General features: G+C 35.8%; 1 protein-coding gene and 1 pseudogene across 1 annotated transcript in view; one reads left to right on the top strand and one right to left on the bottom strand.

The window, feature by feature from the left end:
* Nucleotides 1-564, top strand: part of LOC118837397 (basigin-like) — a 774-nt gene extending 210 nt beyond the window's left edge. The window contains exon 1 of the mRNA XM_036744256.1: nt 1-564. This exon is cut by the window's left edge and continues 210 nt beyond it. Within this exon, the coding sequence (XP_036600151.1) occupies nt 1-564 (564 nt within the window).
* A 23,771-nt stretch (nt 565-24,335) lies between these two features.
* Nucleotides 24,336-56,922, bottom strand: LOC118837390 (annotated as a pseudogene).
* Nucleotides 56,923-72,089: the final 15,167 nt, after the last annotated feature.

The raw sequence follows: 72,089 nt of genomic DNA, 5'->3' as shown, positions 1-72,089 counted from the left end.
GGCGACCGGCAGCTTCAGAAGGCCGGCCTCGGCAGCCCCGCGAGCGAGGCCTTGGCTCCCACGGAGGATCAGAACGGAGACGACCAGTGCGTTTTCCCGGGTAAGGGGACCGGCCGGAAGACGTCGAGGAGGGAGAAGGAAAGGCCCGAGGTGTTCGCTAACCCCAAGACGAAGCAGGCCCTGGAGGGCGAAGACGTGGTCCTCGTGTGCGAGAGCCATTCCTGTCCTTCCATTGACTGCTGGGACTGGTACCGACACCACGACGTGGAGGGCGATGTGCTCCTGCTCAACGGCACCGGGCAGCGGGTCTTCATCACCGAGAGTGCCCACCGCAGCGAGCTGCTTCTCCGGCGGCTGGTCGCTTCCGAGGACCCCGGCCAGTACATCTGTGTGGGCACCAACAGCGAGGGCTACTATGCTGCGGTGGTCCTGCTCAAGGTGCGCAGGCAACTGGCGGCGCTCTGGCCCTTCCTGGGCATAGTGCTCGAGCTGCTGGTGCTGTTCGCCATCATTCTGCTTAGCGAGCGAAGTCGAAGCCGGGCCGACGAGCTCCCCGAAGTGTAGTGGGCCAGCCAGCCCACCATAGCCCCTCCCTTTCCCCCCGCCCCCCACCCGCAGCGCCGTCTGAGCAGACGCGGTTTCAAATTCAGGATTGCCCCTGCATTATGTAGATGGGCAGCCGTGTAAAAAAAATAAAATAAAATTCTATTGCACTTAATATTTCTATCTGTCTCTTGGTCTTTATGGAATACTGTTTTTTGTTTTTATAAATTGGAATGGAGTAGAAAAACATTTATTAAGCACCTAGTATGTGGCACGTACAATGCTAAGCATTGTACAAATATCGTAGCGACATGCCAGAAACTAGCATGTAAGTTACCTGAGGGCAAAGATTGCCTCTTATCTTTCATATATAAGCACGAAACACTATGCTTTGAGCACAATAAGGACGCACTGTTTGATAGGAGGAATGAATTGGGGTCAGACTCTGACCAAATTCAAATTTAGCAGAAAGACTGGAATGAACAATCGGAGTGTAACTCAAGCCATACCGATATGAATGAAATCATAAGATAGTAAATACAGGCCATGCAACAAATGCCTTCTGTCTCAACAATGAATGTTGAGCTTTAAAGAGACAACATGATATACTAGATAAAAGATTAGACTTGGAGTAAGAGAGACGCCAAGGAACGTGTGGATTCAAATTCTGCTTCTGATATACACTCCCTGGTTGTATGATTATGATCAAGTCATTTAACCTCCCAGTGCCTCAGTTAAGAATAAACATTATAGATGTGCTCTCAATCTGCATTGTTGGACTGAGTCCACATTTCCCTTCCCAATTTTCATGCTATAACATTTTAAAAAATTATATATTTAAACTATGAATGAAGAAATTTGAAAAGAGTCAGTAATGATCTATTAAGACTGGCACATACAAGAACCATGTCCTTAGGCATAACCAGACAGTATTTGGCTTTTAAAAAAAATAGTGTTTTTTTCCCAATTACATGTAAAGATAGTTTTCAAAATTCAATTTTTATAAGATTTTTAATTCCAAATTTTTATCTCCTCACTCCCATCCCCCCCTCACAAAGATAGCAAGCAATCTGATATAGGTTATACATATACAATCAAGTTAAACATATCTCCACATTCGTCATATTGTCAAAGAAGAAAAAGAACAAAAGGGAACAGGAAAAAAAAGTGAAAATAGCATGCTTCAATCTTCATTCAGACTCCATAGTTCTTTCTCTGAATAGCATTTTCCATCTTGAGTCTTTTGGAATTATCTTGGATCATTGTATTGCTGAGAAGAGCTAAGTCAATCAGTTGATCATTGCATAATGTTACTGTTACTATGTACAATGTTCTCCCGGTTCTGCTAACTTCACTCAGCATCATTCCATGTAAATCCAGGTTTTTCTGAAATCTATCTGCTCCTCATTTCTTTTTTTCTTTAAATTTAATTTTAATTTTCAGAATTCACTTCCATAAGCTTTTGAGTTTTAAAATTTCTCTTCCTCCCTCCCCTCTACTCTTCCAAGGATGGTGTGCAATCTGATAAAGGCTCTACATGTACATTCTTATTAAACATATTTTCACATTAGTCATGTTGTAAAGAAAAATTAGAATTCAATGGGAGAAACCATGAGAAAGAAGAAAACAAAAAGAAATCAAATAGTATGTTTTGATCTGCACCCAGACTCCATAGTTGTATCTCTGGATATGGATAGCATTTTCTATCATTGTTCTAGTAAGGCAAGATTCATGACCTTGAAGATGACCATGAATATACCAGTATAGTTCTGAATCACAAAGCATAAGAGATTCTCTAGGTAGAGGGCAGGGAAAGTATGACATTTATTTAGACACTAGAGGATCAAATCCCAGAACCAATAACCCTAATTTGACATAGCAACAGTTGTATCCCAAAGCCAGTAAGCCCACCTCAATGTAACCACAAGGAAATTAAAACAGTGAGGGAAGAACCAAGTCATCCTGTAACCTTCCCCCCTATTGGAGCCTGCCTGTAAACATTCATGAATCCCAACTGTCTGCTTGCCTATGTCCTCTGCCCCCTCAGCTCTCTGGTCTCCACTCTGCACTCTCTCTACAACTCCGTGGACTCGGAGTTCTTACTCCTCTTTGGGCTGAATTCTGACTTTACAATGGCTACCCTCTGGTATATATACTCATTTTAGAGCCTGAAGGCTTCATGCCGGATCAGTGAAAGAGTGTAGGCCTGGAGCTTAGTACTCAGTAAGTTAAGAGTGTAGGCCTAGGGCTTAGTGCTTAGTAAATAAAAGGTGTAGGCCTGCCTACAAACAAACCTCTAATGGAGCTTTCTTTAACTAGCCCCACCTGAGGCTTATTGAATGGGCTGGAAAGATCTTTAATCATGCATTGGCATCACAATCATGGGTCTTTTGGAGTTGTCTTAGATCCTTGAATTGCTAAAAAGATCTGAGTCTATCAAAATGAGTCATTGCACAATGTGGCTGTTACTGTGTACAGTGTTTGCTTGTTTCTGCTCATTTAACTCACCATCAGTTCATATAAGCCTTTGCAGATTTTTCTGAAGTCTGCTGCTCATCATTTCTTATAGCACAATAGTAGTCCCTTACATTCATATACCACAACCTGTTCAGCCATGACCCAATTGATAGGCATTCCCTCAATTTTCAATGCTTTGCCACCACAAAAAAGATACTGTAAATATTTTTGAACATGTAGGTCCTTTTCCCCTTTTTTATGATCTCTTTGGGATACAAACCAAGTAGTTTTTTTTTTTTTTACTGGATCAAAGGGTATGCCCAGTTTCATAGCACTTTGGCATAGTTCGAAATTGCTCTCCAGGATGGTTGGATCAGTTCACAACTCTACCAACAATGCATGTGTCCCAATTTTCCCACATCTCCAACATTTATCACTTTCCTTTTCTGTCATATTAGTCACAATATTTGGCTTTCTGACCCTCTGATTCCTTAGGTCACCTGTGTAAAAACAGTTCAGACCTCGAAACCCTGGGAATTACAATTGGGCTGTCAGATCATATGTAAGAGACTCACAGTGGCATGAATGGGGATGGGAAGGTAGATTAAGATGCAAGGAGGTTGCAAGAGAGAGGGACCCAAATCAAGATAAAGAGAGTTAGTGCTAGATGGCCTAGTAGCTGGCTAAGGAAGAGAAATAGTTATAACACCCTTATTTTTGGTGTTTTATAACTTACTTGCAAAACTGTCATCCACTCTACCTACTTTCATAGATACATACACATACCACACACACATGCATAGCTTTAATGTGATCTTTAGCTATTTTTTATTTCTGTTGTAAGCTATGAAAATATTAATGAACTCTTTAATTTGGTTACAATTTTTATAGCTTTATGTATCAAGAGAAAAAGTGACAGGTTTTTTTTTCACAATTTGAAGTTTTTTCTTTGTATTTAGCTTACTTTTAAACTCTACTCTAACAAGCCTAATATTCACAGTAAATTCTCACTTCTCTTACCTAGGTAGGTAGAAACCAAAACTTTTTTTTTTTTCAAAAGAAAAACATTTAGATAACAGCAGAATGTAAACTCCTTGAGGGCAGGGATTTTTGTTTCCTCTTTGTTTTTGTACTACCTATCAGAGTTTCTGGTATTTAGTAGGTCAATGAATATTTATTGAGTTGGATTAAATTCTTTTTGATAAAAGAGATTCAACAAAAGTTATCAAAGACTTCATTTATTACTAGCACATCATTATTTTATGTAACTCCTACTTTTGAGGATCACATGAAAAAGTTCAATGAACATTTTTGTTGCTATCTTTTTACAATGTAGTTTTGCAGTAGTTATAACCAAAGTCCTTTCCTAAATAGCACAATTTTTAAGTAGTGAAGCCTGTATAAACAATGCTTGAATTTTTATTTTTTTATTCTATATCTCTAACCACTCAAAGTATAAATCTGTTGTCACTTATTCTAGCTACAATACTAACCAGTCTTTTCTTTTGACCATTCATGTAGTCACTGAGAATTTTCTAGTCCTCTGTCTTCACTCAGAACATCATTGAATCCCTGTTATTTTCAGGCATGGTGGTCCACATCAGTGAGCCCTACTGATGAGACCATTGGATTGGTTGACCTCAGGAATTCTAGGCTTCAGTAGGACTAAAGTAGCACTGGCATCTACACTAAGTCTGACTTGAGATGGAATAATGGAGGAAGTCAAGGTTTCTGTGGTGATCAGAGATCATTTGAGATCAGAGCACCTCTCTTCCAGCCAAAGTAAGATACAGAGAATCAATAAAAAAAAAAAAAGATAATAGGCTATAGTCGCTATACTGTATCCTGTGTCCTATGATCCATGTATCTTTTGAGAAATGTGTATTTTTTTTAGATCATCCAGTTCCATAATTTAGACCCTAGGAGCTTCACAAGGATAGGAAAATAGTGAAAGTGAGGGACATTTGTAGTTCTATATAGTTTGGAGTAATTGTGGAAATATTCAAATGAAATATAGCTGTTCTCTGCCAAGCTCATTATCTCCTTGTAGTACTTTCTCAAAGTACACATTAATGGATTGATTTAACACACAATCCAGCTACTTGTAATTATCTAGGTGGTATAAAATTTTCATCCATTTTGTTTTTCCAGTGTGGACAGCAAGTCTGGACAGCAAGTCTGGTAAATTCTCTTTTCTTAAGTAAGAATATTTATTTTCCTTCCTCCCATTTCCATTGATGGGAGTAGGGAAGGAAATCAAAACATTTCCAACAAAGTTAGTCAAGCAAAATAGTCACATTAACCACATCTAACATGTTTGCCTTGTTTTGCATATTTAGTCCATAATTTCTCTGTCAGGAGGTGAATAGTTTGCTTCATCGGGCCTCTACAATCATGTTTTATTATTATGCTGATCATAGTTTAAGACTTTTAAGGTAGTTTGTTTTTACAATTCTGTTATTGTATAAATTGTTCTACTGGCACTCGTTATTTCAGTTTGTATCAGTTCATTCAGGTCTTCCTAGGTTTCTACCTGTGAAATTCTTCATGTCATCTTTACAATAGTATCCCATTGTGGTGAATTTCACCAAGAAGGCCTTGAAGTGTTCTAGGACTTGGTGAAATAAGTGTAATGATATCTATGCTTCGGAGCAATTAGAGAACCTCACTATTTGTAGCATATGGACAATATTTTACATGACACTGGTGAACATCTTTGACAAATATCTATTCCATTTTAACACCTCTCTTGATGTTGATGCTCAGCAGATTCTCAAACAGTGCCATTTCTCATCTTTGCAAAATATTTATGACGATGGTCTTGGTGTACAATGAGGGCATCATTGAAGAACACGCAAGTATACCATCATAAGTATGCCATCAAGCTTTCATTGCAGTATGCCAGAGAAAGCTACTTTTTTATGTTATAGCTGACTGACAGTTACATAAAAAAACAAGATCACCTCTTCATTTTATCAATATCAACAATAAATTTGACCCCATAAAGCAACATGTGATCTTGAAGAATTTCCTCAGATTTTATGCTTCTCATTTTGCCCCCACAAAGTCTCCGTGATGAAGGACATATGACCCTAAAAATCACGTAAAAGTAAAATAAAAAGGAGAAATTGAATATCACATTTTACTCAGATCACTTCATTTTCTCATGGCATGTGTATGTTATAGATTCTGTGTTAGAAAACTCCAGTTATACTTGAGTGTAACTCAAGTATACTCAGTGAAGATAATGGAGATTTTAATTTTATGACTAAATGATGCTATAGTAAACAGATTAAAAGGAAAATATTCTGTCAAGTGACAAGTTGATTTGTGTCCATTGTTATTAATGACCTACTTGACTGACCCTTTTATTTTGATGAAGCATTAATTATGCTATTAATTATTATTAATTAATATATTATTAATAATGATGAATCATTATTGTTATTATTATTGTTGCTAATAATAATCATCATCATCACAATCATCACCATCATCATTAGGAGGACCCAAGGTAAGAATATATCTATTTTGCACAAAGTAAAGTGGGAGATGTGGTGGTTTTCCATATATGTAGCCTCTCTATTTTTATGGTCATTCTCTCTTATATTTAATTAATATCAATACTGTATGTGCCAAATGATCTCTCTAAAACACAATTCTGATCATGTTACTTCCTGCTCAAGGATTTCCATTGGTTCCCTAGTATCTCTAGTATCAAATACAATCTCCTCTGTCATTTAAAACCCTTCAACATCTAGCTCAAACCTATCTTTTAAGGATAGTTCACCTTATTATTATTATTATTTTCCTTTATGAATTTGATAATCTTATGAAATTAGTTTACCTGCTATCTCTCCCACATGATATTTCATCTCCCAACTCTATGCCTAGAATGCCTCATCTCTTCTGCCTCTTAGAATTTCTAACTTCCTTTGAAAGCTCAGCTCAAATGCCACTTCCTACATTAGGCCTTTCTTGATATCCCCAGATATTAGTACTTCCCATGATGAAATTACCTTCTATTAACTTTGTTCTAAGTTTTTCCTATTTTATGTGTAAATATAATTTCTACTAATAGAATATAAGCTCCTTTTAAAATAAGGAAATGCCCAATATTATGCTATAAGTACCTAAATCTTCCTGTGGTCATTCTTTTGACTCTTTCATAATGATAGGTTGTCCATTGCAAAAAGTACACAGAATTTGAGTCAACACTTACTGTGGCTAAAACAATATGAACAACTCTGGTGCTATAGACCAAATCTAATTTTGCCTCTAGTCAGAATCTCGCTTTCTTTTATCCCTTTGTATCCTTTTGATACAGAACATATCCATACTTAGAGTCAATAATATCCTTCAATGACATGACTAAAATACCTGGTTATGCCCTCATATTATTTATTGAAATGGTGAATTGGGGCTATGAAGTTTTGATGATGTATTGGGAGATATTCTTCATTTTCAAGAATTTGAAGAGAACTTGAATTCTCAGTAATACTGAAATATAACCCTATGGAAATAAGCTTTCAGGTATAGCTGTCATAAAAATAGTGTTGAAAGAATATTTTAGGGAAAAAATTTAAGAAAAACCACAAACATTTAAAGATTTCTTATATCTGGATTAGATTTTTAATATATTTAATTCCCCATTAACTAAATTAGTGCCTGTCAATATAGCAATTTAAGACCTGGTACCTTAGCTCTTCCATTAAAAAAATGCTAAAATCCTCCCTATGTGAAAAATTATATACTTGCTTGGATTGGTAATATCATTTTAAGGCTATTATCATCCTTAGAAAAGAGAATTCAAAACCTTTAAAATTCAATGATTTCTTTGAGTATCTTCAACTGTAGGTCATCATTAATGCATACAAATTATTCATGTGTCCATTTCCCCCCTTAAATCATTCATTCTCTTTTCAAAACTGTTTAAACAAAATGTAAAAGGAGATTCAGGTTAGAAAATTATTCTAATCATTGGAAAGTTCAAGTTGGCCAATGAAATATGCATAACTTGTAGATAGTCTCTAGTAAAAAGTTAATAACCACAACTACCTTATCTAAATAATAAAACCATAATATGTAAACATTACTATATTAGTACTTGCAATACTTTGCTTTCATACATATGTAAGAAGTATATGTAATTGATGAATACTTTACAGTGAAAGTGTGATAAAATAGAAAAGTATTATGAAACTAAAGTATATATGTTGCCAGTAAATCCAGTTAGCAAGAGCATGACCCTAATATAAACAAGGTCATGAGTCAATCCCTGAGGAGATCAAACAGTTTTGCACAAAAGACAAGCTCTGTTCTATGGTCAAAGAGAGCAGGTTTTAATTTAGCCAGTCAGTTCTGAAACTTGGGGTGTCATATACAAGAGGACCATGGCAAATGAATTATAATCATTCCTTGTAACCTCCCATGTCTTCTTGAGGAAAAACAAACAAGTAAACAACAAAATCAATTTTCTGTTGGCAGTACATCAGGAGTAACATATATGAAGGAAACCATACATGTAATTCCAAACTATAAATTCAACAGCTTCAATACTACAAATTGTAAATCTATAAAATTTGCAAAATCTTCAAAAATGTTAAGTAAGTACTATGTTCAAGACAAATTAAAGCTCCAGAGATGTGAAAATAAGGAATCACAATTTTTAATGAACTCATACTTGTAAGTGGCAGGATAGTATCATATGTGCAAAGATAAGTAATTAAGCAGATTTAAAATAATTTCAGGAGAAAGAGAGCCCAAATAACTATCAGGGGAGATAGAGGCAATGAATGACTTAGAGATACCTTAGTTGAGACTTGAAGAAAGCTAAGGATTTTAACAAGTAGAAATGAAGAGGGATTATTTCCATACACTTTGGTTAATCTTAGTCAAGTCATTGAGGAGGGTGATTGTATGCCAGGTTGAAGGTACACCTATACAATAGGTCAGTTTAACTTGAAAGCAGAGTCTTGCAAAAAAGAACAATATAAAAGAGGTCTGAAAAGGTAGATGGCAGCCATACCGTGGAAGACTCTAAAACTCAGACTGAAGAGTTTCTATTTGATCTTAGAGGCAACAGGGAACCTCTACAGAATTTTGTGCAGCAGAGTGATATGGTGATATCTGTATGTTGGGAATGTATATTTGTCATCTGTGAGGAGGACAAAATAGAGAAAGGAGAAGTTGGAAATGGAGAAACCAATGAGGGCATGAACTATGGTTGTTGCTGTGTGAGCAGAGAGAAGGGATTGGGCATACGTGTGACTGGTGGTAAAATAAATAAGACTCAAGAACTGATGATAGGACTAATGAGAAAGTGGGAAGAGACAAGGATGACACAGATTGTGAGCCTGCATGACTCAAAAGACGGCATTGCCCTGAGAGCATTTATTCAATGCTTACTATGTCCAAAGCATAAGCTGAGTGCTGGGGATGCAAACAGAAAAGTGAGACAATACCTTTTTTCAAGGAGCTCAGATTCTAATGGGGAAGACGGCATATATGGAAGGTTGTAGCTATGAGTTAGTTAGACACTCTCATGATCCTCAGGGAACCAAAGGAGATAATAATACCTCTTTTTTAATATTATCAGTTTGTGTTGAACTATTGGACAGTTCCAAGGGCTTAGATAGTACAAACTTACTTTTCTGTATCTTCAGTCTCTGTGGCTATACTTACTAAGTGAACATTAATTAAACACCTACTATGTACCAAATACTATGCCAAACACTAGAAATACAAAGAAAAACAAAAAAAAAAATTCCTAATCTCAAAGAACTCACAGTCAAGTGGTGGCAAACACCATACAAAAAACTATCTACAAACAAGATGCATAAAGAATAAATTGGAGATAATTAATAGAGGGATGGCACTAAAATTAAGAAAGTTTCAACAGGTTTCTTGTAAAAGATAGAATTTTAGCTTGGACATGAAGGAAGCCAGGGAATCCTGGGCATATCTGGCCTCTTCTCTCCTTCCCTTTTTCCAAGGGAAACTTTTATTCCTGCCTGGAGGGGAAGCAGAAAGTTGTGGTTGGAGGCTACTACTCTGCTCTCCCCAGGGAATAGGAGTACCAGGCTAGATGTACATTTGTCTGATCCCTTAAATATTATTAGTCTAGAGAATATTATTAGGTTTGAGTTAACCTTTGGTTGCTTTGTCACTTTGGAGTAAAGGGAGACTCCAAGTCCTATAGACAAGGCTTGACCCTTCACCACCTAATATAGGTTATACAACGAACACACATAGAGAATAGCAAAGAAACACATTTATGCAAATCAAAGCAAAATAAAAATCAGAGAAGGTATACATAAGAGGATGGGCAACTAAGTGATGCAGTGGATAGAGGGCTGGGTATGGAGTCAGGAAGACCTGAGTTCAAATCTGGCCTCAGATACTTTCTAGGTGTGTGACCCTGGGCAAGTCACTTAACCCTGTTTGCCTCAGTTTCCTCACCTGTAAAATGAGCTGAAGAAGAAAACGGCAAACTCCACCAGTAGCTTTGCCATGAAAACCCCAAAGGGGAGGGGGTCACAAAATCAGGCATGATGAAAACGACTGAAATATAAAAGAGGATATATATAAAACAATACAGAGTGAAGATAGTCATCCCATTGGGAGATTTTTAAAAATGATTTCCTAAGGCCAAAAGGACTCTACAATCAGGAGTAAGCTAGCTACCTTTAAATCCATCACTGCAGACCTAGTGATGGACTATTACCTTATTGCTAACAATTGGATTATATTTCTTTCCTTAAAGCCTAGTTTAGAAAGGAATTCCTCTATGAAGCCTTTCCTGATCTCAGCTGAAAGTGACCTCTCCTCTCAAATTTCTCTGTGGCTCTCATCTAAATATGTTCTTGGTCCTAATCATGTTCTATCTTGTCTCATTCTTTTTTATATACATGTCACATCCCCCTCTTATATGTGAAACCCATGGATGTTAGAAAGACAGCATGGTGATGTTGAAAGAGCTTGGACATGAAGCCAGAACCACCCTAAATTTATATCCTTCCTCTTAAACTTATTGACCCTGTAACCTGGGCAAGTGAATTAATTTCTCTAAGTTTTAGTTTCCTTCTCTGTAAATTTGGACACCTCTAGATACCTTAGAAGTTCTCTTAAATAAGGTACTCTATCTCATAACTGTGGACTTTTAATTGTTGTCCCTCATGTCTGGAATCTGTCTGTTGGCTTCCCTGGTTTTCTTCAAATCTCAGTTAAAATTCCAACTTCTGCAAGAAGCCTTTCCCAGTCCCTCTTAATGCTAGTGTTTTCCTTTAAGATTACTTCTAGTTCATAGTGTATCTATCTTCTTTGTAAGTGATTGCTTCCATATTGTCTCCTCCATTAGACTGTAAGCTCCTCAAGGCAGGGACCATGTCTTTAACTTTCTTTCTATTTCTAGTGCCTGCCACCTAGTAAACAATAAATGCTTTCCGACTTGACTTGTAGTGATCGGCTGAGACAATATATGGAAAGTACTATATAAACCTTAAGTAGTTATATAAAAGTTATTTGCAATTAGCATGGAATATGGGAAAAGAGAATAAAGTGGTAATAGGCCTAGTTCTTTCAACAACCAGTTGTGTTATCTTCGTTAAGCCACTGAAATGCTTTGTGTCTCTATATCCTTGTCTAAAAACTGAGGGAACTGGTTAAAGTGGATTCTTATGGACTTTCTGTCTTGAAAAGGCTACCATTATCTTTAAAAGATTATTTTAGCAACTTCATTTCTATCATGCATATCATTTCAGGCAGTGTAATTGTTCTAATGAACTCAAGGTTAGGAATCTGCCGTAGGACAATAGTGTGGAGTGGTGGAAAAGTTGGCTGGGGAGTCAGAGAATCTAAGTCCAATTATTACTTCTCGTTCATACTGCCATTATGATCCTGTACAAATCAACTAGACTCTCCGAGCCTCAATTTCTTCATTTGTAAAATGAGGGGATTGGACTAAAGGGTGCCCAGGGTCTCTTTCAGCTCTAGTTCTAGGATTCTCTGATCTTTATAATACAGGAAAAAAATACTGACTCCATTCTTTGCTATACATCTTACATTTATAGACTGTCCATCATAAAAAAGGTTTAAAGAAGATTTTTAATAAGTCTGTGTAATTTTTATTATCAGTTGAATACTTTGTTCATCATTTTCTTCTTACATCTTTTATCTCATTCTAGTGAAAAGTTGTTGGAACTTTCTATCGTATCCCCTCCATACCTCACCAACCTCTTGTATTCCTCCTTCACATTCAAAAAATAAGAAGCCTTGGTCTATGACTGCAAGGGAACTAGCATCCCTTGCAAAGCAAAGATCTGGTTTGAAGAAACAGTGTCTACTATACAACTAGACCCCATACAAGAAGGTCCTTTTTCATTAGTATCAGTAAGTTGCCTGTATTTCCAATATTTCGCAAAGCCCATATCCCTCATACTACAAAATAATCAAATCACTGGATTTTGGAATCCTTTCCAAGTGTGTTACGAAAATATCCGTGCACATCCTATGAGAGACACACATACTTTATTTTAGTTGATTCCTACTACTTCAAAGATTGGACAATGTAGTTCCGGAATTGGAGAAGAGGGAGGGTGTGGTGGTGTATCTTCTAATGGCAGGATATAGGAGAGTAAAAAAATATAACAAATTGAGCTTGGATATTGAATACATTGAAGTTATAGACTTTTGAGAAGGTGGAATTTAGCTGTAGTCAGCTCACTGGGTGGTAGAATTCTTTTGACCTTATAAAGACATTTTTTTTCTCTTTAGAAAGTCACTTTTCCCTTGGTTTATTCATAGCAATTGTCAATGAAATGAAAAACAATAACCCAAAGCCTCAATTTTTATAGGATTAGTATAAGTGCAATTGATTTAGATTTTTAAAAGTCTTTAAAACTAATGAGTGGATACAGGAAATTGGCTCATAAAGGAATCTAAGAGACTTTCTCAACTATCTTCTCTGCATGGCCCCAACTCTAAAGAATTTACTAGTTCCCACCAAACCTCATGTGATTAAAGTGACAAAATCTAGAGTTGTATTTGTTAAATAACAATTATAGTGTATGTATAAGCAACACTAAGAGGAATTAATTTAAAATAACAGAGGGATATACATTTGCAAGGATGCCTTGAATATCTCTTCAGAAGAGGAGATTCTTGGTTTCACTATAAGAAATTATACAAATAAAAAAATTGTTGAGGGATTTGTTAAAAGCATATCTTGGGTCTTGCTTTTAGTGAATTTATTTTGAACCCTCTGAAGCAGACACTGAAATTTTTTTACATTCTAATGAGGGAACTAAAAACATATATTTCAAAGAAAACAGCACTCATAAATTACATTTATGACACATGAGGTTGCTGACTGCTGTGCAGGGAGCACAGAGTAATGCTGCTAATATGCACTCTAGCCTGATGTTCTCAGTTCCCAACATGCTCTAATTCCACACTACAAATCTTTAAATGGCAGTTATATTTTAATTAATGTGATTATGCGCAGCCATTAGTGAGCCCTCCCCCAGTACATTTCTCCTGCCAGGCCCATGAATGCCAGTAAACCATTAACATAAAAGGGCTGTTTGCTTATTAAATTCATCGACACAAATAGGCAAGGGTGGCCATTGTTGACTTGCCGTGGAAAGAACTGAGGGGGAGAAGGAGCAGCGCAGTTGCTGGCAGTTGCAATTATCTGGTGTAATTAAGTCTAATTTATAAGCCCCCCCTCCACAAATGAGAAAGTAACAATTTTTGTTAATTAACAAGAGCATTTGTAAAGCTCGTTAACTCCATCATTCACAATCTGCCTGGAAAGATGGGAGCATATGGCTATTAGGATGGGACATGTTGCATATACGTATTTGTGCATTAATCTGTTTGGAAGGGCTAATGATTGAAATGGGAGATAGAAATGGATGTTATATTACGGAGAAAAGAAGATCTACTGTTTTCATTTATCTTTACAGCAATGTAAGTGCTTTGTCATTATCGTCCACATACGGTTTCATTATTCTGATACAGCACTCTGTTACATTGCCTCATACCATCATCCCCCTAAGCCTGCAGGGTACAAGAGCACTTATCTTTCCTGATGACTGTTGAATCATTTAAAACAAGTTATTAGTGAAACAATTAAAATGATATTGGTTCACAATTGTATTTATAGCTGGCAGGCATAATGAACCATTCTGAATAGCAGTCGGGGGTTCTCAGAATGGATGGAAAATGCTGTTAATCAGAGACAAGAGAAACCTCTAAAGAAAAACTAAATTGCAAGAACACATTAATTGTATTGGAACATTTCATTTAATTGAGAACAAAGGAAAGGTAAAAATCATATTATCAATGTTTTATGAACATGAAGGAATAGGAAAATTACTATGTCATTTGTCACATATCTTTTGTTAGAATTGAAAATTAAAAAGGCAGTATTTAACTTTAATAAGAGCAGGCCAAATGCATCATGTTGTCACATATTTTGTTTTTTTTTTTTTCATGGAGAGGATTAAACAGACAGAGAGAGAAGGAGAGAGAGAGAGAGAGACAGAGAGACAGAGACAGAGAGATAGAGAGAGAGAGAGAGAGAGAGAGAGAGAGAGAGAGAGAGAGAGATGCATGAGAAAAGGCACTAATCAGGGTTACAGATTACTGAATATCAAGGAGTTAAGATTATTCCTGCTGAACTATATTCATAAGTCTTAGAAAATCACTGTCACCAAATCATCTGTGAAGAGCATATCAGTAATATATTGTTTAATCACCTTTGGTGGTAGAAGTCATTGGAATTTGTGGACATGATTGGTAGCACACAGGTATTAGAAGCCAAGCTTCTAATCTCACTTCTACCAATTTATCATAAATGTTCCTTGATTAGCCTTAGGAATGGATACTTCTTTCACAAGAAACTATAAATGTATTAATGCTTGTGTGTATGTGTGTGTGTGTGTGTGTGTGTGTGTGTGTGTGTACCCCTACATATGTGCATATACGTGTTGGGGCTAGTTGAAAGGGTGAGAAGAGTACATTTCTCTTACAATCTAGTTCTCTTTGGAACTGATATCTCTTCATGTGAAAGGCTAGTATATGAAACCGGTGAGCCAGTTTTAGGTTCAACTCAATTTATTTTTATGTAGCATTCAGAATATAAAGTTTAAAATGTTTTACATATACCAATCAACAAAGTAGTGGAGAAAACTATTTTACTGAGTTGGCTTTGTAGAAATCAAGACAAAACTGTGTTAAGATTATAAATGTCTGTCAAAGAGACAACTGAAACACGCAAGTACTGATATACCAGACAAGCTTCCTATTTTGAAAATTTGATGGATCTGTGCTTTCATTGGTCTAAATACTCCCTACATTGATTCAGAACCTTAGCCCTCTTGCCTTCATATGTTTTGACATCTTTATTCATGTTATTCCATAAATCTTCCAGTGATGATATGCCTTACTTGGCCTCACTCTGGTTCCTTTAATATCTTGGGAGCACCAGCATACTACTTTGGAAGTCCAGCTATTATCTTCCATCTAAAATACAAGTCCTATAGAAGAGTTGACTTTGTAATATTTCAATACCAAGGAGAAAAATTGAAACAGAAGAAATTATAATAATAATAAAATAAACACATATGTACATACTTGTCTTTCTTGAGTTCTAGTCTCACATTGGATATTTTTAACTCAATTTGCCATCATCATCTCAGATTCAAGATGTCCAAAATAATATTTATTATCTTCCTCCTAAAACCTACACTTTATCCAAACTTCTCAGTTTCAGAGTCATCCCAGATTCCTCACTCTCTTTTTACCCTCCATACCCAACTAGTTGTGACATCTTCCCAATTCAAGTTTCACAACATCTTTTGCATCTAACTCTCCACTTACATGGTCCCATGATCATCTCTTGCCTGGACTATTGCAAAGACTTTAACTTTCTGGCTCCAGTATATCTTCTTAAGATTGTTACATATTCTTTACAATTGACATGTTAGCCAAAGTGGCTTATTCACTGCTTTTCATAACAATTCATCTACTATCTCTGTATCTTGTCCCAGGCTATTCCTCACGTTGTGACATATGAGATTCTATGCCTGAAATACCCTTCTTCCTCATCTCTGCCTCTTAGAAACCCTAGCTTCCTTTAAAGTTCAGTGCAAGATCCACCTCTTACATAAGGTCTTTGCTGATTGACACCCCAACCCCAACTGCTAGTGCCTACCTCAATGAAATAACCTCAGACCTAGTTTGTGCGTATTCTAGACCGCAGAATTGTTGTCTTTGTGGCCACAGACTCTAGGGGAATCTTTTACATATAGTAGGCATTCAATAAATGATTGTGCTTTGGTTGATTGATAAGTGCTTTAAAGTTTGCAAAATACCTTTTAAAATATGTTATTTGAGCCTTGTAATGGACCTTGTGGAGCACAAGGTCTTTTACATTCCTTATCTTGTTGGAAGCTCAGAGCAACCCTGTAATGTTGGTACTACAACAATTGTTATTCCCTTGTTACTAGTGAGGACAACTGATGTACAGAATGAATGACTGGCCTAAAGTCACACAACTAATCAGCTTCTAGGGAAGGATTTGAGCTTAAATCTCCCACACTCCAAGTATTACTCTTTATACTACAAGCATCCAGAGGAACAGCACTAGTAAAAATTAAAGTCACAGAGAATGGAAGGAAAATTAAAACAGAGTAAATATCTGGAGAAAACAATTACTAAGCAAAGGTGAATGACAACTGAAATCAAAGGCAAACAAAGGAATGTCTTTGGAAGTTTGGGCAGCATCTATACTGAATGTTTGCTCTGCAATTAAAAAAATAGAAAAAAAAGAGCACTTGATTGTCAAAGATATTTTCAGTTTTCAGAAAGTGATAGTATAATTCAGTTGCTTAACTTTAGGAATTTGGACTGCATTGATTTATCAAAGTACCAACCAATAAAAACATTTCTGAGAAGGAACTATGGGAAGAAATAAAATATACTTTCTTGGTAGGAAGATGATAGCTAGGTTTACCAAATTATCTTACATCTCTCTTTCTATCTTGATCTCTATCTCTATCTCTCTCATTAATCTATATTGGTATCATATATCTATATCTATATCTACATGTTGCTAAGTCTATGTTTATATCATGTATGTATATTTTTAGCTCATCTATCTCTATTGATATAATATATCTATGGCTATAGTTATATCCATATTCACATCTATATCTATATCATCTATCTGCATCTAAGTCTGTCTATATCATATATTTATATTTGTATATATCAATCAATACATACATGCATATGTGCACATGTATGCACATTTGCATATGCATATGTACATATATGTATATATTGATATGTGTGTATATGTGTACGTATGTGAGTTATTCCTCTTTTACACATATTTTTAGAGAAAATAAAAGTATAAATATATCCTTAGAGTAATTCCTCTCATCTGCTCTGTTTGCCCCTCTTGAATTTGAAATCATAAGAGCACAGTCAGATTAGGTTTCTATGAATGGAATGAACTTTGTTAGCCTTACAAAGACAGACAACAGCAGGTCTTTGGTTACTACTTTCACTGGTAGAAGGAAGAAGAGAGTGATGGTATTTCTTCCACCTATTCAAATAGCCATCTTTCTGCAACTTAATAGAATGCCTTCAAGAGCTGATATGGGAAACAAACAAACAAACAACAACAAAAAAAAAAACCAACTAATTTCCCTGAAGCCAAATTGGTGATTTAGTCAGGATGCTCCTTGGGCAGCAGACACACAGCCTATCAATAGAGCTGCCCTTGAAGTCTTTCTAGGTTGATAGGAAATGTCGAAACTAGTGCTACACTAACATAGGCTTTTAGGCACTAGAGTTATAGAGTAATCTGTACATCACAGCGAGATGCCAGAGAAGGACTTTGGTTGAGGGCAATTAGCATGCATTGTCAACTAAGAGGTTCTTTAAACTCATTCTTTTTAGCATACTCTTTACCTTATCATCTTGGACACTCATCAGTACTACTGAGCTTGTCAATGTCTTTCATGGATAAGTGGTCTAGGATTCATCACAATAGCATAGGTGTGATCTGATATGGGCTCAGTACAGTGAGAATATCATCTCCTTCATTATACCACTCTTTCCCCCTTAATGTGACCTTGGATTGAGTTCATTTTTGCCTACTGTATTGAACTATTGCTTCAGAAGCAGTTATGTGATACAGTGGATACAGCATTGGGCCTGAAGTCATGAAGACCTGAGATCAAATTCAGTCTCAGATACTTATTAGCTATATGACTCTGGGCAAGTCACTTAACTCCTGTTTGCCTCAGTTTTCTCAACTGTAAAGTGGGGATAGTAACATACTGTTAAGAGGATCAAATGAAATAATATTTGTAAAGTGTTTAGTATAGTTCCTGGCAGAACTTAATAAATGCTTATTCCCTCCTTCCTTCATATTGAATTTGAAATAAACTAAAATTCCCAGAATTTTTTTTCAGACTGATACTTAGCCATGCTTTCCCAATTCTCTTATATTTTTGAAGTTAATTTTTTTAACCTTTATGTGGAACACTATGCTTTGCCCTACTGAAATGAATCTTATTAAAGTCATCCCATATTTTTAACATACCATATACATATATATATATATATATATATATATATATATATATTTTTTTTACCAACACGAAAAAGCTTCAAGTACACACCCAACCATTATGAGACTTTGTGTTGGCAATCCCTTCCACATTCATGTCATTAGCAAATTTGATAGCCATGATATCTATGATTTTGTAAAAGTCATTAATATAAAATGTTAAATAATACAGGGACTAGAGTCCTCTAACCAAGGTAATATCAATTCATTACTGACAACACTTTGGGTCCACCAAATTCTAAATCTTAATATACTATCTTCTAGCAGCATATCTGTATCCCATTCAGAAGGATAGCATGAAAGCCCTCAACAGCATGACGCTGGAGCTGGAGTTATAGTACCTGGGCCTGAATGTAAACTCCCAGTTATTACCTTGATGATGTTGGGCAAGTCATTGCTCTATTTGAGCTTCAATATCCTCATCTGTGAAACGAATGGCCTTTCAAGTTCCTTTGAGCTCTAAATCTATAATTTCATGATCCTATGTTTCCCCATACCTTTTAGACCCATATTAAAACCAACTGGGACCTGAAACTCATTACATCCAAATCTGATGTCAGTCTTTTTCCCCCACCCCATCTTTTTATTCTATCTTCAAGCTTTCTGAAACTGGCAATATCATTCATAAGTAAATATCCCACAGTTAAAAATTAGCATCATTTTTTGTTCTTCTCTCCCTGTCATTTCATACTGAATCAGTAGGAAGTCCGTTTGGTTCTACTTCTGTAATATTTATTCAATTCTTTCTCTACTCTCTCTTCCCACCAACATTATTCCAGTACAGACTTCCATTACCTTATGTCTTGTTTATTTCAAAAGCCTCTATCAATGTCTTCCTGCTTTTACTTTTTCTATATCCCTGCTTTATTTTATCATTAGATATAGTTTCAAAAGTGCCCTTCCAGTGATCCTGTTTACTGTTGCTCTTTTCAATGAATTAAACTTTGTGTTTGATGGAAAAATAAAACCAAACCCCTGACTTGTACATTTCTTCCAGATTAATCTTCAGTATTCATAAATCTGGTCATGTGACCTACCCATTAAAAACACTTTTGTTTACTATTTCCTATTTAATGAAATTCAAATTCTTTCACCTGTTTGAAAATTTCTCATAGCCTGACACTACACTTTCAGTGTCATATCTCACTATTTATCATGGCATTTTATATTCCAGTCATATAGGACTACTTCTCATCCCAGACTCATGATCTGCCTTCATCCATTTGTCCATGCTATTTCCAGAACACAAATAACCTCCCTATCTCCATCTGTTGAATTCCTAGTTGTTCTTTAACATCGAAGGCAAATGTCACTTTCTCCAGGAAAGAAAAGTTATGGCAGGCCTTGCAAATGTGAAAAGCCTTCAAGTAGAGATTCAATGATAGACTCTGTTTTTTTTTTTTTTCCTGAGGACCCATTCTATCTAGTATGGAGAGTCATCAGCAGTTTAATAACAATAATAAATTTTCTAGCTGCCACAACTCTTTTTTTATCATTTAATTTCTTATTTTATTTTTTCAATTGCATGTAAATTTTTAAACATTATTTAAAATTTTGAGTTCTAAATTGTCTCCCTTCCTCCCTCCCCAAACTCCTCCCTGAGAAGTCAAGCTACTTGATATAGATTATAAATATGCATTCATGTAAATCGTATTTCTATGTTAGCCTTGTTGTAAAATAAAATGTAGACCAAAATTAAAAATAATTAAGAAAATTAAAAAATATGCTTCAATCTTCATTCAGGTTCTGTCAGTCCTTTCATTGGAGGTAGATAGTAATTTTAGCTAACTCATTTACAATTGGTCATTGGTCATTTACATTGGTCATCTTGCTGTTATTGTGTACAATGGTCTCCTGGTTCTGTTCATTTCACTTTGCATCAATTCGTGTAAGTCTTCCTAGGTTTTTCTGAAAGTGTCCTGCTTGTCATTTCTTATAGCGTAATAATATTCCATCACAATCATATAACAACTTACTCAGCAATCATCCAGCTAATAGGCATGCCCTCAATGTCCAATTCTTTGCCACCATAAAAAAGCATCTATAAATATTTATATACATATAGAAACTTTTTCATATCTTTTTAGGATACAGATGTACTAGTGTTATTGCTAGATCAAAGTATAGAAACATTTGATTGCCCTTTGGGCATAGTTCCAAATTCCTCTCTAGGAGGGTTGGTCCAGTTCACAATACCACCCACAGTGAATTAATGTCCCAATTTTTCCACATCCCCTCCAACATATAGATATAAAGTGATATTTTAGAGTTGTTTTAATTTGCTTTTTTCTAATCAATAGTATAATAGAGCATTTTTTTCATATGACTAGAGATACCTTTGAATTCTTCTTCTGAAAACTGTCTTTCCACATCCACTGACCATTTATCAATTGGGGAATAACTCATATTCTCATTAATTTGACTTAGTTCTCTATATATTTGAGAAATGAGGCCTTTGTCAGAGAAATTTGCTGTTTTTCCTCTGCTTTCCTTTTAATCTTGGCTGCATTGGTTTTGTTTGTGCAAAACCTTTTTAAAAAAAATTCATGTAATAAAACTATCTATTTAAATTCCTTAATACTCTCTATCTTGTTTAGTCATAAATTCTTCCCTTATTTATAGATTTGACAGGTAAAATATTCTATGTTCCCCTAATTTGATTTTGATATCATCCTTCATATCTAAATCATGTACCTATTTTGACTTTACACAGGGTGAGATGCTGGGCTGTACTTAGTTTTTGCCAAAAATGCTTTCTAGTTTTCCCAACATTTTCTGTCAAAAAACAGTGAATTCTTGTCCCCAAAGCTTGGATCTTTGTGTACATAAAATATTAGATTAATATGACCAATTAGGAGTGTGTATTATGTACCTAATTTATTCCACTGATTCACCATTCTATTTCTTTAGCCAATACCAAATGGTTTTGATGATTCCACTTCATAATACAATTTGAGATCTGGTATTGCTAGGCTACCTTCCTTCACATTTTTTCCTTTGATTCCCTTGATATTCTTTTTTAAAAAATAATTTGTTGGGGCAGCTAGGTGGTGCAGTGAGTAGAACACCAGCCCTGGAGTCAGGAGGACCTGAGTTCAAATCTGGCCTCAGATACTTGACACATGTACTAGTTGTGTGACCTTGGGCAAGTCACTTAACCCCAATTGCCCTGCCTTCCCCCCCCATAATGATTTTTTAATTTAATTTTTAAATTTTAATTTTTGCTTTTTAAATTTTTTAAACATTTTTTTATTTTTGTTTTATTTTTTTTGTTTGCAATATGGACGGTAAGTTCAGCCTACTTACAAAATTAAATAGTGTAGTTCTGGCACGGTTAATCTTACCAAACAACACTAACTGGGGCAAACCCTGTTTACAAAGACTAAAAGACTGCTGGTTTTGCAATGAGAACTTCTTTGGGAGGATTTGCCTTAGAAACAATCCTCTGAGTCTAGGGTTCCAGTATCACTATTATATTTGCTTGGCACTTTTGGAAAATTCTGATTCTTTTTAAGGTCCATCTAAGAAGCACACTCATGCAAAAACCATGGTCTCAAGAAGGCAGAGTATAGGGCAGTACAAAGAACACTGATTCAGAAGTCCATCAGCTCCTGCCTCTAATGCTCACTACCTGTGTGACCTCTAGCAATCCACCAAAACCTCCCTGGGATGCGGTTCCCTCCTCTGACAACCGAGGGAGATGGACCAGATTTCCTCTGAGGTCCCCTATATTGTGTTCGATTTATGATCTCAAGATATTTACATGTTGATTCCCCCAAGCTTCTTGAGGGCAGATGTTACTCTGTGCCTTCGTTTGAGTCCCTGGCACTTGGCATAGTACCTAGAATACAGTTAAGTGCTTAATAAATGCTTGTTGACTGATTTGGCAGGTAAACTTAAAGACTAATGTATTAAAACAGGACCCAAAACTTTCATTAGTGGTGTCCTATGTGCATGCTAATATAATATATTATGACTCAGAGACTGAAGTCAAGCTGTCTGTTTTAGAAATAAGACCTTTAGTCATTTTCTCATTTTCCTTTTTACAAAATGACATATGCAGTAATCCTTCCTAATATAGATGTTGAAGTTTAAAAATGTTTATTTTATGATAATTATTAAATAAAAGTATACCAAAGTGCTTAAAAAGTCATAGATCTGGCAGTTTATGTGCTTTAAACTGCAGTAAAAAAGGGCTATTAAAAAACACACCTAAACAATCCATCCTTCCCTCCTTAAGCAATCCAATCCAATCCCTTTAATGAGCATGATAAGAAAATATTTATATGTTCTAATTATACAAAATCAAAGCAACATATTTTGTATTCAGGAATTTGTACACTGTATACAATGGTCAATGTGAAAAATATGAACACTTACAAAATTACACGTGGCATATCGAAAGAGAATTCTACCTATCTCTAGATATATGTCGGACACCAGTGAGCCTTTGCCTTTTGCCCAAATCTACATAAACCTTTTAATTTTTTTTTTCACTCAAGGTAGACATTTTATAACAAAACCTTGAAGAAGTAGTAATAGAGATAAAAACTGACTCTTGGCGGAGAACTTAATAAGGAGTGAGTGAGTGTGTGTGTGTGTGTGTGTGTGTGTGTATGTTTGTGTGTGTGTGTGTGTGTGTGCATAATGGTATTAGTTTCATTCCTGGGTGAATATGCAGAATTCTATTCTACAAAGAAGGCAGAACTTAGTCCATGGCACGGAAATGTTAATTGCCCCAATGCTTAAAATAGGCTTGAGTCACTTAAACCACGTAATTTTTCAATGATAATTCTCACAGAAAATGTTTTCTTCTTTTATTCTTTCATTTGCGGGGGCCAAGTATTTTAAAAAAAATTGCAAAGAAAGAAGTCTGGTCCCCTAGATTTCTTGTTTGGATTATTCTGTTTCATTAGAGTCACTCAGGATAAAGCTGCATCACCCAAGTTAATAATTAAAAAAACATCTAGTTGACATTCAGTTTTAGGGAATACTCATAAATAGACATTGAGGTATGAAAAAACTCCTTTTAATTAAACTAAGAGTGTCAATAGTTTGTTACTATGAAAGGCCCTTTGGCTCACCAGAAATATAACCTTTAAACAAATGCTAACATCCCAACGTTTCAAACATTAAGAGCAGCGTGTAATTTTAAAATGGAGTGAACTGTTCCCAAGCCCACATACCTTATAAGTAATTACAATCCAGAGTTTTACAAAGGGACAGCCACATGCATGATCTTGGCAAATCTATCCAAATTTCTTAGCACTTCAATTTAGGACTTTGGGTAACTTATCAGTACAAAATAAATCAGTAATTTGATGGGAATTTTTTAAAGTACATTTATACATAACCCACTGTATTATCAGACATGTGTTCGGTTCCTAAAACAGGAACCAAGTTCTAGCTTTAGCATCTCCTATAAAGGGATCAGACAATCCCATACAAAGTTTATACTTTACATTCTCTTGTAGAGTCTGGATTCAAATGGCACATTACTTTTTTGTCTTCATGCAAATGTTTCTATTTAAGCCTATATCTCCATTTTTCACATTTTCTGGAAAATTTCTTATCTTGTTCAATTTCTCTTGGGTCAACATTTTAGCTATTCCAATTAATAATCTGGTACTCAGACATGCAGGTTTCCCTCAATAGGTTGTAAATTTTGGCTTATTTTTGCCATTCTCTATCTATTAATGGCAACTAAATTTACCTTTGTCCTACGAAAAAATCTTGCATCTTCTCTGATATAACACTTTATGTGCTTCTCCAGAGAAACACAGAACTGCAGCAAATGTTTCCTTCACTGAAAAGGGAACAAATAGGAACTAATTTCACTGACTAAGTGAAGAAGCACATAGGTCTCAGATAACATACCTTTTGCTTAGGGTCTAGACCTAAATGGTCTTTGGTAAGATTATGCTGCTGTTCACCTATTTTCTTTGCTATCATTTTCCTTAACAAATCAGAAGGCTTCATTTGCATAAAATATTGACAAAGGAGCAACATTTGCAGATCACTGCCACTTGGAATATCTTCATATTTCTTGTCCAGAAATTTAGCAAAACTGTTAGGCTGAGATGCTGTCTTACCTGCCTTCCATGTGCTGTCCAGTTAGGTACAAACTCCACCAACCACAGAGGGTTTTGATGATTAGTGGACAGCTCACTTATAGCCATACAGAGTTCAGGCATCTTTGTGTTCCAATCTCTAATGTTTTCCAACAGGTTTATTGAGAGACTTTGAAAGTCCACTAGTGCAATCTGTTTCAGGTGATTTTCCAAATTCATTTTCAGGAACATTAAAAACAGCAAGATTATTTCTTGATCTGTGTAACCTTCTGGGTATACAGCTGTACACAAGCCTATAAACTTAACTACATTAAAAATGTTAGTTTCTGGAAGACATGAATCAACAGTTTCTGCTTTTAAAATCTTCACTTTTTATTTCTTCAGATGTGCTTTGTACCCCAAAACTAAAAATATCTTAATTAAAGACAGGTTGAAGATTCTGCACAGGAAATAAAAACTTAATTCAGACTCCCATGTTGACAAACACAGTTGCTATAACAGATAGTGATGGAATCCAAAGCCAAACTGATGAGCCACTAGTGGCACTACTGGATATGTCATTTCTACTGCCAATTTTGCTAAAATTGTTTTTCAAAATCTCAGGTTCTGGTGATGAAACCAAGTTTTTGGCATCTGTAATTGTCTTGTTTTGATTTGTGTACTTAGTTTTCTCCCTAATGCTTCCATGATTTTGTGATGACATTTTGATTGGGCATCTTTCTTGCTTCCTTAGGTCCTTCATTCCATTCCTCAACAAGCAAAGATGTAAAGTAGAAATAAGGGGTTTTCCAACCACTAAAGACTGGGTTTTCTGCACCACAAGAGGCTGGTTTATCTCAGGTGCATCTCTTTCACCTTTTTTCTCTTTAAATATTCTCATCAAAGTCTCTGTAATAGTTCAATTGTGTTGTTGGCATCTTCTTACATATATTTTTGTTGCAGATATTTTTCTTTCAAATTATCCTAAGCCAGTATCTAACAATTTATCTCTTCCCTATTTATGATTTGTCCTTTGTGGAGAGTTAATACAAGTCTATTTTGCCTTGGGACTGGTTTGAAGAAATCTGTAATTGACTAATTTCAAACACTTTAGCACTGAAATTCATAAAGGAAACATTATCTAAGCTTCAAGAAGATGTAGACAGTAGCACGATAGTGATGGGAGACTTCATCATCCCTCCGTGAGTTTTGGATAAGCCTGTAACTGTAGCTTTCCTCACTCCTCCCTGAACCAGGCTGGGCTGCAGTGGACCTCAAGGGACACCCTGATGCCAGGACTGGGGAAAGTCAGGGAAAGGCCCAGCCAGCATGTTGTCTAGCTTCATGTCCCTGTTGCTGCCCTAGGGGTCCGAATGGGGGAGTAGTAGTCTTTATGCCTCAAGGATGCCAGGTGATTGCTGAGGACTTCCAAGACCCTTCCATCTTTACTATGGTTACCTCTAAGAGAATCGATTATCTTGATATTCTTGACCATTTGCTCTTCCAAATGAATTTTGTTACGATTTTTTTTCTAGATTTACAAAATAATTTCTTTGGTAATTTGATTGGTATGGCATTGAATAAGTAAATTAAGTAGAATTATAATTTTATTTGTTGACTCAGCATACTTATGAGCAATTGCTATATCTCCCAATTATTTAAATCTGGATCTATTTGTGTGGAGTGTTTGTAATTGCGTTCATAAAGTTCCTTGATGTGTTTTGGCAGGTGGACTCTGAAGTATTTTGCATTGTCTGCAGTTGTTTTAAATGGAATTTCTTTTTTTTTATCTCTTGTTGTTGGACTTTGTTAATATATAGAAATGCTGATGATTCATGGGGATTTATTTTATATCCTACAACTTTGCTAAAGTTGTATATTGAGAATCAAAATGGGGGGGTGGAGCCAAGATGGCGGCTGGAAAGCAGGGACTAGGGTGAGCTCCCCGCCGAGTCCCTCCAAAAACCTATAAAAAATGGCTCTGAACCAATTCTAGAACTTCAGAACCCACAAAACAGCAGAGGGAAGCAGGGCTCCAGCCCAGGACAGCCTGGATGGTCTCTGGGTGAGGTCTATCCCACACGGAGCTGGGAGCTGGGAGTGGAGCAGAGCCCAGCATGAGCAGCTAGGACCAACCAGACCAGGAGGCGGGCGGAGCGGGCCCTAGTGCCCTGAATTAGTGAACTGCAGCAGTTACCAGACTTCTCAACCCACAAACACCAAAGACAGCGGAGAAGGTTAGTGGGAAAAGCTGCAGGAGTGGAAGGAGTTCGCAGCCCCGGGGCAGCCGAGGTGGGGCAGCCACAGCTGCTGTTGCTTCCGGCCCCAGGCCCACCTGGTGGGAGGAATTAAGTGGCGGATCAGAGCAAGAGCACACAGCCAGCTGAAGATCTAAGCCCAGTCCAGGTTGGGGGTTCTTGGGAAAGGAGGAGTGCTGGTGTGGCAGAGCTGGCGAATCCCCCCCAAACGTGGAACATAGAACTCTTTAGTCTACAAGCAGTCATACCCCGCTGAAAAACTCAAGGGTCAAGTTAGTTGGTTGGGAATATGGCCAGGCAGAGAAGACACACCCAGATTCAGTCTCAGACTTTGGATTCTTCCTTTGGTGACAAAGAAGACCAAAACATACAGCCACAAAAAGTCAACAAAGTGCAAGAGCCTACACCAAAAGCCTCCAAGAAAAACATGAACTGGTCCCAGGCCATGGAAGAGCTCAAAAAGGATTTGGAAAAGCAAGTTAGAGAAGTAGAGGAAAAATTGGGAAGAGAAATGAGAAGGATGCGAGAAAACCATGAAAAACAAGTCAATGACTTCCTAAAGGAGACCCCAAAAAAATACTGAAAAATACACTGAAGAAAACAAAATAGAAAGTGAAAAAATCCATTTATCGCCTCCTCATATAGATCCCAGAAAGAAATCTCCTAGGAATATTGTCGCCAAATTCCAGAGCTCCCAGAGCAAGGAGAAAATACTGTAAGCAGCCAGAAAGAAACAATTTGAGTATCGTGGAAACACAAACAGAGTAACCCAAGATCTGGCAGCTTCTACATTAAGAGATCGAAGGGCTTGGAATACGATATTCCGGAGGTCAATGGAGCTAGGATTAAAACCTAGAATCACCTACCCAGCAAAACTGAGTATCATGCTCCAAGGCAAAATATGGATTTTCAAAAAAATAGAGGACTTTCAAGCTTTCTCAGTGAAAAGACCAGAGCTGAATAGAAAATCTGACTTTCAAACACAAGAATCAAGAGAAGCATGAAAAGGTAAACAAGAAAGAGAAATCACAAGGGACTTACTAAAGTTGAACTGTTTTGTTTACGTTCCTACATAGAAAGATGAGGTGCATGATTCATGAGACTTCAATATCATAGTAGCTGAAAGGAATATGCATATATATATGTTTATGTATATATGTTTATGTATATATATATAAGTGAATGTGCATGTATGTATATATGTATGTATATATATATATATCTAGAGAGAGAGAGAGAGAGAGAGAGAGGTGAGTTGAAGATGAAGGGAAGATATCTAAAAGAAATAAAATCAAATTAAGGGATGAGAGAGGAATATATTGAGAGAGGGAGATAAGGAGAGATAGAATGGGGTGGATTATCTCGCATAAAGGTGGCAAGAGGAAGCAGTTCTGTGCGAGGAGGGGAGAGGGCAGGTGAGGGGGGAATGAGTGAACCTTGCTCTCATCAAATTTGGCCTGAGGAGGGAATACCATAAATACTCAGTTGGGTATCTTACCCCACAGGAAAGAAGAGGGAAGAAGATAAAAAAAAGGGGGGGGGATGATGGAGGGGAGGGCAGATGGGAGTGGAGGTAATCAAAAACAAACACTTTGGAAAGGGGACAGGGTCAAGGGAGAAAATTCAATAAAGGGGGATGGGTTGGGAAGAAGCAAAGTATAGTTAGTCTTTCACAACATGAGTATTGTGGAAGGGTTATACATAATGATACACATGTGGCCTATGTTGCATTGCTTGACTTCTTAGGGAGGGTGGGTGGGAAGGGAAGAGGGGAGACAATTTGGAACTCAAAGTTTTAAAAACAGATGTTCAAAAACAAAAAAAAAAAAGTTTTTGCATGCAACTAGAAAATGAGATACACAGGCAATGGGGCTTAAAAATTTATCTTGCCCTACAAGAAAGGAAGGGAAAAGGGGATGGGAGGGCAGTGGGGTGACAGAGGGGAGGGCTGAATGGGGAACAGGGCAACTAGAATATATGTCATCTTGGAGTGGGGGGGAGGGCAGAAATGGGGAGAAAATTTGTAATTGAAACTCTTGTAAAAATCAATGCTGAAAACTAAATATGTTAAACAAATAAATTTAAAAGAGAATCAAAATGGGCTCTTAGCACTTATTCAACCAAGTACCCTTGAAGAGTTTGGCCTTTGTTTCCTTGATTAAATTAGGAGTCATTGATGACCTCCTTGCCTCAAGGGAAAGCCTAGTTTGTATGAGTTTGAGTGACATGTTTGTGACATCAGAGGCTTCTTTTAGACCATGTGGGTTTAAGTCACATTTTGTGATGATTTTAGGTCACGTGGGTGAGTCACATGTGTGAGTCACCTTTGACCCTGGTCATGATATATAAACCCAGAGGATGGCTTTCTCTTTTGGAGCTCTGAACCACAGCAGGAATGGTGCGTGACTCTAGGCAAGCCATTGTTATGAGCTCCCCAGCTTTGAAGAAAACCCAGATGTTGATGCTTCTCTGGTAACTGTATATTGTGATTTTGTCAGACAGAAATCTATTTGTTGATTTCTGTTTATTTGCTCTGTTTGTATTTGCTCTGAAGGTCAGGGTGCTGGCTTTTCCCCCTGAGCTGAGTGAATGATATTTGTATGTTGGATTAAAGTAAGATTGTTAACCCCTTAATGTTGCTTTCCTTTAGTAAAGGAGATCAAAAGAAACTTTGGCTTTCAGCATTCCTGTTGTTGGACTCGTGTTGGTTTTTCACCCCCACAGCAGCTGCTAGCCAAATTGTTGAAACAAGTTGTTAAGTATTTCCACTAGTTTTTTAGTTGATTCTCTAGGGTTCTCTATCTATTCCATCATATCATCAGCAAAGAATAATATTTCCCCTCATTGCCTTTTCTAATTCTATCAATTTCTTTTTCTTCTCTTATTGCTATAACTAGCATTTCTAGAACAATAATGAATAATAGTAGTGATAATGGGCTTCTACTTAACCCTGTTGCAGATAGTGCCATTGATGGTTTTAGATAGATACTACTTATCATTTTAAGGAAAGCTCCATTTATTCCTATCCTTTCTAGCGTTTTTAATAGGAATGGCTGTTGTAGCTTGTCAAAAGCTTTTTCTGCCTCTATTTAGATAATGATATAATTTGTGTTGTTTTTGTTATTCATATAGTCAACTATGCAGCTAGTTTTCCTAATATTGAACCAACCCTGCATTACTGGTATAAATTCCACTTGGTCACAGTTTATGATCTTTGTGATGTATTGCTGTAATCTCCTTGCTAGTATTTTATTTAATTTTTTATATCAAAATGAATCAGGGAAATTAATCTATAGTTTTCTTTCAATTCAGTTTTCTTCAGAGGTCTATCATGTCTAACTTTTCTAAAATTCTAGTCATCTCCTTAACTTCTTTCTTTTTTAGTTTATGGTAACATTTATCTAATTCTGAGAGGGGAAATTTGAGGTCCCCTACTATTATAGTTCTACTGCCCATTTCCCCATGTAACTCATTTAACTTTTCCTTTAAGAATTTGGATGCTATGCCATTTAGTGCATATATGTTTAATATTGGTATTATTTCACTGTTTATGGTACTTTTTAGCAAAATGTAGCTTCACTGCTTATCTCTTTTAATTGGTCTATTTTTGCTTTCACTTTGTCTGGGATCATGATTCCTACCTCAGCTTTTTTTTTTCACCTCAGCTGAAGCATAATCGATTCTCTTCTGGCTCTTTATTTTTATTCTGTTTATCTCTTCATTTCAATTTTGTTTATTGTCAACAACATAGTATAGCATTCTGTTTTTTAATCCACTCTACTATCTGCTTCCATTTTATGGGTGAGTTTATCTCATTAACATTCACAGTTATGATTATTAGCTATTAATTTTCCTACAAACTATTCTCTCTCTCTCTCTCTCTCTCTCTCTCTCTCTCTCACTCTCTCCTTAACTTGTCACTCCTGAAAAGTCTGTTTTGCTTGTGGCCATTGCTTGTATTAATCAGTCTTTTTTTTCTATCAGCTCACTCCCTTTCTCTTATTCTCTTCTGCTACTACTTCCTTGTAGGGTAAGATACATTTTTATATCCAACTGAATGTGTATGTTATTCACTCTTCGAGTCGTTTCCGAGAAAGTAAGGTTCAAGCATTGTCTGCCACCTCCCCCCATCTTCCCCTCCACTATAAAAGCTCTTCCTTTCATTCCTTTTATATGAGACACTTTACCCCATTCTTCCTCACTCCTTTCCCTTCTCTTAGTTCATCCCTCTTTCTCACCCCTTAATTTTTTTTTGAAATCATCCCATAATAATCAGTTCACACTCATGTCCTATGTCTATGTACACTCCTAACTGCCCTAATAAAGATAAAGTTCTTAGGAGTTAGAATTATCATCTTTCCATATAGGAATATAAACAATTTAACTATATTGAATACCTTATGATTTCTTTTTTCCTGTTTATCTTTTTATGCTTCTCCTGAGGCATGGATTTGAAAGGCAAATTTTCTATTCAGCTCTCATCTTTTCATTGAGAATGCTTGAAAGTCCTCTAGTTCATTAAATGTCCATACATCTCCTCCGCCCCCATCCCCCAAGGAACATGTTCACTTTTGCTGCGTAAATGATTCTTAATTGTAATCATAGCTTCTTTGCCTTCTGGAACATCATATTCTAAGTGCTCTGATACTTTAATGTGAAAGCTACTAAATCTTGTGTTATCCTAACTATGGTTCCGTGATATTTGAGTTTTTCTTTCTGGCTTATAACAACTCTTAAGTACCATCTAATCATGTTTTAAGGGGATTGTGAACTGCATTGATGAAAGGCATAGTGGTACCAATAAAACCACAGTACTTTTTGAGGATTGAAATCGTGTGTTTATAATTGAGGATTAATTTCATGCTGATAGATTTTTCAGACATGGAAATTCCTAAAGATTATCTACTAAGAAATAAAGACATTGTGATACACATGACAAAAGTTTACAGATTTAGTACATGGCTCACAATTTTTCCCCAACTTGTGCCCTTAGATCAGTGGACTTCAACATATGTATTGATTGACTCTTAAATACCCTAACCACCCTTTCACTTCCCATGAATTGCTTCTCCACCCCACCTCAGTCATGCACAAAGGTCATATATTTAATCTTGCCATCACCCACAAATGTAGCATAGCTATGTTCAATAATTCTGAAATCTCTTTATCTGACCATAAACTTCTTTTTTTTTTTGCATCTCCCTCTGTCTTCCCTTACAAAACCCCGCTTTTAACCTACACCATGACCTCTAATCCCTTGACCCCTCCACTCTTTTCTACCAGATTCTCTGTACTAACCACTTTCCTCTTTTCCCCATCTTAACCACTTGGTGAATCAATTCAGCTCTGCACTTTCCTCCTCTCTTGAATCCCTGGCTGCCTTATCATATTGCTGATCACTCCCACGAAGCCTCATCTTTGGATCACTCCCACCATTTACCACCGTCTTTCCAACACATAAACTGCTAAACAAAGTTAGAGAAAATCATTCACACATTCTGACTGGTTCCACCACAAATTTAGGTTACATGACCTCAATGGAGTCCTTGTTGCTTCTAGGCAATCCTACTATACCTCCCTTAACTACTCTATCTATGCTACTCTTCAAATTGTCTCTTCCAAAACTTTTCATTCCACCATAGACCTCTAATGGCTCCCCCTATCTGTCTCTCAGTTGAAATCCTTGCCTCATATTTCATAGGAAAAAAAATTAATACCATTCATCATGAGCTCCCTCTTCTCCCCCATTCTTCATCTCCTATAATTCAGATGCCTTCTGCCACTATCTCCTCCCTTCTCCCCATCGAAGATAATGAAATGGCCATACTCTTGACCAAGGATAACACCCCTAATTGTTCAAGTGATTCCCTTCTGTCAACCAACGGATTATTCTCTTCTTACCCCGCTAACTTTTTCACTCAATTTCATTCTCTTTCTGTCTACTACCTCATTCCCTACTGCCTACAAATATGCTCATGTCTCTCTCATCACTTCAAACACTCACTTCTCCTTCTATCCCCATTATCATATTATAACCCTTCTGCCTTTTGTAGCTAAGCTGCAATACATGCCTCTACTTGAGAAAAAGTGCTCTCTTCTTGACTTTTTACAATCTAGCTTTGAACCTTATCCATACACTAAAAGTGTTCTCTCCAAAGTTATCAATGATCTCTTAGTTGCCAAATAAAATGGCCTTAAAAAACAAACTAAAAATGAGGTTTATTATCCAAGTTCTATTTTCCCCACACATACCTCTTTTTAATATTCATTTTGAGTTCAGATGTGACTATATGCTAAACGCTCTACCAGGCTAGGATAATGATAGAGTCCCATATTTAGAAGGGACCTTATTAATCCAACTCTTCTCTGAAGCTTGAATGAAACAATTCAACAGCTCCCTCCTACATGAAGCCTTTCCTGATCTCACCAAGTTATTCCTTCTTCTTTATATTGCATTTTGCTTTATATTATTTATATCAGGCTTTTTAAACTTTTCTCAATTCTCATTCTCCTTGACTCTGCAACTTTTGACACTGCCTCTCCACTCTGATAATCCCTTCTCTCTAGGTTTTCAGAACACCACTCTCCTGGTGCTCCTCCTACCCATCTCACCCATTCCTTTCAGGGCTCTTTTACTGGATCCTCTTCTGGATCACATATTCTAATTATAGGTGTCCCTCAGGGTTCTTGCTTGGGCCCTATTCTTGTCTTCCTCAATTCTAAATCACTTCTTAATCTCATCAGCTTTTATGGATTTAATTACCATCTCCATGATAATAATTCTCTTCCTTGATTTCCTCTGCCCCACTTACTGACCTCTTTGCCTTTCTTTAAGTCTTAGTTAAAATCTCATCTTTTATTGAAAACCTTCCCCAATCCCTTTTAATTTTACTGCCTTCCTTCTGTTAACTATTTCCTATTTATTCTGTACATATCTTGCTTTGTTTATATTTGTTTGCCCATTGTTTCCCCATTAGGTTGTTAGCTCATTGAGGAAATAAAGTCTTTTTTATATACCAAGTGCTTAGCACAGATCCTGGCACATAGTAGGTGCTTAATAAATTTTTACTGATGTATACTGCAATAAAAAATGACTAAAATTTTGATGTAATGCCATTTTTGTTGCCTTTGAACACCTGATAAAAATAACCCTGGGAACTATTTTATTTGTGTTTCTAAGGAGAACCCATGAACCAAACTTCCATTTAGCTTTAACTTCTTTGTTGTTGCTGCTGTTATTTGCTAGTTCCATTTGTAGAAAAAATATCAACGTCTTTATATTCTTCAGTTCTCTTAGAGGTACGTTCATTTCCCAGTATTTGGATGAGGATCTTACATTTAGAGTGTCAGTACAGAGGTTAGCATTTAGAGATAGTGTAAAAACTGCACAATGTTTAGTACCCTGGCCCTCTTTTGTTCTACTCCAACACCATCATTGCAGAAACAGCAGGAGACTACAAAGGACTGAGAAACATTTTCTTTTTTTCATAGTTTTCCATGGCCAAAGAATTCATCGCCAAATGGCCATCCTCTATTGAATGCGCGTCTTTTAAAGAGTGATCCCTAGATGGTAGAGTGATTGTCACAGCCATATTTAGAGCCTTTCTAGCATGGTAGAACTGTCAGAGCTTATATTCCACTGCCCTAACCTTCAAAAACCTAGGGTCATCTACATACACAAAGATGTATCAGAATAGGAGACATATTACACAGACTACAAATCAGAGCTATCAAAAATGAGTGAAGTTTGCCCTGCCTCATTTTTACATGATGGTACTCTGTGAAAGAGAGAAAGAGAGGGAGAGAGAGAGAGAGAGAGAGAGAGAGAGAGAGAGAGAGAGAGAGAGAGAGAGGCAGACTAATCTAGGAAGTTTAAGTTAAAAGACAGGTGTATACTCAAATAATAAGAAATAATTGTGTGCTATAACAAAAAAAAATTGAACTTAGAAAGACATTCACACAGCCTTAACAATATAAATATCATCAGAAGCTGGGATGAGCTATCAATAGAAATTGTGAGGTCATCTCTTTGCTTCTAGAAAAAGATAAATAATTAGCTAGTATGTGGCGATATAAATGTTCACAAGTAATTGATGAATTGTGGAAAATGTGTCAAAAGTTTTTCATCTAAATGTGAAGTAAATGTTTTGACTTTAAGACTAAAATAAATTGTTAAGAGGATTTATGCATGTTTCAATATGAGGAAGCATTTTCTTTCTCTTGACCATTTCACAAACTGTCTTTCCCTTACCCTTCCTTAGTATCACTTTATTTCATCACTGAGCAGATGCAAATATCCAATTAAAGTTTATTGATGTTACAAGCATGTTTTTTTTTATGTTTGTGGCTCAATTTTGTCTCTTTCCCCTTTCCTTTCCACCCCAGTATTGCATAATTCAACAATATGACTCATAAAATAACACATCCTTCCAAACTAACTTGATTCCTAATGTACTTTGAAATAAACTACTTTCATAAACATTTTAAAATGCTTCTTAAATTACAGCTTGTGATGTTGATATTATCCTTATCTAATACTTCTAATTAAAATTAAAATGGGATATCTGCAAACTCAAATTTATAATGTGTTTTGTAGACAACTATCTCAACTTTTCGCCAGGTGGCAAATTGAATGATTACTTTAGATATATTGTGGTTATGAAATTTGATGGGATATTCCAAGCATAAGATGGAGTCAGCAAATTAAATATGTAACCCATACAGAATTCAATGTCAACTTACAAATTTTAAATCATCCCATTTTTCTGATATTGTTTCAGTTTTTAGGTCAGATTAATTGTTTTAGATCCATCAGTAAAATGGATTATTCTGAAATGTTAAGATTGTTTATATTTTAAAGTATTCCCATGAAATAAATGGATATTTAGATGACATGAACATGTTTAATTAAAAAAATATGCGCCAATGGCCATTTTTTTTTCTTTTTGTGGCCCTAGTTGTTACTTTTGCTTTTTAAAAAGAAAGTAGAGCCATGGAGAAGCAAGTTATGTCATATTGCTTTGTACATGCCATAAACACATGATTTGTGATGTGTTTGTGAAAATCAGGAACTCTTCCATTCTCTGCTGTAAGCACATTATATCTAGCCTAAGAAGAAATCAAAATGTAATCCAAAATCACATTCCTCCTAGTAGCTTTTATCACTGCTAATCAAGATGAGGTGAATTTATAATTGCCCTACAGCCTTCTTCCAGCTAGTGGTGCTGTGCACTAAGGACTAAGCCTTGGTTAGTGCAATGTTTAAACAAAAGTTTATATTGGCTGTTGTCTATGGGCAGTATTAGTTATGTAGGGTGGGGCTGGGATTCTGCATAGATGTTAAACACAGAGTAAACACCAGTAAATCATTCCTCTTTTATAGCATCTTTCCTTTAAAGATTTCCAATGTGATAAATCTATCACATTGTGAATACACACACACACACATATTGTGTGTATATGTGTGTGTTTGTTTAGCTATATATATGTGTGTGTATGTATATCTGTATATACACTCACATACATACAAATATACATGCATAAAGATAGATATAGTCTTGGTCGGGAAAAATGACAATAATGACAGATACAGGTTTTATATATATATATGTATACACACATATATGTATACATATGTATATATATATGGAGAGAGAAGTATATCAGATACACACATATATGTATATTGAGTATGTGTCATTTTTCTCAACCAAATCTTTAGTAAATTTTAGATTTCTTTTAAAAAGACTATGTGAAGATTTTAGTCATTTCTAGTAAAGTATGCTTAGAAACATGGAAATTAAATAAAGGCTCAGTACCACAGTTCCCAGGACTGAAATTTATTTTATTTTTTTTTCACACCAACTTGTTGGCAGAAAATAAAGTGGTGAAGAAATAGAGAAGCCTTGGAGTTCAGACCATTAGCACAGACTCTTCATTCATTTCCTGATCAGGACTCACTTCTATGTCCCTTGGTTTCCCTCAATCAAGCTATATGGTAGAAAAGTGAAGAAAATCATAATGAGTTTTTGCTCTGTTGAGGGAGGTTAGACTCCTTTCCTCATTGACAACAAAGTATAGTAGGGCTGCTTAATAGTTCCAATTTAATTCAGTTGAATTTAGGCTGGCATGTCTAAGGACACAAGGAACCTGAATCTTATACCCAACTTATTTCTTTTCTTCTAAGCAGATTTTTCGAGATGTGTATCCACTACTGCTACCATAGCAACATGATGGAAGTGTGGAATATTCCCAATGATTTGATGTGAACAGGTAAAACCCAAATCTAGTTATACAGTTTGGCCACAACTTTTTAATTATTAAATTTGACCAATTTTTGTGTCAACAAATGTTTGTGTGAATACATCCTGAAGAGACAATCATATTGGACCTGTTTTATATTCATAACTGTCTTCTCAAAGCATATTCAGAGGAGGATACTTTAAATGAACAAAAAGGTGTCATGAGACAATCAAAGAATACGAAAATAATTTACAAAATTTCATCAACCCTGCCAAGATGTTTATTATCAAAACAGATCGAATGTTGTTATAAATTCTACAATCAAATAGTGCATGTTTTTGAGAAAGTAAAGCAAAATATCATTAAGAAAAAGAGCATACGCTTTGGGAAGCATATAGATAGCATCAATCTACATCAATTTTTGGAAGATCTATGGAACTGTGATATAATCTATCATTCTAGACAAATATGAAAGTTTCATCTACCACATTTATCATATCTAGATTCTTAAAGAGTTTAATGAAGATCATCTATGAAATAAATCCAATATAAAATGGGAAGACAAAATTTTCTGTAGTGAAAGCTTGGAAATATCAGCTCAGTGCCACTGGGTATATCTACAGCACAATCCATTGGGCAGAAACTATTTGGAGGGTCCATCACAGTACAGCACTTCAGGATTTCTTTATACTTAGTTTATGGAATGAAAACAAGAGAGGCCAAAAGAACACTTTAAAGATGATGGTCATTCATCCAGTGGCTCATATATTCACAACCCTTCACTGGGCTAAATTCAGGGGTAGTGCTGGCAAATGTTTAACACTTGGCTCTCCAGGACAAAAAAATACACATGATATATTTTTAAAATTTACATGTGAATTATTACCATTTTCTTCATCACTTTCTCGTCTATGCAGTCATCAAAACAACAAATCAAGTCCAGTTTTGTAGTTCATGATGATTTTCGAGGCAAATACTTACTCTCACTGAAAAATTAACAATCAGCTCTCTTAAATCAGTTTTAGTTGGTTCAAGCACATCCCCGGCTAGATTCCAAAAGGAAGGGAATGAGTTTTCTATTTTCTTTGTCTTTCACAATGATATCTAAAGTTTCTCACACCTAGTAGTTAAATCAATGTTGAATAAGTACAACTAATCAGTGATATCGCTGAGGGAATTTTGACTCTTTTTGACAAAAGTACTAGCCATTCAGGAAAGAAACAGACACAACTTCATACCACCAACATTATACCATTTGGGACTGCAGCCAAGAAAAAAGAATATCATTCACAAGTATTCAGTGTAGAAAGAATGGCTCATCATGTAGAGATTAAATCAATTCAAATAAAGATAAATCAGCTATGAATAAAATAGGAATGCCTAGATACTAAGTATTTGCATACATATATTTACCCAAATATATTACCTTAAATATATTTGTGTTTTGTTTTGTGGTGCTGCTATATTATTTAAAATACCTTATAAAACTACAGCAGCTTATGGCACATTTATTAACATTAGTTTAAAAATAACAACACATTTATTTAACCCTTAGTTTAAAAAGTGTTTTCATTGCAACAGTCCTATAGAAAATGGTGTGAGTACTCATAACCTCATTTCACACATAAGGAAAATTAGGCTTGATGAGGGTAAAATACTTTCCCATAGCAAAATAGCTACTCAGCATTAGATTAGAACACACCCATTTCTCCTGGGATCAAGTAATCTCTCCATCATAGCATGTTATGTTGTCCCTAAAGTAAGGACCTATCATAGGTAAAGAAGAAAAATGTCTTTTATCTTTTGCTTTTCATTTTAGAATAATACCATTAATAATTTTAATAACTTTATTTGTACAGGTATAGAAATAAAAGATTCTAAAATGGAGCTTTAGCTGGTGTGCAAAATGGGATCTAACATATTAAATTAACTAATGAAAACTTTATTAAAGTGTTGGAGTAGTTATTTTAAAAAAAAGTTTGTGTCTTTCAGTGGCATTTACCAGGAAAATGCTTTGATACTAGCATCCCTTATCATTGAATAGATAAGGAATGGGAAGTCCCTTGAACATGAATTTAAACTCCTCTAAGGATTAGGTGAAAAAGAGGGGTCAAGAGATTGAAAGCAAGACATCCTTGGGTCTCTCTGTTCAGTGTTGTTTCCAAATCATCATCACAACAGAAGTGAATATAGCTTCAGACCTTAGGATGTACTAAGGATGTAAGAGGGGTTGAGAGCTGTGACCATCTGCTTTGCTAAAATGACCCTTTTTCCTCCCCCGGCCCTGGTTTCCTAGGTCCAGAATAATGCTTATTCCTTGTCCCTGGGTCAGGTAGGCAATCTACATTTACATTACCAGCTGAGTCATCAAGTCACACAGCTCTCAGAAAGAAATTTTTGTTGTTTGTTTAGAAAAGGAAAGATATTTGTAGACAAAAGCCATTTACAGGAAAACCTCCATGTCCTGAAAATTCAGGAGAAATATTCAAGGGCTATAAACAGACAAGTAAAGCAGTATTTTTTTTCAAAGTCTCATTTCAGAGAAAGTATAAAAACAATATAAAAATAAAAGCATAATGGACAGTCTTAGGCTGTCAAAAAAGGAGTTTTGTTTGTGTGTTTTCTTACCACACTGTTCTGTGGCTATGAGAATCTTCTTGCAGTACCTTCAAGGCTGCTGCATATAAAGCTGCTGCCTTGGAATCTTTTCACTACTTCTATAAAATAGCTCAGGACATTTTAAATGTATCCAATGCTAAAGTAAGACCCCAAGGAGGAAGCTTCTTGTGTTCCAAACCCACTCTGAATGTCTTCTATTACCCCCTGTTAGAATCCTGCACCGCAATCATTCAGTTGAATTGGAAAGAAATTTTGTGCTTAAACACTGCTCGGCTGTGTTAAGAGAGGACAGCCAAGCTGAATTACTTCTCCTAGCCAAGCCTGCTTTCTAGCCTGATACACGGTGACACATCCTGCTCCCTAAATCACCCCGGCTTTAATCTCCCAGTTCTGCTGAAGTGACTGGGTTGACGAGAGCCTAAATCCTTGCAAATATGCCACTGCTGGACTCTGTTCAGCTGGAAAAGCTACCAGGGAACAACCACTGGGAATGGGTTTTGCTTATATGGGAAGGACTCCCAGCCACTGCTTTAACTTCAGTGACCTTATTCTCCCACACTTAAGTTTAGTGAGGAACTTGGCGAGTCAGGAGAAAAAGGGAAAAGGGGAAAAAAAACAGTTTTCAGAATTTTGGTTGGCAAGGCTGTGAGCTACTGAGAGCATTTGAATCCCAGGGAAAGAGGCCAATTGTGATTACTGAGGCACATTCCTTCTTCTCTGTAAATAGCATACTTTATCCTACACATGTCCTTTGTCAGGATATTCTAGGCTGGTGATAAGTACACCTGCTCATGAGTAGTTGCTTTTATTTCTCTTCGAAAATACTGGAAATGCATCAAGAGTTACATTTCAAAAGGGCCTCAGCCCCACATTCAGGCTTCTTTCTTTCTGTTGAAGGTTGGATGCTGGCTTCTGGTTAGCTTAATTGTTGGCTTGCCGACTTCCAACACTTCTCATTCTGCCCACAGTGAAATGTAAAACCTCCAAAGGAAGCTAGCACATATGGATAGGAATGATTCTGATTTCCTGCCTGTCAGCACTATAGTGAGGTAGGAGCCAAGTGAAGCTTCATTTCTTAGTTGACTTTAACTCCTAACTGGCTGTGTATTCCATTTTACAGATAAAAAAGCTGGGACACAATGAAAAGAAACAGAGCAGGGATTTTTAAACATTTTTTTTCTTCATGGATCCCTTTGGCAATCTGGTGAATTCTATGGACCCCTCCTCATAATGACAATCTATTCAATTATATTAAAATGCACTCATAAAATGTTTTTTAAAAGTTCATGAATCCCAAATTAACAATCCCTATAATAAAGCAAACAAATGAAAATACAAGCAGTAAGATGTAGTGGAAAATGCCTTAGATTTGGATACAAAACTTGAATTTGAATCCCTGCTCTGTTACTTACTCCTAATGGGACCTTAGGAAACTTACTTATGAGCCTCAATTTCTACATCTCTAAAATGAGATGGTTGCATCTGATGACCTTTGAAGTCCCTTCAAGATCTATTTCTATGATCCTATGATACTGGCTGGGTCTGGTTCAGACTCTGATGTTACCTGAGTGACCTAAATCCCTTAATAATGTCTCTGGGACTTAATTCCTTCATTATCTGTGAAACAGGGGTGGAGGGAATTGATTGAACAGATGGTATTTAAGTTCCCTCCCAACTCTAAATTTATTTTAGTCATGGAGTTTTCTAGGATCAGAAATTCTTAGAATATTGATATGCTATCTAGTCCAATCTCCTCATTATACAGAGAAGGAAGCAGAAGACCTTGAGAGTCAAAGGCGAAAGGTGAAATCTTATTTGAGATTTAGAGTGCCTCAATTTGTTTTTTTATTTTGTTTGTTTGTTTCTGTTGTTGTTGTTGGTCCCTCATTCTTGAAGAGGACCAATGTCATGATGAAGGTGACTTTCTGCTTCTGTCTCCTATTTATGTGAATTTGGGCAAAATACTTAATGTCCCTGAGCCTCAGTTTCCTCACCTGTAAAATGATAGAGTTGGACTAAATGGCTTCTAAGGTCTCTTACAGTTTTAAAGTAATCAGTCTTTCAATTGTCCAAGGTTAAACAAATAAGTGAGTGCCCAAACATCTATCAGCCAAATGTTCTAATGTGCCCTAAGTATAGCTATAATAGTTTTAGTCTCCCTCCAAGATCCAAATACTGTATTTAGTATTATACTTAGGATGTAGATACTCTCTCAAATTGATTTTTGTGTAGAATCACAAGACTTTAAAAATGGAATTTGTGGTTACTCTTGTCTTTGAAAGAAATCACTTTCTAAACTCTCATTCAATTTAAAATGAATTCAAAGAATTAGAATGCATCCAGATTATTTTCAACCCAGAGAGAGAAAAAAAGGAGAGATTTTTCAGAGAAATAGGGAGATATAGAGAGACCGAGTAAGAGAGAGACAGAGAGAGAGAGAGAGAGAGAGAGAGAGAGAGAGAGAATTTCTTAACAACAATCATTTCTTTATGTTGGCATGTTACACAAATGACCACTAACCCATCTTTGTAAAGAACTTATAACATCATTTATTTTTGTGAAAGGTTGCAGGCAGCAGCCTCTTGCTTCATTATTCTATTAGGAAAGACCTGTTCATATGCATTTATAACTCACATTGGATATGTCAAAATGTGATAAGTTAGGGCTAATTGATTTCACCCTCAGATTAGTCACATGGCAATCAAAGCTTTATCCTTAGTCTTTCCTGTAGGTGAAGTAATACCACATTAGTATGAGAGTCAATGCTATGTCAGAGTTTTCAAATAGTAATCTGAACACCTAATATTTGGCATGAACTGAGTGCTACAGCTCTCCAATGTGGCAGCTAACCAATTACAAAGAGAATTAAATCTTCAAATGTTGCAGGACCAATATGCCTTAGAACACTCTCCAATCTCCAGTAAAAATTAACCCTTGCTCTTTCCTAAAACACATCCACCTTGTTTACTTCCAACAAACATTCTAATTTCTAGTCACAGAGGAGAAAATAGGATTCTCTGAACACAATGGAACAATAAACACTGGTAAGGAAAGGAAAAAAAAAATGACCAGCCTGTCATGTAATATGCTCTTCCTTTCTGTATATATCCTATGTGGATGAGGGTGATTTGATTTACTTTCCATATCAAAAGCAATATCTTTCCTAAGGCAATATTAGAATAGTTTTTAATGATAGCAGACTGTGCAGTGATGACTTTTTTATATAAATTTAATGATTTTTACCTTAGGCCCTGTTATTTGAAAACCTATATGAAATCAGATGAATGCTAGCTAAACACCGCTCTACTGGAGGTGAGCATGGGCTTTAAAGTGATAATGTCTTAATTGCCAAGATTTCATTACAGGGACATAGTGCTGACAAGTTTAAGAGAGAATAACATTTCAGGATTAATGCTTTAAATTAACAATCCACAACTTTGTAGGCTCAATTGCAATTTATCTTGCTAAAGATAGTCAACGTTGGTATTCAGAGATCCCTCTTACATTTTCTAGGGTTTCTTGGCCTTATTAATTCAAATCTTGCTTTCAATGCATGCATGTAGCCAAGATAATTATTAGAAGGAGAGATCAAAGCAAGCATATTATAGTCCTATTCCATTTTCTGCTGATGTGAGTGATCTGCCTCTCCTTTGATGTTGTATGCTTCTACAGTGAAAGTACAGAGGATAAAAATACTACACCATGTAATCTGGCATTTATCCCATGAGAGCAGAATTCCAAATTGTGACAGATGTCAAGAAGTTAAAAAAAATAACTTAAAAGAGCCCTATGCTTTATAAAGTGACACACTCTGCATTTAAACACCATCATACATCATTTTCCATTACAAATTTAGTCCCTGATATAAAATTCAAAGAATTCCTGTAACTTTAGTCAAAGAAAATGACAGCAATACTTTACAAAATAGTTACCATATTTACTAGTAGTTACATTAAAATTGTGCCTTACCCTTTATCCATCTGAATTCTTTTTTGGGGGGCTTGGGAGGTGGAGGTGGGGATTCACTAATAATATCTTTGTGCCTGTACAGACCCAGAACCAAATGTTTAAGTTGGCACTCTACAAATATTGCTAGCAGGGTTTGATTTGCTCTGAAGCTTATATCACCTGAGGTCATAAGACTGAGATAATGTCAGATCTCTGAACTAAACAGCTTTGTTGATCAACCTACCAATTAATACTTAAGTAGTGGGTTTCCATATAATGATACCTTTCTCAAATTGCACTATTGTTGCTCTATTAGCAACTATTGTATGCTGAACACAATGGGCCTTATATTAGCTTGTCATATTATTTCTTGGGGGAATAATAACTGCTTCATTTTGGGGTCTATATTAAGTATTTCTGTGCACTTGAGTACCATTCAATAAATTACCTTTCATGGTAAGGTAAATGGAACTCCTTCTATCCCAATGGAGTGGAACTTATTTGCCATTGTTCCTAACCCAGTAGCAGAATCTGGCCTTTTCTATTTCGGACCCAGATCCCTCAATGATCCTGAATTTTAGAACGTATACATGTGTGTTTGTGTGTGTTTTGACAGGAAAAGGGAAATTGTTTGGACTTCATGGCTGTCACCTCTGGATCAGTATAGCCACTATTGAGAAAATTGGTTTTAAGAGTATGATTTAGTCCACACACTTCACTTCAAATCTAAATCAAAACCATTTTTTATTTTGAAAAATAATTGTTTCATTCTATCCCATTTCCCCTCCAAAGACCTTTACTTTTGAAATAACAGACCTCAACTGGAAGCTTAGGTAACAAAGTACAGAAAAAAAGAGATATTGCAACAACTGTGCCTCTGTCTTGTTTACAAAATAGAACAGTACTCAAACATGAAAGTGTAGAACATATCTCATTAGGACTATCTTTAATATACGCTTAATGGATAAACATACCCAGAATAAAAACAAAAGAAGGAATCCTAAGAGGCCAGTAAATAAACTGGGCAGCTAGGTGTTGCAGTGGATAGGCTGCTGGGCCTGGAGTCAGGAGGACTCCTCTTCCTGAGCTCAAGTCTGGCCTCAGACACTTACTAGCCATATGAACCTGGGCAAATCACTTAACCCTTTTTGCCTCAGTTTCCTCTTCTGTAAAAGGATCTGGAGAAGAAAGCCCAAAAAGGAATGATAAAGAGTCAGACAGGACTTAAAAAGACTAAACAACAAAAAAAAATATTGAAAATTTAATAACAAATTTTTCTCAACAACTGAGAAAGCACTTTATACAACTTATATAAAAATTATAATTCTAGTACTAAACCAGTAAAGATAAAGAACTATAGAAAAATAAAACTAATGAATATTTTATGTTTTAAATAAAATCCTCTCAAATAGGTTACTGCAATTTGTTCAAGACATCATTCTAGTATAGATTCAGCTAGATAGTAAGGATGGTTCAGTTATTAAAAACAATAAGCATGATCATATTAAAAACAAAAACATTCAAAACCAAATGACTGTCTCAACAGATAGTGAAAAAGTTTTGACAAAATACATAAATCATTTATACAAAATGATATCAACAACAAAAATTGTAGGCATAAAAAGATCTCTTTTATTATGATAAAATTATCTAAAACTTAAAGCAAACATCATATGCAATAGGACTACACCAGAATCTCTCCTAATAAATATGCTAATAAAGCATGAATGTCCTTTGTTTTCCCTCTATTGTTCAATATAGTTCAAAAGTAAGATAAGATAAAGATACAAAGTTAAGCAAAAAGTACACAAAATGGTTTCTAGTTCTTGATAACATGTTGGTTTACTTAGAAAATCCTATAGAATCAAAAGGGAACTGAGATAATAGGATTAACCAAGTTTCAGGCTAGAAAATAAACCAACACAAATCAATAAAATGTTTATATAATAATAAAAAATCCAAGTCAAAGTAGAAATATAAACCAAGACAACTACAAAAGCATAAAAATTGGAAAAGTGGTGTATCAAAAAATATGATAGATAGATAGATAGATAGACAGACAGATTCAGTTATATAATATGCCTGAATGAAATAAAGAACAGCTTAAATGGAGGAATATACAGTGTTCCATGTTAATGGGATGACAATAAAAATTTGATCTAATACCAATTAAATTACCAGAGGGATACTTTGCAGATCTAGAAAAAAATAACAAAAGATTCATTTGAAAGAAAAAAAGATAGAACATCAAGGGAAGTAATGAAAGCAAAAAAGGTAGGAATGAAAGGGGATAGTACTTGCAGAAGCCAACCTGTATTATAAAATAGCAATCATCAAAACCATTTGGTACTTGTTAAAAAAGCAGAAAAGTAGGTCAATGCAAAAGGCTAGGCAAGAGAGAATTAGAAATAATGGAACTCAATAACCTAGTGCTTGATAACACTGAAAATATAAATTACTAGGAAACAATTTCCTGTTTGATTAGAACTGCTGGGAAAACTGAAAGTAGTATGGCAGAAATTAGGCTTCTACCAACATCTTACAGTGTAAAATATTAAAAAAAAATTAAAATGAATGTATGACCTGAATATTAAAGATCACATAATTTAAAAAAAAGTGAATCAGATCATATACTTTTCTCAGCAACAGGTAGGAAATTCTTCACCAAATAATATAAGATAGAGTCAATTATAAGAGATGAAACAAATAAATTATATGAAACTGAAAAACATTTTTGCAGAAAGAAAATTAATTCATCTACATAGGAAAGAATATGTCAAGTGGGGAAATAGACCTTTTTTATCAATTATTTCTGAAAAGGTTTGGAAATCAAAGATATATAAACATTATTCCCTTATAATGTTCTATTATACAAGAACACTAACTTCCTGTTCTTTACATAAAACACTCCATCTTTTGACTCCTTTTTGCTGCCTAGAATTCTCCCTCCTAACTTGCACTTCCCAGCTTCCCTGGTTTCTTTCAATCCTAAACTAAAATCCCACTTTAGGCAAGAAACTTTTCTTGGTTCTCTTTAAAGTGTTACCTCTGAGATCATTTCCAATTTTTCTTATATATGTTGTTTGTATGTAGTTGTTTGCTGTCTCTTACCAATTAGCCTATGAGCTTTTTGAGGGCAGTGATTATTTTTTTCTTTTTTGTTTTTGCATCTCAGGGCTTGGCACAGTGGCTGGCAGGTAATAGATATTTAATAAATACTTGTTGACTTGATTATAAAATAACAAAAGCTACTCTCTGATAGATAGTAAGTTGATGGATTTGAACAAATAGTAGTCAAAAGTGCTTCACATTGTCAACAACCATATGAAAGAATACTTCAAACCATTAATAATCATGTAGAACAAAACAACCCAGTAAATTAGCTAAGATGAGAAGATCTCGGAATTGCCCATTGTGTGGATATTGTGGAAGGATAGGCACACTAATTTATTGCTGATAGAGCTAAGAATACTTAAACCATTCTGAAAAACCATTCAGGAATAATGCAATATGGCTAAAATGCTCCTACCCTTTGACCTAGAGATTCCATTGTTAGATATATGCCACCAAGGAGGCTATTGATAAAAAAGAAAAGCTCCATATACACTAAAATATTGATAGGAGAGCTTTTGAGGTAGCTAGAACTAAAAACAGAATAGATATCCATTGATTAGGGAATGACTAAATGTATTGTGGCACAGGAATATAGAGTGCTTATTCCTAGGCTTTAAGAAATGATAAATATGATGAATACTGAAAGGCATAGAAAGCCGTACATGAACTGATGCAAAGTGAAGTGAGCAGAGCCAGGAAAACAATCTATCCAATGACTACAAGAATGTAGTTAGTAAAAACAACCACAAATCATATGGACATAAATGTTGCAAAATTATAAAGAATATGCTTGATTACAAGAGACAAAAAAACCCCATAACAACTTTCTCCCTTCTCTTTTGTAGACTTGGGAGATCTGCCAGTGTGGAAAATTCCATACAATGTCAGAATATTTTCATTGTATCCATTAGTTTTGCTGAATTTTTCCTCCTATTTCCCCTTTTTTGGTTAAAATACTTTGAGGATAAGAAAGAAATCTAGGTTATGTAAAAATAAGAGATAACCATAAAAACCTATCTTTAAAAGAGTGTATTTAAATGCAAAGTTTCCTCTACAGGGGTAAGAATCCCCTTGGATTTTCAGTCTTTTGGAATTTGGGGTATTTCTCATCTTCTTAGATAAGGTAATATCACATAGTTCAGATTGTAATGAGCTTAAGTGGAGAGTCATCAATAAAAGGAAACAGACTATAAGGCAAGGATGAAGGAGGCAGGGCTTTCTCCTACCCCTACCTCCCTCTCTTCACATTGAGCAGCTTCAGCAAGACTGGAATACTACAGGTGTTGACTGCTGTAACTGTTTTCCTCCCCAGCTCCATGCCTCTGGAGAGACAACAGAGATGAAAGTAAAGGTGGTAGGTGGAACACTATAAGGCTATATGGTTTTTGTTGTGCAGTTTGTTTGTTTTCTTTTTATCAGAGGTTTTTCCTCAGGTTGTAGGAGATCTGAGGGGGGAAAAACCTGACAAAACAATTGGTGAGCTTATCTGCTTCCCCTACTTTACTTCATTTGGGTGCAATGGACAAACTTGCCTTTTTATAATTTTAAAAAATGACCTTCCATTGACCCAATCTTATTTCTTCTTAACACCCTTGTTTGAACCTGTTCTTTTAATTTCCTTTTTAAAATGACATTTGCATAACATTTTACTATTTTAGACATATTTAGTGTAATAATAATAATATATAGCCCTTTAATGCTAGCAAACAATTATATATGTATACACATACTGTGTGTGTGTGTGTGTGTGTGTGTGTGTGTGTGTTCTCATTTGATCTTCACAGCAACTCTGGGAGATAGGTGCTAGTATTATCCTCTATTACAGATGAGGAAACTGAGGCTGATATGGGTTCAGTGACATGCCCAGGGTCACATGGCTGGTAAGTGCTAGGATTTGAACTTGGGTTTTTCCTGACTCCAATACCAGTAATTCAGTGATGGGGAACCTGTGGCCTCAAGGCCACATGTGGCCCTCTAGGTCTTCAAGTGCAGGCCTTTGAGTGAATCCAAACTTCACAGAACAAATCCCCTTAATAAAAGGATTTGTTCTGTTTGGATTCATTTGAAGGGGCATACTTGAGGACCTAGAGGGCCACATTCAGCATTGAGGCCACAGGTTCCCCACACCTGCCAGTAACCTATCCTTGTATCACCTCGCCTACCTTCCTCATTTATCCTGTAGAACCTCACCACAATCCTGTGAAGTAAGCATTACAGTTATTACTATCGCCATCTTCAAATTAGAAAATGGGGCTCAGGAAAGTTAAGTGATTTGCCCATTCCTACCCAGTATGTGTCAAAGGCAAAATTGAAACCTAGGTCTTGCTCACTCCAAGTCTAGGACTCTAACACTATCCTCAATGATACTTCTAATTTTCTCAGGAAAGGTAATGAGGTCGTTCTGGTTATTCCTTTGTTCACCACTGGAATGATCTGCACACCTGTTGAATCACAACAGGGAGAATATACTTTCCTTGCTCAAGACTGATATCTCACCTGTTTCTTCCCTCCCCCCAAATCCCCATCCCATGGTTAGAGAGTTTTCCTTCTCTAACTGAGGGCATAATCAGGAGCCTTGACTATGAGTGTAATTATACTTTCAAGGGCAAAATTATTGCCAACTTTGAGCCTTTAAATCTGCCTCTCTACTTCTTCATTTGTAAAATGAGGAGATTGGAATAGATTCCTTTTAAAGTCCATCATTCAAGCTTGAAATCTATGATCTTATGAGGAAAAATTTCCTGCCCAGATTTTCCAAAAAGAAATAAAAGTAGACTAAAAAACTAAATCCTATTTAGATTGATGTCAAGCCTGGAAGAATATTTGAGAATTCATTGCTAAACAGGCATTTCGTGAAACACTTACAAACAACAGAATGGTCACTAGAATCCAGCCTAGGTTCTCCATAACATGCCACAAAAACTAATCTTTTTTTTTTCCTCTGATCTTTTTTTAAAGCCAAAACACTATGAAGATAGTTGATTTCAGCAAGACAAGTGGAAACTCTTTCATTATATCCTAATGGACAGGAATAAGACTGTGTGATACAATATTTGGGTGGATTTATAGCTAGTTGAATAACCATATCCCAAGAGTGTTATTAATGGATCTCCGTCAAACTAGATGGATGCTTCTTGAGAAATGCCACAAGACTCTGCCCTTGGCCTTGTCATATTCAACATGTTTATCAATAATTTGGATAAAGTCAAATAAGGCACACTTAACAAATTTTCAGATGCCACAAAGCTGTGGGAAACAGCTAATGCATTTTATGACAGAATAAGAATTCAAATTATTGTCATTAGATTAAAATGATGACTGGCAAACAAAATGATAAATATTTAACAGGTACAGATCCTACATTTCATAAAAAAATTACTGATCAACCACCAAAGAACAGGATAGAAAGACTTGTCTTGATAGCCATTTAAATGAAATGTTTGAGGATCTTTATCTGACAAAAAATGAGTTGAGTTAATTTTAGTTCAAATACTAAAAAAGAGCAATATAACATGTCATTAATAGTATTTCTATATCAAGGGAGGTAATGATGTACTCTAGATAGATTAAAACATATGTATGTATGGTTTCCAATTCTAAGTGACACTTTATAAAAGGGAAAACAAACAAGAAAGTGTCCAGATGAAGCGATCAAGATGATTAATAATAAGGAAAACATGCCATAAGAAAGATTGAAGGAGCTAGTCTTGTTTATCTTAAAAAGCAGAAAATTTAAGTAATATATGTTCGATGTTTTTATATCTTTAAGGGATGTTGTGTGGAAGAATTAGCAGGCTTAAATTCATGTATTAAAATAATAATAGTTTCCATTTATTTAGCACTTTAAATTTTCCAAAACACATATATTTGATCTCATTTGATCTTCACAAAAATCCAGTGAGAGAGATGACACAATTATCCTCCTTTTATAGATGAGGAAGCTGAGATTCAGAGATGTTAAGTGACTAGGGTCACACAGCCATTAAAATATTTGAGTTGGGGTATAAATCTACTTCGTCCTGGTTCCAAGTCCAGTGCTAAATCCATCTGCTAAGCCACTGGGACATTCCTCAATTAAGGTTTATGATGCGAAACCTTAGTTGGACCTTCATTGTTATTTGTCAAACCTTTTCTTCTACATTTCTGGATTTCTATCTCATTCACAGTTATTTTCCATTTTTTCTCTTTTTCACCCCTTTTATCCCCAAATATCCCACATTCCCACTGGGGATGAATTAACCTACTGCTTCAGTGGAAAGACTGAGATCAGCCTGAGTTGAAATCTCTCAGTCCCCTTCTCTCATTCCTCAAAATTTCTTAAATTATCACCTGTTGCCTCCTCTTCTTCCAATAGCAGAAGAATCATTCATATTTGTCAATGTTAGGGTGGGGTGTAGATCAGGGAATCAATAAGTATCTACCACAATGAGCTTAAATCTGAAATATGGAAACTGCGAACATGACCACTGATAGTCAGAAGTGGATGCATCTTTATATTTTATTGTCTTTTAAACCTGCCCCTTATTTTTTTGTAATCTTATCATAGGGAATGAGTGACTTTGGTTTCCCAAGGACAGTCTCTCAGAGGCAAATTCTTGTACCTGCACCTTTTAATTCCTTTTCCTCCTGCCTACAGCACGCCCTTGTGTTTCTTCTTGTTCCTGTTTTTTTATTTTTTAAATAAATTTTTATTGTTGTCTTTTTGAAAAACATCATACTTTTCTCCAGTATCCTCCCTCCCCAGAAGTCCATTCCATATGATAAAACAGTATTTCTGAGTCCAAGAAGAAAGGAAAAAAGAAGAGCAATTAACATAAGTGATCAATACATGAAAAAGTCTGAAAACATGTGCAGTGCGCAACAATTATGGAGCTTCCACCTCCACAAAGAGGTGTATTGGGGATGTCCTCTCATATCTATTCATTTGAGTCCTGCTGCATCTTTATAATTTTGTTACATTGACTCATGATTGTGTGTATTTGTGTGTGTGGGGAGGTGGGGTGTTGTTATTTCCATTGACATTATGGTAGTTGTCTTACATGTTGTTTTTCTGGTCTTTCCTCACTTCACTCTATATCAATTCATGCAGATCTTTCTATGCTTCTCTGAATTCATCAGATCGGTCATTTCTCAAAACAGAGTAGTATTCCATTACGTTTATGTTGCTGAACTTGTTTTGCCATTCTGTAATCAATGGACAATTGATGCATGGTAGATAGAGTGCCAGTCCTGGAGTCAGGAAGACCCATCTTCCTGAGTTCAAATCTGGCCTCAGACACTCCCTAGCTGTGTGATCCTGGGCAAATCATTTAACCTTGTATGCCTCAGTTTCCTCATCTGTAAATGAAATGTAGAAGGAAATGACAAATCACTCCAGTATCTTTGCCAAGAAAACCCCAAATGCAGTCAAAAAGAGTTGGATACAATTGAAATGGCTGAACAACAAAAACAAAAAAATCAAGGGACGCCTATTTTGTTTCTAATTCCTTGCTGTCAGAAAGAAGTGTTTCTATAAATATTTTGGTATATATGGTGATTTTCTTTTCATCAATAGCTTCCTTATGGGTATAAACACATTAATGGAATCTTTGAGTCAAAGGGATATAATTTAGTAGTTTGATTTGCACGATACCAAATTGCTCTCCAAGATTGTTATGCCAATTGATAGCTCCACCAACAGTGTATCAGTGTGCCTATCTTCTTACCATAGCTCCAGCATTAACTATTGCCATTTTTGTCAATTTGCAGGTGGGGAGTAGCTGAAACCACAGAATAGATTTTATTTGAATTTCTTCTATAATTAGAGATTAGGAAAATTCTCTCATGACCTTATTAATATTTTGCAATTCTTTTATTAATTACTGCTTGTTCATATTCTTTGACCACTTAATTATTTGGTAATGGCTATTGGTATTACATGTATGTATATGCACACATATACATACATAGATATCTGTGTTATTCATATATTTTGGATAACAAACCTTAATGGAGAAAATCAATGCAAAGATTTTTCCCCTCCCTTTTGGTCCTTTATCTCTTCCTGTCATATTCTAGGTGCAGAAGATTTTCAGCCTCATGCAATCAAAGGAATTTATTTTATCTTTTATAATTTTCTCTATCCCTTATTATAATCCCTTCTAATAATACACTTTCTAATCTTAGCTATGAGTGATATATGTGATCTGCTTCTCTTCTAATTTTTTTATTCCATGATCCTTAATATTAATTTCATGCTTCCATTTAGAATGTACTGTGGAGCATGATGTAAGGTATTTGTCTAATACTAATTTCAGTCAGATAGCCTTCTAATTTCCTTCTCAGTTTTTAATCAAATAGTGAATTCTTTCCTAGCTAATTTATATTTTCAACCTTATCAAACACTGGGTTATTAAATTCTTTTTTTCTGATTTTCCTTTGTTTAGTCTTTCCTATTGAACAACTTCTCTATTCTTTAACCGATACCAGATGGTTTTCATGCCTACTGCTCTACAATATTGTTTGAGGCCTGGAAGTGCTATTCCCTCTTAATCCCCACCTCTTTTCATCATTTCCCTTGATATTCTAGATCTTCTGTTTTTTCTAAATGAATTTTATCAAGTTCTTATCACTCAACCTTGATAAATTTGATTGCTATTTTGATTGGTATAACATTAAATGTATAAATTAACTTTGCTACTATGGTCATTTTTACAATGGCATGGTCTAACAATGAGCCCTGAATATTAGTCCAGTTATTTTGGTTATTGTTGTTGTTGTTTACTTTTATTCAGTAGCACTTTGTTATTTAACTTATATAAGGCTTTTGTGTGCTTTCGTAGACCGAATGATATAGTTACTTGAAATAGAATTTTCCTTTCTATTTTTACCTCTTGGATACTGTTAGCATCATATAGAAAGGCCTTTGATCTTTCAAAGTTTATTTTTTTTTGCCTGTAACTATAATTAAGCTATTGTCTTGATTAGTATATTTTCTGATGTTTAAGGATTTTCCAAGTAAACTATCATATCAGGAAATAGGAATAATACTTTTTAATCTCTTCTTTGTTTGTCTTTATGCCTTTAATTTGTATTGTCTTATTACTGTTGCTAGCATTTCCAAAATTATATCAAATTATAATGGATAGAGTGAACATCTTTGTTTTATTCCCACATTTATTGAAACAGCTTCTAGTACATCCCCATTGCACATCATGATTAGTTTTGGCTTCAAATAGATTCATTTTATGATATTAAAAAAGTCCCTCTCTACATATAATTTGAAAGGTATTTTAGCATAAACGAGTATTGTACTTTGTAGTTCTTTTTTCTGAATCTGTTGATATAATTATATGATTTTGATTTTTAATAGCATTAATATATTGATTATTGACCTAATGTTGATCCATCCTTGCAACTCTGGTATAAATTCAGCTTAGTCATGATGAATGATTTATTGAATAAGTCTCACTTTTCTGACAGGATTTTGTTTCAAATTTTTGAAAGGTATTCTTTACTAATACTGGTCTAAAGGATTCCTTCTGTATTTTATTCTTCTCCAGTCACAGGAAAAGATGTCTGAAGGGATATATTCTTTGCATAAAAATATTCTGGTAGGATGCTTTTATCTCAATAAAAACAATAGATAAACTAATCATTCTTTTAAAAAACCTTGATAGACTTATCTTGTCAAGCCATATGCACAAGTTTTTTTTGTTGTTGTTCCTTTAGTATTTTTGTTTTGTTTTATTTTCCTAGTTCAATTACATTTAGTTCTATTTCCTTTTCTGAGATTGGTTTATTTAAGATCTCTTACTGGTCTTCTGTCATTGTAGATATTTTATATTTTTAAGGTATTCTATTTCTTTTTTTTGTTCACAGATTTGTTAGCATATAACTATTTATTTTGGTTTTATAGTAATGACAACTCATTTATTTGCTATTTTATTGACTTATTTTCTGTACTCCTTAATCAATTAGTTAAAGGTTTATACATGTTATTGATCTTTTTAAAGAGCCAGATTTTAGTTTTATTTATCATTTCTATGGTTTTTTGTTTCCACATTAATCTATTTCTTCTAATTTTAAATCTTAGTTTGTGCTTATTTTAAATATATTTGTTGGCTTTCTTATTTCTTAAATGCATACTCAGCTCACTAACCTCTTTTTTCTGTTTTGTTCCTTTTTTTGCAAGCATATGAATTTCCCCTTGAGGACTACTTTTGCTATATCACAGAAATATTGGTATACCCTCTCACCATTATCAATGTCTTTCATACAATTCTTAAATATTTCTATTATTTGCTCATTAATCTGCTTATTATTTAAGATTTCATTGTTAAGAAATAGATTTAAAGACAAAAAGACAAAAGATATTTTAAGATAAAAACTTATAGTGAATCAAGTGGATGAAAAAAAAATACCAGGAGTTGTAATCATATTTTCAGGCCAAAAAAAAAAACACCTTTCAATAAATAAAAAGGATAACAAAAGTATCTATTTATTCTTGTTATGGTCCCTTGACTATTATTTTTATTGTGATTTGGTCTGTAAAGGTTGTAGTTATGTTTTCTTTTATTTGCAATGTTTCTGTGAGCTAATACATTTTTAATTTTCATAATTGTTCTATTTGTTGCTGAGAAATAAGTATATTCTTTCATAGTGCCACTTAGAAGATGTCACAAGTTATCTAGCTCTAGTTTTCCTAGCACTTTTTTCAGTTCCATATTTCCCAAATTCTTTGTTTCTAGTAAACTTATCCAAAACTGAGAGAGGGATTTTGAAATATCCTGTAACTATCATATCTCTATCTATATGTTTTTTCTTTTGGCTCAGTTAATATTTCCTTGATGAATTTGGATATTAAGGCATATGGAAAATATTTAATGTTGATAATGATTTATTGTTTAGGGTTCATTTCAACATAACATAGTTTCCTTTTTTAAAATCCTTTTTGCTTTTTTTTGGTTTTGTCTGATAACATCACTATAACTTGTTTTTCTTTAATTCATGTGATTCATAGAATTTTTATTTTAGATATCTTTTATCTTTCTCTTTAAATGTATTTCTCATAAACAAGAGATTGTGGGCTTTTGCTCTCTCATCCAGTATCAGTTTTGTATGTCTTATTAGATTATTTAATACATTCATTTTTAAGTTATCAAAGATAATTTATATTTTCTCCATTTGTCTCTAATAATGTTTTTGTCCAAGTTCTTATTTCCCCCTATTCCTACCAGCTCTGTTCCTCTCGCCTTTAAGCTTTCCATGTTTGTTACCAATTTCACTTTGGAAATTGTATTTCTTGCTTGTTGTTCTATGGTCATTTACTTCTTGCCCTCTTTTTCCCCCTTTCAGTTAAATGGTCAAGTAAATCCCTTTTCCTATACGCCCTTTAATGTTTTTGGATTATCACATTTTTAAAAAGTTTTCATTTTTTTGTTCCTTTTTTTCTAGAAAGGCTTCCCCCCCATCTTCTCCATTATCTTCCCTTTCAATGTATTCTATACTTTTATTGTTCATCCTTTTATACTTATTTCTTTATTCTCTTTATTGCTCATTGAATTAAAACTTGTGAGGTACCTATTTTGGGTTCTCCCTTCTAAACATTACTATTACTGCCTTATACAGCCTGCCCACAACCTCCCTGTTTTCTATTGTGCCTCACTCTTAGGAATATACTAGTTCCTGCAGGTGATAGAGAAGACATTGTCCCATAGTAGGATTCTTCTTATGTCCCTGATTATGTAATTATTGACCTTTTCTCTACTATTGGTTATTTTCCCCATTTGCCTCATAATTTTTTATGTGTTCTGACTCTTTTCCATGTCAGTTGTCCATAGAAAGCTCTTATTGACCTTTTCCTAAGACAGGATGAGTAGCATTTCTAAGCACCTGAGGGATTCTATCCCTGAGGATAATACCCACTGGAAGGTCCCCATCTTCCTTTAGAAAATATCTCTTCATCCATAGGAGCATTTATCAATTTTACCTCCTCCATTGAAATAAGGTTTTCCCCTTCATTTTCCTTTTTTTCTAGCTCACTCTTGGCTTTTTCACCCATTATCCTGTAGGCTTACTGCTTCCTGGGAGACTACAGGAGTTATTTTTCCTTCATTGAGAGCCTTTGCCTTGATTAGGATACATCATTTATTCTACTTTATCTTTGCTTTTTCCTCTTTTCTTGTTCCCCCCTCTATTTTGTAATGTAGTTCCATAAAAACATTGATTTCCCTACATGTGTAATGTTGAAAGGTTTACTCCATGATTTATCTTTATTCCATTTCTGTTGTCTAGGTTGGGAATCAAATAATCTATTCATGTATGTCTTTCTTTGTAAGAATGTTTTAAAATCTATTTATTATTGAATGTCCATTTTTTAAGGCCCAGATTAGTAGAGTAGGTCACTTTGGGCTGTATCTTGAGCTCTATTGCACTTTGGAATCCATTATTCCAATTACTATTGTGTTTTGTTATGAGTACAGAAGAGTCCTGTGTCATTTAAATGTCCTATTCTTTCTTTTTGCAAATCTTTCTCCTGTTCTCTTTCAGAATTTGGTGATTCTTAATGAAGCTGTTAAATTTAACCACTTTTTGTCTTGGAGTTTGCAGCTTTGAGCTTCTTTTTTTCTGAGGATGATATGTAGATTCTTTCTACTTGAACTTTGTTTTCTATGTTTAGAAGTTCTGGGAAGTTTTCTTAAAGTATTTCTGTTATTATAATTTTGAGGGTTATTTATGTGTTTCTGGGAGACCTATGGTCTTTAAATTGTTTCTGAGCATCTTGTTTTAAAGATCAATGTTTTTCATGGTTTTCTTGCGTCACTCTCATTTCTCTTCCCAATTTTTCCTCTACTTTTTTACTTGCTTTTCCAAACCATTTTTGAGCTCTTCCATGGCCTGAGACCAATTCATATTTTTCTTGGAATCTTTCGATGTAGGCTCTTTGACCTTGTTGACTTCTTCTGGCTGTATGTTTTCATCTTCTTTGTCAGCAAAAAAATATTCTAGAGTCTGCGACTGGGTCTGAGTCTGCATCCTTTTTCACTGCCAGGCCATGTTCCCAGCCAACTACTTGACCTTTGAGCTTTTTGTCAGGGAATGACTGCTTGTAGAGTAGAGAGTGCTTTGTCCCAAGCTTCAGGGGCGCTGCTGTTTTCAGAGCTACTTCTGTCACCGCAAGCTCTGCCACAGCAGCACTCCTCCTCTGGCAAGAACTGCCAACCATGATTGCAGCCAAGATCCAAGCAGGGCAAAGCAAGCCCTGCACTACCACTCTGGTCTGCCTCTTTATTCCTCCCACTGTGTGAGCCAGGGACTCTGGGAGCAGCTAACACTGGAGCTCCACTGCCTCACCACCTCTGCAACCCCCAGGGATGGCGAACAAACTGCTCTCTAACCTGATCCAGCAGTTTACCCACTAACCTGCTCCATGGTCTTTGGCATTTGTGGGTTGAGATATCTGATAACTGCCATAGTTCAATGATTCATGGCCCTAAGGCCTGCTCCAGTCGACTCCTTGCCCATGATGGGCTGTGCTCAACTCCTAGCATCGTGCGATAGAACTTTCCCAGGGACCATCCAGGCTGCCCTGACCTGGAGTCCTGCTTCCCTCTGCTATTTCTTGGGTTCTACAGCTCTAGAATTTGTTCAGAATAATTTTTTTTAAATTATTATTTGTTTATTTAATATTTTTAGTTTTCAGCATTGATTTCCACAAGAGTTTGAATTACAAATTATCTTCCCATTTCTACCCTCCCCCAACTCCAAGATGGCATATATTCTGATTGGCCCATTCCCCAGTCAGCCCTCTCTTCTAACACCCCACTCCCCCCCATCCCCTTTCCCCTTACTTTCTTGTAGGGCAAGATAGATTTCTATGCCCCATTGCCTGTATATCTTATTTCCCAGTTGCATGTAAAAACTTTTTTTTGAACATATGCTTTTAAAACTTTGAGTTCCAAATTGTCTCCCCTTTTCCCTGCCCACCCACCCTTCCTAAGAAGGCAAGCAATTCAACATAAGCCGCACATGTATCATTATGCAAAACCTTTCCACAATATTCATGCTGTGAAAGACTAATATTTTGCTCCTTCCTATCCTATCCCCCTTTATTCAATTTTTCCCCTTGACCTTGTGCCTTTTTGAAAGTGTTTGCTTTTGATTACCTCCTCCCCCTATCTGCCCTCCCTTCTATCATTCCCCCCTTTTTTATCTCCTTCCTTCTTCTTTCCTGTGGGGTAAGATACCCAATTGAGTATGTATGTTATTCCCTCCTCATGTCAATTTCGATGAGAGCAAGATTCACTCATTCCCCCTCACCTACCCCCTCTTCCCTTCCAATGAACTGCTTTTTCTTGCCACTTTTATGTGAGATAATTTACCCCATTCTTTCTCTCCATTTCTCCCTCTCTCAATATATTCATCTCTCATCCCTTAATTAGATACCATCCCTTTGCATTCAACTCACTCTGTGCCCTTTCTCTCTCTCTCTCTCTCCATATACATGTATATTCCCTTCAGCTACCCTAATACTAAGGTCTCATGAATTATACACATCATCTTTCCATGAAGGAATGTAAAGAAAACAGTTCAACTTTAGTAAGTCCCTTATGGTTTCTCTTTCTTGTTTACCTTTTCATGCTTCTCTTGATTCTTGTGTTTGAAAGTCAAATTTTCTACTCAGCTCTGGTCTTTTCATTGAGAAAGCTTGAAAGTCCTCTATTTTATTGAAAATCCATATTTTGCCTTGGAGCATGATACTCAGTTTTGCTGGGTAGGTGATTCTTGGTTTTAATCTTAGCTCCATTGACCTCTGGAATATCATATTCCAAGTCCTTCAGTCCCTTAATGTAGAAGCTGCTAGATGTTGTGTTATCCTGATTGTGTTTCCACAATACTCAAATTGTTTCTTTCTGGCTGCTTGTAGTATTTTCTCCTTAATCTGGGAGCTCTGGAATTTGGTGACAATATTCCTAGGAGTTTTCTTTTTGGAATCTGTTTGATGAGGCGATGTGTGGATTCTTTCAATTTCTATTTTACCCTCTGGCTCTAGAATATCAGGGCAGTTCTCCTTGATAATTTTCGCAAAGATGATATCTAGGCTCTTTTTTTCTCATGGCTTCCAGGTAGTCCAATAATTTTTAAATTATCTCTCCTGGATCTATTTTCCACGTCAGTGGTTTTTCCAATGAGATAGTTCACATTGTCTTCCATTTTTTCATTCCTTTGGTTCTGTTTTATAATAACTTGATTTCTAACAAAGTCACTAGCTTCCACTTGCTCCAATCTAATTTTTAAGGTAGTATTTTCTTCAGTGGTCTTTTGGACCTCCTTTTCCATTTGTCTAATTCTGCCTTTCAAGGCATTCTTCTCCTCATTGGCTTTTCGGAGCTCTTTTGCCATTTGAGTTAGTCTATTTTTTAAGGTGTTATTTTCCTCAGTATTTTTTTGGGTCTCCTTTAGCAAGTCATTGACTTATTTTTCATGGTTTTCTTGTATCCCTCTCATTTCTCTTCCCAATTTTTCCTCTACTTCTCTAACTTGCTTTTCCAAATCCTTTTTGAGCTCTTCCATGGCCTGAGACCAGTTCATGTTTTTCTTGGAGGCTTTTGGTGTAGGCTCTTTGACTTTGTTGACTTCTTCTGGCTGTACGTTTTGCTCTTCTTTGTTACCAAAGAAAGATTCCAAAGTCTGACCCCAAATCTGAGTCCGTTTTTGCTGCCTGTTCCTGTTCCCAGCCAACTACTTGACCCTTGAGCTTTTTTGGGGGGTATGACTGCTTGTAGAATAGAGAGTACTTTGTCCCAAGCTTGAGGGGCTGTGTGCTGTTGTTTTCAGAGCTATTTCTACACAGCAAGCTCTGCCGCACCAGCACTCCTCCTCCCCCAAGAACTGCCAACCTGGATGTGACTCAGATTTAAGCAGACACTCCTGCTTTGATCCGCCACTTAATTCTTCCCACCAGGTGGTTCTGGGTCTGGAAGCAACTTCAGCTGTAGCTCTGTAAGCAGCCTCAGAGCTACACCACCTCTGCCACCCCCGGGGTGGTGGCCAAACACGAAATCCTTTTGCTCTGTCCTGGCAGTTTTTTCCCACTAACCTTCTTTGTTGTCTTTGGTGTTTGTGGGTTAAGAAGTCTGGTAACTGTCGCAGCTCACTGATTCAGGGCACTATGGCCTGTTTTGTCCAACTCCCAGTCTGTTTGGTATGGGCAGGATCCATGCTGAGCTCTGTTTCTTTCCTCTCCCAGCTCCGTGCGTGATAGACCTTACCCAGCGACCATCCATGCTGTCCTGGGCTGGAGCCCTGCTTCCCTCTGCTATTTCATGGGTTCTGCAGTTCTAGAATTTGTTCAGTCATTCTTATCGGTGTTTGGAGGGTCCTGGGGGAGAGCTTTAGGGAAGTCCCTGCTTTCCAGCTGTCATCTTGGCTCTGCCCCTCAGAGCCATTTTTTACAGGTGTTTGGAGGGATTTGGGGGAGAGCTTAAGCAAGTCCCTGCTTTCCAGCCACCATCTTGGCTCTGCCCCTCCTCATATGATCCAAAATCAGTGTTTTGCTTGTATGGAAATCATGTTTTCTTTCAATGTTGTTCTTTTTACTTCTTTTCTTTCAGATTGCCCTTTATTTCCATGTATTCACTTCACCAATCAGTTATCCTCTCTTGCATATTTTTGTGAGAACTTACCACCAGGATTTGAGCTTTTTTATTCTGCCAAATATTTCTGCTATGTAAGTCACAAATTCTTTTCTCACAATTTTTGTTTCTCTTTTAAACCAGTCAAGAAGAGTTTTCTGTGGTTCTATATTCTCCTCAAAATCCACAGGGTCCTTTGTCTCATTAGGCATTGAATATTTTTCCTTTATTTTTCAGTATTTATTCATAGATGCTTGAACTTGTTTACTAAATCTGGAGGCACTATTTTTTTTGGTTGCTATTAACATCTGCCCTTTTTGTTTATCTGCTTACCATCACCTATTCCATCTCACTATTTTCACAGCTACCACCTTAGTACAAACCCACATTATCATTCACCTAGTCTAATATACTCCTTACTGGTCTTTCTGCTTTCATTGTTATATCCTTTAATTGAATCTTTATCCCACTATTAGGATAATTTTTCTTATGCATAGATCTTGTAATATTGTTCTTCTACTCAAAAAGCATTAGTTGCTCCATATTGCAGACCAAGTAAGGTTCAAAATTTATGCCTGGCATTCCAAGCTTATAGCAATCTGGGGACTTTTCTTTTTACCAGCTTTTTCTACATCTCTCTACTTCTGTCTCATAGTAATATCTTTGCCACTCTATGCTTTAGCAAACTAGATTGTTTTCTGCCTGTCTTCTCCTATCTTTGTGCTGCTTTTATGCCTGGAATGCTCTGTCTTTGTTTCTAACTCTGCCTCTATCTCTCTCTATTTCTTTCTCTAATTCTGTCTCTGATTCTCTGTCTCTCCCTCACTACCATCCACTCATTTAATTACTACTGATCCTTTAAAGCACAATTCAAAAGCCACATTTTCCATGAAACTTATTTGTCACTGTGGTAGATAATGCCTTTCCTTAAGTTTCACAGAAAAATTTTAAAAATAACTTTCTAGTACCTTTTTTCTTATAATATTACATATTATAGATTATGTTTATTCTTAAAGTTGTTTTTATTCTAGACTATAATCTAAAGTTTCTATGTCCCTCAATAGAGAATGAATGAAGTATTTTACATATCCAGTGAGTGAATTCTGTGTCGTTATAAAGAACAGATTTAAGACAGGTGAGAGTTATAGGAAAATAAATTTAGGTTCGATATAAGGTAGAATTTTCTACATATTTGGGCTGTTCAATAATAGAACAGTCTGTGTTGAAATCAGTGAGCTGTTTAACACAGGGACCCAATGGCCATCTCTCACATTTTGAAAGAGATTTCTGTACTGCAAACAGGTTGGAGAGTAGATTAAATTTCTGAAGTTCTTTTCTATTTAAGATTTTGTAATTCTATTTAAAAGGCCTATCTAAAGCAGAATAAAAGCACTGGGTATCTCTAAGAGAAATTCACTGACATAAGACATAGAAAATTGGATGTTTAAGTTAATCTTTGGAAAAATAACTGACATTATTCATCTAAATTGGAAACAAGGAAAAGAAAATGAAACCAACTAGCCACAGTAAGTCTAAAGTATACAACTTCATAAAATTCATTGCCTGAAGCACTGAAAAGCATATTTACCTTCTACTCAGAATATCTGGTTTCAAGATTCATATCTAATCATTACTAGCTATGTAATCTTGAGCAAGTTAAATAATCCCTCTAAACCTCAGTTTATATGTAAAATGAGTGTGATATTATTTCTACTAGCCATCCACTCTTGAAAAAAAAGTGGATGAAAAGCATATATTGATTGAGTTACTATATGAATTTTGGATAGACAGACCATTAGTTCATGAATGCATAAATCATGAAAAGATACCATATGCAAATGAATAATGAATTGCATTTCATAGGAAAACATTGAGTTGGAAGGCATTTGGGACATTGCATCATATTATTAATTAACCCAATTAACCAAAGTTCATCTTTTAATACTATTATTTTCCCAATGGTGTTACATTTTTGAAAATCATGGAACACCACAATCTCGGAGGAATCAAAATTGTATTTGAAACAATGGCAGAAGAGGGAAATGGTGGACATAAATAAATTTCAGCATATTACCACTAAGAATTTTCATGAGAAAGGGCTTAAGAGTAAAAATTAAGAACATCTCTCTCTCTCTCTCTCTCTCTCTCTATGTATATATATATATATATATATATACATAGAGAGAGAGAGAGAGAGAGAGAGAGATATGGATATAGATACACACACACACACACACACACACACACAAAATAAATGTGGGTTACTTATGAGAGAGAAGGAAAATAGGGAAGTTAGAATTTTGTTCTTGTATCCGAAAAATACCGTAAGAAACAAAAGGTCTCCATTGCAATGGGCATTTTTCCATGTAGATATATGAAATAATATTGAAAAGAATTGAAGATAGCAAAATGTTGAGGGGTTGGATTTTAGTACCCAGACACATGAAATTACCAATTTATGCTACTTGTTAAAGTAATCCTATTCCATCCTATCTCCTCAGAAAGTTTTCCTACTCTGTCATTCTCACTCTATCACTTATTTTTAATCTCTTCCTGTATACTGACTCACTTCCTATTGTCTATAAAAATCCCCGTGTCTCTCTCAGAAAAAATAAAAACAACACTCATTTGATCCTTCCATCCTTGCTGTCATCCTATTTCTTCTGCCTTTGTAACTAACCTCCTCAAAAAGGCTGCCTATAATAGGTATCTCTACTAGCTCCTTCCTTCTTTCCTTCATTCTTTCTTCCCTTCTCTCCTTCCCTTCCTCCTTCCTTCCCTCCCTCCTTACTTCCCTCCTTCACTCCTTTCTTTCTTCCCTCCCTTCTTCCCTCCCCTCTCTCTGTCCACATGGGGAATCATACCTTTATACGTAGGTGCTCTGCCCTAAGGAATATAAATTTTGATTGCTAAAGACTTGCAAGATAACTTGGAATTTGGAGGAAAGATTTTTTTATTTTTATTTTATTTTTTCTTCTCTTCCATACTTATTTATTCTACCATGTTTTTTAAAAAAAAACTGGGACAATTAGCTCTTTTGTTCTATGCAGTTTCATTTATGATTTTTTGAACCTGAGCTCTGGAAACCAGGCTTTGATAAAGCCCTTTGGAATTAAAATAGAGCTTTATGACCATGCCTTAAACCTAAATCACTTTGGCTCTCAGGGATTGGCCAATAATAGGTCCCAGCCCAAGCCTCACTCAGTCATTGGTTGAGTTTTGATGGCTTAGAGTGAGTATATCTAACAATTGTTTCTGTTCTTCCCAGAAACCCTGTGGGTTTTCCCCTCACTGTTTGATTTTTTTTTTTTTGAGTAGGCAAACTAAACCTTATTTTGCCTCATTTCTTACCTAGCCTTAAATCACTGAATGGGTGTTGCCTCAGACAAACTGAGACATGGGAAAGACCTTCCTCAAAAAGGCCAAGTTCTCTTACTATATCTGGGATCATCTCCAGCTATCTTGACCTGTGTCTTGCCATTGGACTCAGATGACCCCAGAGGAAAGAGTGAGGCAGATGACTTTGCACAGCCCTGCCTTACTTAAATTCAATTCATTTGCAAATGAAGACATCACCCTCCTGAAGTCATTAGTCCTCTCTGAGAACAAAGGAGAAACAACAAAGCATTCCCATCTTTTATAGGATGGTTTCCCCAAGATCTCTTAATTCTAATGCCTTCCCTCTGTATAAACTAAACTATTTATTCTGTATATAGTTGTTTATCTATATGTATATCTATCTATAATGTGTGTGTGTATATGTTAGCATTTTGTATCCTCCATTTGATTATAAGCTCCTTGAGGGCAGGGACTATCTTTTTGCCTCTTTTTGTACCTCAGTGCTTAGCATGGGGCTTGACACATAATACGCTTTATTGATTGATTGATTTTTATAAAATTGTGAGTTTTCTTTGGTGAACAGCTTCTGTTACATAACCTTGATATTGGGATAACACTAGAACATCATTGCTGTCTTTTTGTTTTTCTACTCAAAAAGAAAGGTTTTTGGGTGCATATAGTTTGGTAGTGGTCTTACAATTAGTTTGTAGCTTCAACTATTCTAGAGAACAATTTGAAACTATGCCCAAAGAACTCTGAAAACAATAAAAACTATTAGATATAGTAAAAGGTGAAGACAAAATATTTCTAAAGTACTTACAATTCTTAAAATCTTTAAATGTGTGTCATTGTTATAAGATGTACAGTATACAGTATACAGTGGTAGTGATATTGAATTGGAAGTCAGACAGTCAAGTTCTAGTGATCCTGAATATGTCACTTGACCTCTGTGTTTATTACTTTTCTTACTTGTCTGGATTATATGTTCTCTGATTCTATGAGTTCTAAGAACGAAAGATATCATAGAAATATTTCTAACACATTTGGTTCTGCTGGTCTGGCTCTCTCTTAAACCACAAAATTGCCTTTACCTTCAATGAGGGTGGCAAATGCAAAGAGAAAATTCATACTGGGGAAAATAGAACCCATTGTTATGATCACTATAACGATCATTATCATTATAAAAGAATATATTACCCAATAAGTTCCAAGTGAGCGACGGCTGTGTCTTTTTATATGTTCCTTTATAGTGCCGAGCACTTTATAGGTTACTTATTGTAAAATAAGCAGAAGAATTTTTTGTCAATCATTAAAAAGATGGATGAACTTCTGTCCACTGTCCTTATCCCCAGTGGAAAATGATATATTTTTTCAGCTGCTGAATTTTTAATTTGCATATGAAGAAGTTTAAGGCCTACCATTTTTCATCTGTGTGGCCTTCACTAAATGACCATCTTCTCAAATTGATTGGTCAGTACAAACAAGTAGGAGATTCAGACAAAGGATCAACCTATTTGTCAGACCATTTTCTTTTCATTTTAAATTAAACAGAATTATACAGTTTCTTTTGCCTTCCTGCCACCAAATTGACTGTCTGTTTAGACTTAGTGAGGACAGCTAAACTGACTAATAATTATACTCATGCCCATAAAGGATGCTATGTTAGAATCAACCTCTTCTGATAGGATCCTTTTCCCTTTAATTCGGCATTGAGAGGTGAATTCATGCTTGGGTGAGCAGGCAGTGGTGAAATTGCTCCAACCCCCATCCCCACATACATATATACATATATACATATATACATACATATATACATATATTCACACACATATGCCATTCTTTCCCTATCTTGAGTCAACTCCATAGAAACCCACATAAATGGTGCATAAAGCTTTCATGACTCCAGCCCTAAGGCTACCCATTTAAGTGGTCCCCACTGTATTCACATAGAAACAGTCACACAGTATATTAAGAATTGCAATAATAGCAAAACAGCTAAAACAATATTAGCATGATTTTATTTTTATTTTTATAGCTTCTTGACTAGTTTGAAAACTACCTCCTGGCTTTTAGGAAATGACTAAAATGCTAGTTAAACATACATTTATGTCAGGGAAGGTGAGGAGGGTTGCTGTTGGTGAAAGTGGTGATGGAGGGGAGAGGGATCCTAAAAAAAAAGGTTCAGAGACATAAATTCCAGGGTCTTGCCTGTAATGAATATTCAACATACAAGCCTCCTTGTTATCAATTAATTCAACTTACTTCCTCATCAATTTTTTTCCCCCTCAGTCTTGATGGTTTTATGGCCTAGACCCAGGCGATCCCCTTAGGCAGTCCATCTGATAATTGACACATTTTCTAACACAGCATAGTGATGCCCAAGTCAGTGCTTTCGGGCCGTGACTCGAGCTTATTGGAGTCTGCAGCAGGGACTCCTTTTATCCCTCATACATCAGAATCCACTGACAGCTCTCCCAAGCAGGGACCGAGCAGATCTCTCCCTCAGGAAAATGTATGCAAACACCTCCAGAACATTGTAATGGTTGCTAGGCATCACAATGGTGACATCTTTATGATAAACACAGCATGCAGAAGAAGGCCTAATAAAAGAATAACAAATTATTACATCCAGAGGGCAATTTTGCAAGATTAACTGGTGTAATAAATTACCAACCCACCCTTCCCTACACACACACACACACACACACACACACACACACACACACACGTATCCACCAATTGTCACAATACCATGTTACCTTTTAAGGTATTTTGCAGCAGAGACAAAAATGAACTGGTCTATGAAAAACATGGAATGCATAGCTGAGAATAATAAACCATATTTTACATTTTTCAAAAGTTAGTCATGGTAGCAGTGTGTGGGATTTGCCTTGTTGCACTGTGAGTTCAGCAAAGACTCACTAGAAAATAGGGTTATGCCTGTAATTTAGGCCAAAGTGTTTATCATTACTTTTCATTTGGCATCTGGATGTTCTGTACTACTGCAACCTTCATAATATCAATTCAAACAAAAGCCTGTAGCATTTTATTTCTAAAACTATTTTCATACATAAAACATTATAAGTGCCAAAAGCCAAATATCTTTTCATAATAATTAGCAAATATATATGTATTAGAGGAGAGATTATTTAGGAGCTTTTAAAAACAAATGAATCACCCCTCATGCTGATTTGAGGTGGAATTTTCTGCATTAAAAAGAGAAGAGTAGTTATGTTGTTGACCTTGAATAACCTGGTCTTTTTAAATAGGAACTGACTTTACTTTTTCCCCCATTCATAACTTGACTACGAATGAGTGGACAACCCAGTTCCTTAACATGGGGGTAGGGTGACTCTCATATGTGAAAAGGTTACATTATTATTAGTAGTAGTAACAAGAACAACAATAATAAATATAGGGTTCAGACAACATGGCATAATAAGGAGAGTACTGTCTGACGTCAAATGAGCTGGGACTGAATTCTAATTGTACTACTTCCCACTGCGTGGCTTTGTTCAAAATACTTTATTTTTGTGGGACTTTGTTTCCTCAGCTATAAAATGAAGGGCCTTTAAAGGTTTATTCCATGTCTAAATTCTGTCATATTATGTATTCTTATTTCGTGGGCAAGAAACAGACTGAGCTGTCCCATAATCCTTATAAATCTGGTGCATTATCGGGAATTTGAAAGTCATGTCTGCATCATATACACATGTACACACACATGTGTACATGTGTATATGTACACACATGTATACACACATGTGTATGTATATATTCTGTGTTTTATCTATTTGTGTATATAATACATTCACATATATGTAGTATCTGTTTACCCCCCCCACCAAGGGAAGGAAAGTACAGGAAACATCTATGCCTCCTCACTTCCTCCCTGTTTCACTCATAGAACATATACAAGCACACACACACACACACACACACACACACACACACGCACATATATATATAAAATACATATATCATACATATTTATATACGTGTGTCATATGTGTGTATGTCATACATGCATTCATATACACATGTGTAATACAGATGTTTGGTTATTTGTACATACATGTGTGCACATATATGCACAATATGAAGTATATGCACATATAGTATATCTAGATGCATATACAGTATGAATACATATATTACATATATGTGTCTGTGTATGTATGTATGTATGTATGTATACATGTATGTATCAAGATGAATTAATTAACATTGTCTTCCACTTATGACTGACAATGCATTTGTTGCATCTTAAGGCTATATAGACACCCCCAGGTAAAATTGTAACAGTGGGCTAAATTTGTCTTGGCTGTCCTTTGACTTCTCTCCCATCCTCCTGTCTCCTACAATTTGTAGCCTCTGACCTCCTGCCCTTGGCATCCAGAGCATCATCTGCCTTCTGTTTTGTCACCTACCAAAGCTACCTAAGCCCTTGACTATGTCCTTGAACCTTTTTATTTTTTTTGAGAAGAGCCAAAGAAGACTGGGGGTTGAGTATGAGAAGCCTTGACAGTCATATCTTTTGGATGGTGGAGGTTCAGTGCAAGGAGGGAATTTTAGTAAAAATCAATCAGCGAAACAAGATAGAAGGTGTAGATGTTTTCTGTGCTCTCCTTCCCACAGAAAATCTTTGGAAGGGATTTTGAAAAAAAAGATTAATGGATGTACGGGCAGAAATAGATTTTGAGCTTTATCAAATAAAGCTTTAAGATCCTTTGCTAGATACTAATCAGCTATCCTGGCTCTAAATTTCTTCTTTTTTTCCCTCATTCTCTCATAAAAACTTACCCTATATTCCATTGACAGTATCATAGAGAGTAAGGATCCCAGACAACTAAGAGGCTATCTATTAAGAATCTTTCATTTTACAAATGGGAACGAAAGTGACCTATCCAAGGTCATACAGAAAAGGAAGCATGATAAACAGACAGTGAATCCAGGTCCTTAGACTCAGAGACATTTGTCTTTTATGATACCATCTTTTCTTCTTGGTTCTGGCTCTGGCTCACTGTCTTCTCCTTTAGTATCTGATTGTGACAGTTAACCATTGATTAACTAACTACAATGCTTATATCTCTAGAAAGTCAATCATTAGATGATTCATCAATCCATTCAAACTATTTATAAGGTTCCAATTAGTCTGAAAGAATTTATTAAGTCTCTACTATTTTCCAAGCACTCTACTAAGCTCTAGGGATACAAAGAAAGACAAAACATACATACACACATATGCACATACACACTTAGTCTCTTAGAGACTACCAGATACATTGTACTATGGTAGGCACTCAGAGACATTCAAAGATAAGTAAGATTTGGTCCTTGCCTCCCCAATTCTAACACCTGACTAGGGATGGTAAGATGTATATTTCTTAGATGCAATGATGGATAACTGATCTCATGGATAAGTGTACTCCCTCTAACCACTCAGATTGAAACCCATCAAAGCCTTCTTATTCTAGTCAAAGTCTTCTTATTCTAGATGACTCTCATGGAGGTCTTCCTTTAAGTCTGCCTTACGGGATTCATACAAGTTGCTAGAGGTCCTTGTTTAGATGTATCAACAATACATGGATATCATTGAAGCATGGAGGCTGTTCACTGGTGAACCTTTGCCCTTGCTATGGGATTGGCACATCTGCTTTTCTAGTCATACATCATTCTGATGATTTCCTTTATACCACTTTTCCTGAAGATTTCTTTATTGGTGATATGCTATATTCCAGTCACAATCATCCACATTTGGACGCACTGTACAACTTGACTCTAACACAGCTGATATCATTTTGGTCTTCTTTGAGAATGAAGGACAACAACCATCACAGTTACAATCGCTATGTACTTCCGAATTGCCTTTGGGTGACTCTCAAATTTAACTCATCAGGGATTGTTATGCATTATGAATAACAGCATTGCTAGAATAAGATTGATGTTACCTTTGGTGGTGACGACGGACTTTCACTTCAGGAAGAACCTTGGAGTCACTAAAAGCACTGCACAAATTCCCAAATAACAACATACTTTATTCTATTCAGCCTACTAAATTCTGGGTTCAATTTGTTGTCAGTATTCAGTGTCTGTCCAAGAAGTATTTGTTTCACAAACCAGCTTTACAAGCCATCTATACAACCGTAGGTCATAGGCTGAACACTAGACATTCTTCGTTCACTTTTATTTAACCACGGGCTTCTTGGGCCCCTAATTAAATGATTATGCATTTCATTTTGAAGTTGCTACAATGTTCCAAATACTGATGAAGCCAGCACAATATCGTCCATAAACAGAAACTTCTAGAAGACCTTAACATACGACATCCATTCTTCAATTTTGACTCTGTGGAGGTCAACCTTCATGACTGTTGATCTTGTAAAATTGTGAACTGGATATTGCATAAGTATCTCAAACTCATCGCATCTCCGATGAATTCATTTTCTTTCCTGCCACCAAACTCACCCCTCTTCTGAATATCCCTGCTTTAGTCAAGGGCTCTACCATCTTTCTTTCCAGTTACATAAGATTCTAATATTGAAGTGTTCCTTGACTCCTTACTCTGACCACTGAGTCGCTAAGCCCACCTCCACAGCATCTTTTGGGTCCATCCTATCCTGTCTATTCAACGTATAATTACTACTATAGTAAATTAATGTACTAGTGTACTAGCACTAATAGACTACTGCAATAATTTCTTAATTTATCTCCCTGTCTCAGATCTCTCCTCTCCAACCCATTGCCCACATAGCTGCCAAAATCATTTTCCTAAAACACAAGTCTGACCATGTCCCTCCTCTACTCAAAAAAAATACCCATGTTTCCTTATTACCTCTAGAAATAAATATGAACTTCCTTGTTTAGCATTCAAAATTCTTAACGATCTGGTTCAAAATTAAATTTACAACTTTACTAGTCATATGTATGAACTCTACAAACTAATCAAACAGACAAAGTTGTTCCCACACATCTCTTGTCTCTGTTATATTATATAAACTGTCTCCCATGCTTGTAACATGCTCCCTCCTCATTTCTGTCTCTTGGAATCCATATTTTCTTAAAATTTTCTCTTAATTACCATCTTCTTTATGATTACTTTTCTACCAACCTCTCCTCCACCCAATTTTTAGTGTCTCCTTTCCCAACCTTCCATATATTCATGCTTCATATTTTGTGTATGTACTCATAAGCAAACATATGTTCTCTCTCTTCCTGAGAGTTGGGACTCTAATACTTGTCTTTATATCTTAAC

The sequence above is a fragment of the Trichosurus vulpecula genome, chromosome 1 (assembly GCF_011100635.1).
Source record: "Trichosurus vulpecula isolate mTriVul1 chromosome 1, mTriVul1.pri, whole genome shotgun sequence".
In the NCBI taxonomy this organism is placed as follows: domain Eukaryota; kingdom Metazoa; phylum Chordata; class Mammalia; order Diprotodontia; family Phalangeridae; genus Trichosurus; species Trichosurus vulpecula.
The sequence above is the reverse complement of the archived record's forward strand: the minus strand, read 5'-3'. Positions and strand labels throughout refer to the sequence as shown.